At 35.8% G+C, this 72,089-nt stretch overlaps 3 protein-coding genes across 3 annotated transcripts; 1 reads left to right on the forward strand and 2 right to left on the reverse strand.

Moving 5' to 3' along the window:
• Positions 1 to 10,668: 10,668 nt before the first annotated feature.
• LOC107783965 (putative inositol transporter 2) lies at positions 10,669 to 16,998 on the forward strand. The gene is made up of 6 exons (XM_016604996.2): positions 10,669 to 11,393; positions 11,951 to 12,021; positions 13,824 to 14,159; positions 14,384 to 14,491; positions 14,940 to 15,542; positions 16,235 to 16,998. Exons 1-6 carry the CDS (start codon positions 11,258 to 11,260, stop codon positions 16,742 to 16,744), a joined length of 1,764 nt encoding a protein of 587 aa, XP_016460482.1. The 5' UTR covers positions 10,669 to 11,257; the 3' UTR covers positions 16,745 to 16,998.
• A 2,483-nt stretch (positions 16,999 to 19,481) lies between these two features.
• LOC142180728 (uncharacterized) lies at positions 19,482 to 19,949 on the reverse strand. The gene has a single exon (XM_075252792.1). The coding sequence runs from the start codon at positions 19,947 to 19,949 to the stop codon at positions 19,482 to 19,484; it is 468 nt and encodes a 155-aa protein (XP_075108893.1).
• Positions 19,950 to 20,014: 65 nt separating this feature from the next.
• LOC107783963 (uncharacterized) lies at positions 20,015 to 21,829 on the reverse strand. Its single transcript, XM_016604995.2, has one exon. It carries the CDS (start codon positions 21,827 to 21,829, stop codon positions 20,015 to 20,017), a length of 1,815 nt encoding a protein of 604 aa, XP_016460481.2.
• Positions 21,830 to 72,089: the final 50,260 nt, after the last annotated feature.

Below are 72,089 nucleotides of genomic sequence, written 5' to 3' on the forward strand. Positions count from 1 at the left end.
ACAACCTTCGAAGAAATTCCCTCCGGCTTTGCAGGCTGTGAGAGCTCGAAAGATATCGGATACCACCATAGGCGCGAGAGTACTGTCATTTTGAGTGAGCAAAGTACTGACGACCCCGGATATTTTCAGATCAATATTCCCATCTTTCCTCGGAAATACCAGAAGGCCCAAAAATGTTATCATGAAAGCCACCCGTCTGTGCTTATCCCACTTCTGACGACTTCCTTTGTTGCATAGCTTATTAATCGGATTGTTGAATCCTCCTACATGACCATACCTGTCGTATATGAAGCATGGATTACAGAAACCGGCAGCCAAATCTAGGTTATGGACCGTCCTGGGTATTTTTAGTGAGTCTAGAAATCGATGCACCGTGACAGCTCTTGGGGCGACCAGGTATCTTTGCCTTAATGGAAGTTCAGCATTTCCGATGTACCCAGCCATTTCCTCCAGAGTTGGGGTGAGTTCAAAATCAGAGAAGTGGAAAACATTGTGCGCTGGGTCCCAATAAGTGACCAAAGCTCTTATGATATCTCCCCGAGGCTGGATTTCCAGTAAACCCGTGAGACCTTTCAGATATTTCTTGACTTCATCTTATCCTTCAAGACCTAGATCATTCCACCATAGCCGTAATTTGACAGGGATTTTAGTCATTATCGAAAAGTGCTCATTTTGCATTGTGCTCATCCTGCACATTTATTAAGGTGATTATGCCAACGAAGAACTTTTATTAGACTCAAAAAAAATAAAACTATCTATGTTTTTTTTTATTTAAAGATTTTGTTTTCAAAATAATGGACTCGGTTTTCAAATGCGGCCTTTTAGTACTTCGGGAACGAAGATTTTAAGGCTGCGAGGATCAACCGGTCAAAAATAAAAACGATGACCAAAGATGACCGTTTATGCAATGTCAGCCTTCCGCCGTCCCTTTCGGGAACATTCGGTTGTTTTTGACAACAAAAACATCACTTGATTTTTTTTTTAGAATGGTGACACGACATTGGGAACATGGCCTCACAGAGCCTCGGGGACGAGGATTCCAAGGCTGTCAAGCAAATTGGTCAAAGTTCAAAATGACAAAAAATGGTTGTTTGTGCAAAGTCAGCCTTCTGGCATCCCTTTCGGGAATATTCGGTTATTCTTGACAAAACAGCATCACCTTACTCATTTATGATGAAGTTAAAAAAAAAAATTCTGACATTTTGGCTATTTCTGAAAAAGGGGAGATTGGACTCGATGAGGGTTGCCTACATATCTCACACCCTGTGAGAATCAAACCGGCGTAGTTCGGTCAATCAGGCGTAGAGTACAAATAAACTAAACCCCTTCTGACTACAATCTTTTAAAGGGAAAAAAAAAGTATTTTTCTGGAATTTTTTTTTTTATTTATACTTCGTTTTTTTTTAAAGGAAATATTTATGAATTTTAAACTTCTTTTCACCCTTTTTTTTAAAAATTTCGAAAATCTTTTTTTTTAAAATGGAACAAATACCTTTTTTTTTTTTTGAGTTTTGATTTTTCTCCCTTTTTTTACTTTTAAATAAATACCCGTTTTTGGATTTTGAAAGTGATTAAAAGGAATTTTTTTTATTATTATTTTTTATATATATAAATCAAACTAAAAGACAAATTTTGTTTTCATTTTTTTTAAAAGAAAATTCCGGTGAGGTTTTGACACTACTTGGACATTAGTTCTATCTTTTTCAAAATAAGTAATTATCTTCCTATGCTGCTATTTTTCTCTTTTCTCCCTACTTTTTAAATTTTTTTTTAGAAACCGGTCAGCATACAGATCTGAAGCAAATAAATGCGCCAACAAACGGGATGCAACAGGATGGTCTTTTCATTTCAGGTTGCCTGTCCTAGACGGACCCAACCCCTGTGTTGAGTCCCCTACGTCAAATGCAACATGATGCAAATAATCGTTCCTACTAGGGATCCAGCATGATGTTTCGTTATGCTAGGTTTATAACTTGGGTATATGTTTTAGACTGTGTACCCGAGCAGACAACTCGAGTAGAGGAGGGGGCTACGTACCGGGGACCCGCGAGATCGTCCGGCTTTGTAACTTGTCCGGCCTCTTTCTTATTTAAGGTATTGACACTAACAGAATGGGGAGTCTCGACCAGCGAGCTTCTCCCCGGAGGTAAGAAGAGAAGGGTTTCGGCACAGTTTATATACAGTTCAGATAATATCAAAGCGGTAAAAGACAACATTTAGCACGTTATGCCAAAAACATGTAATAAAGATCAGATAATAAAGCCAAATATAACAATTATTCTAAGCTCGAATTCTTGAACCCTGAACCAAAGGTTCTGGGTTCTTCCCCAGCAGGGTCGCCAGAGCTGTCACACCTCCTTTTTGCGCGCCCGCCCCGAAGGGTTGAATGCGCAAGAGAGTTTTTCCAATTTAAGTGACAATATTCGAAATGAGATTATTTAATTAATACAGAGTCGCCACTTGGGAAAGGTTTGGCTTTTGGTGTCCCAAGTCACCGGTTTATCTTGAATCCCAAATCGAGGAAAATATTCGACTTTCCAAATGAAGTTTGCGAACCAGAAATTCTAAGTAAGGAATTCTGTTGACTCGAGGGAAGGTGTTAGGCACCCTCGAATCCCGTGGTTCTAGCACGGTCGCTTAAATTGTTATAATGGCTAGATATCTGATTTATTACATGTTATTACTTATGTGCTTTCATTAAGTTTAAAACCGCTTTTATTATTATTTATTTTTTATGGAATTGCAACATTGTAAAAATGCATTTCGAACCATGTCACAATCAATGCGCCCATGGTTGTTAATACATTCCGACTCCGTTGAGATTTGGATTTGGGTCACATAAATGCGCACCCGAATTTAAGAAGGTAAGATTATTAAAATGCACGCCTGAAGCAATTATCGTATTATTATTTCTGGATAAGGCCGTGGAATTTTGCTAAACGGCTCATCCCGAAGTTTAAGTAATTTTAATTAAACATTTATCGAGGGCCCCGCAATTTGTGCGTTTTATTTGGCGAGGCTCATCTCATTTATTTTTATCAGGATAATCCTAAAGTGCCTACATTTTCTATTAAAATTGTCTCTACAAAAATGAAAGAGAAAAGGTCTTAATTTATTTACATGCTTGAGTTGTTATAGTTGAGTTTCGAATATGATTCGTAAATTCTGAAAAATGATACAAGCAAGGCAGTCCGTTGCCAATATGGGCACAGGCTCACGTATTACTACCTAATTATATTATACTAGGCATGTTCTCAGTTTGTCAAATTAAAAAAAAACTTGGCAATCTAATTTTAATTTAAAACAATTACATGCTGGAATTAACCAATATTATTTAACTAAACAATTTTCTTACAAGTTCCGAAATGGTCTATTCGTTTGATTTTTAACTTAGACGGAGTTACTACACCATTTATTTATTTTTAAGCAATATATAGATAGTTCATCCGTTAAGCTATCGTTGGATGTTCCACTATATATACATTAAATAGCTACATGATTCCGATTTTTGTAAGCTAAATAATTTATATATACAAATAAAATTAAGAATATAATTCAAAATAAATTTAGAACTTCAATTCTTCATTTTTCGTATTCATGCTTCCTGTTTCAGTTTACAATAATCAGCGTGTCAGTTGTGTACCTGATATTGGAAGCAAAAGAAAAGTGAGAGATCCGCAGAAATTCAGTAGCATACAACAACAGCAGTCCCAGCAACTAGTAACAACCAGCGACGAGAAACTTAGTGACAGATTTTAAAATCAAGGCAAAATCCGGAAACAACAACAACCAACGGACAGAAGCAAAGGGAAACTTTTCAGATTTTTGAAAGACTAGTTAGTGTTTAACCCTTAATTTCTCAATCCGTATCTCAGAATATTTGGACTATATATCAGGTGTATATTCTTCTTCTTTTGAATTTCCAGAATGTTTTTCTTTTTGTTTTTCTAAAGTCTTAGTATTTTTTTTTTTTGGAATTTTCTCTCTTAAATTCTTCTCCTCCTAAATCTGATTCAAGACCTCTCTATATATCCACCAACCCATAAATCTTTTAATCAATTAAAATCAACCCATTTTCTCTACCAAACCCATTATCTTCCCACTCATCCCCATTACATTAAATAAATATATCACACCACCCCATTATATTTTGTCCCCCATGCCTAACATAAATAAATACAAGATTCCCCCACTAATTTTTGTCTTGTCACCCCTTTATATTAAACAACTATATCACAACTCACCCCATTTCATTTTGTCCCACATGCTTCATATAAACAATTACAAAATGTACAATTCCTAAACTACCCCTCCGACCCTACTAAAAATTACCAAACTACCCCTGAATGTACTACAAATTACCAAATTACCCATCAGCTATAACACATCAATTAATCAAACTTAACCAAAATATAGGCAATATGATTAATTTCTAACAATGTTCAAACAACAAATTTCATGAACATGATTTCTTCAACATTTCCATAACAAATCACATGAACATGATTTCAACCACAAATCATATGACCACAAATTGAACAACCAAGAACAACTAAAATTTGATTGAACAATATTTTTAGCAACAACAAACCTATTTTCGGATTTAAATAACAACAACAATCAAACAAGTATATTTAGATTTCTAAATTCAATAATATTGAACTTAAAATCAACCATAACAACATTACAACCAACAATTCCTATATCAAACTTAAACAAGATTATGAGACAAATTCAAGAGATAATCATAAATGATAAACAAGAAATCAAACTATACAAATTTCGGATTCAAGATCAACAAACATAATATGAACATGAATTAAATCTAAAAATAAAAACGACGGATTCAAATGATTAAAACCAACATACTTCCTTTATTACAACTAAATTCTTTTAGGCAAATGACAAAACAAAACCTAAGAAGAAACAATTATGAATTTAAACTTGAACTTAACAATATTAACAATTTCCGAAAAATACATAAAATACATGAAACAAATTGAAGAAACAATTAATTAAACTTCAATTTGTATCTAACTAATATTAAACTAACAAATATTCACTTAAACAATAATACAAACATGAAATAAACATGAAAACAACTAATTAAACTTCCATTTTGAAATCTGAAAATTAATTTAACAAACAACACATGAACATGAACTAAAAATTAATTCAAACGATAAACAAAACAAACATTTGTTGATTTTAGATTAGAAAATATCAAAACAAAATACGGACAAAATAAAACTCAAAAACTACTAACCGTATCGAAACGACGAACAAACGACTAACCCAACAACGAACTTGACGAGCCTCGACCAAAGCTCGAACCAACGATGACGAACACGAGCAGACGACGACGAACATGAACCTACGAAGCAATATCGGCAGTTGACAACTGAATCCACGCCGAAGCTATACCGGCAGTTGGCGCAGCAGAAGTGAAGCAGCAAAGGCATCCATGGACGACGAGGTTTCAGTACAGACTCATATGAGAGGTCGACGGACAGCGGAGATGCGACAGCTGGGGATGGGGGCTTCGAACTGGACGATGAGCTTGGCCATGGAAACAGCGGAGATGCGACAGAAGGCGATGGACAGTGACGACGCGACGGAAGGAGCTGGGTTGGGTGGTTGTCGGAACTGTGGTGTTTGGGCGTTACTGGTTTTGGACGAAAGAGAAGGTGACGATGGAGGTGGTGTTTGCTGGATGCTTGGGCCGTGACGATGACGGGGAGGCAGCTGGAGGTGGAAGGGTTCTGTGGTTTTGGACGATGCAGCAGCAATAGCTGCTGCTTGACGATGCTGGACGGGTGGTGATAGAGGCGGAGGGGTCTATTTGGTGGTGAAGCTGGTGGCGACGGGATAGTGACGACGCAGGGGGGAGCTGGTGGTTGACGGGGCTGGTGAATGGCAGCAGCCATGGACGTTGGGGTGTTTGGGAAGTTTTGAGGAAGAAGAAGGAGAATAGGGGGGCGGATGCTTTAGGCATTTTTAGGGTTTTCTTACTTTTTTTTTGTTTTGTGTTGCTTGTAAGATAATAGGGGTGTTGGGTTATGGACTGGGTCGACCCAGTTCGAAATGGACTGGGTCATAGGGAAGGTTGGGCCATTTTTTGGGTCTGTGGCTTGAAATCGAAGAAGAGGCCCAATTCCTACTTTCTTTATATTTTCGCTCTCTTTTCTTCTTTTATTTTTCTAAAACTAAATTATAAAAATACTTAAACTATTATTAAAAACTAAATTAAGTTATAAAAGCGCAAATTAACTCCCAATATCAATTAACGCACAATTAAATAATAATTAAGCATAAAACTGTATATTTGAACATTAAATGCTAAAAATGCAAACGATGCCTATTTTTGTAAATTTTTTTAATTTTTGTAAAACACATCTAATTACTAACAATTGTAGAATTAAATCCTATATGCAAAATGCGACATATTTTTGTATTTTTATTAATTTAGCAAATAAACACGCACAGACAAATACAAATAATTATTCAAAATATCACAAAATTGCACACCAAAGAAAAATCATTTTATTTTTGAATTTTTGGGAGTAATTCTCATATAGGGCAAAAATCACATGCTTACAGCTGCCCCTCTTTGCCCGAAGACACGAAGGGTTTTCGTGCAAAGATAAAGCCAACAAGGAATTGGGGCGTACTCAATAGATTGATAGCCCCAATTCAATGGTTAAACCTAGAGATAGTAATACCCGACTTGAACCTTAATTGCTTGTGCAAATTTGCATACCCAATTGGTCTTGAGAAAGTCAATTCGGGCAAAATCACTCGAACTACCGAGAGGTGTAGAGTGAGTAGAATCGTGCAATGGTTATATCATACTCCCCAAATGTGACAATCTAGTTTTAGACTCAAGAATCCGTCAATTGAATACCTAGGTAAAAGTCACTACCCTAGTGCCTTTTAATCATTTGAACAACTCGCAATAGTTTGACCTTAGCTTTATTTAGTTTAATTGAGCATTGTAGTTTTATAAAATTAGAATTATAAATCAAACCAAAAATGTGTAGAAGTGCAATTAATAGCAAATACACAACTCCGCTTTAGATAGAAATCCGACCCCAATATCTAGCTCCCTGTGGAAATCGATCCCGGCCTTAATCGGGTAAAAGCTGTTTCGACCGCTCTCGCTACTCCATAGTAGTGCAGGGTTGGCCTCGATCACATTTTGGCGTCGTTGCCGGGGAACTAGCGGTTTTGGCTATCTATCTAAATAGTTTTGTGTATTGTTCTTCTTTCCTTCTGTGTTACTAATTTGTTTGAGTCACAACTTCATGTACAAAATGGCAGCAAACTTAAATAATGCATCTCTTGGAGATCTTCCACCAGGGGAGGAAGTAGATGACAATGTTGAAGATGAGGTCCCTATTGTGCCTCAAGGACAAAGGAGAGGCCGCCAAGTCAATGATAATATTCCAGACACTCCCCCACCACCTCCAAGAGTGGCTCCTCGAGTGCTTCCAAATCAGGGCTATTCAAGTGCAATTGTCCCTCCCCGGATTCGGGCGGGCAATTTTCAAATTACTAATGTGATGATGACATTGCTGGAGCAGCGTGGGTATTTCACGGGTGCTTCCACTCAAAATGCTTACAAACATCTCAAGGGGTTTATGGATACCTGTTGGGTGAGCAAGAAAACTAATGTGTTCGAAGATGCACTTCGGTTGAGGCTCTTCCCATTCCCACTTAGAGGGAAGACATTAGATTGGCTTGAGCGACTTCCCAACCATTCCATCACTACTTGGGATGAGTTGGCGGACAAGTTTATTGCAAAAATTTTCTCACCGGGGCATATGACTGCATTGAGAGATGAGATATTGGCCTTCAAGCAGGAGCCCACCGAACCTTTGCATGAGATTTAGGAGCGTTATAGAACAATGGTGAAGGAATGCCCCAACAATGATATAACTGAGGCTATGATCCAACAGATTTTCTACCGGGGCATTAACACAACAAACCAATGCATAGTGAACCAACTTGTTGGGGGCAACTTTATGAAGTTGTCTTATGATGAGGCTTGTGACATTCTTGACGAGATGGTTGACACTTCTTCTACGTGGCAAAGTAGAGCCAATGTGCCCCAGGGTGACCCCCACGGTCACTCATTTGCACAAGGAGTTACATGATCATGGGCAGGCTATAGCTGAGTTGACAACTACTATGAACCAACTAGCAAAGGCACAGTTGCAACAAGTTCAAAATCTTCGCCAAGTGAATGCTATGGAGGGTATCAACATACTTGTCAACAAAAGAAGGCAAAGAGGTCAACAGAATCAAGGGAATTCGGAGCAATTTGACAATGATTGTGGTGGATTTCAAGATGATGGTTACGATGGACAGAGTGAAGAGGTGCAATACGTAACAATTATCAAGGCCAAATGGGCAATTCTTCCAACCAACAACAATGGAGACGCCAAGTCAATTGGGGCAATCAACAATAACAAGGCAGTGGTAATTGGGGGAACAACAACCAAAACAAAAACTAGGGTAATCAGAACAACAATCAAAACAATCAAGGAAATTGGAATGGTAACAACAATCAAGGTGGATGGAATAATGGAAACCAAGGAAATCGGGGGCAAGGCTTTCAAAGGCCCCCAATGTACCAACAACCAAACAATCCATCCCAAGGTCCTAGTTCTTCTAGCAATGATATGGGGAGACATCGCCGTACAATACTACGGGGTGTAACATCGTCATAATACTGCGGAGTGTAACAATAGGGATGGACTATGATATTGACAGATGATTATATGGAGGGGTCGGGTTGCGCGCCGCAATAGATTTCTTAAAGTTTATATTGTGGGTTCGGGTTGCACGCTGCAACATATTGATACAAGTTATATTTGTTGTGATTGTTGGTTCGGCCTCGGTTGTTGAGATGAGTTATATAACTGGTTATTCAGGACTCTCTGCTGGTTGATTTGAGTTTTTTTGATATGGGTTACCTGCTTTACTTCTATTCTTGTTTTTTCGGTTATTTATTATTATTATTATTATTGCGTACATGTTAATGCAAGTGGTCCGCCTTAGCCTCGTCACTACTTCGTCGAAGCTAGGCTCGACACTTACAGAGTACATGGGGTCGGTTGTACTCATACTACACTCTGCACTTCTTGTGCAGATACTAGAGTTGGTACCAGCGACGTACTGTACACTTGCTCGGATCTAGCTACCCAGAAGAGACTTGAGGTATAGCTGCACAACGTCCGCAGCTGTGAAGTCCCCTTCTACTTCTTTTAGTTGTTCATTTGTTTCAGACAATTATGTTTATTTCAAATCATTATCTGTAGTATCATAGACGCTCATGTATTTGTGATATCAGATCGGGGATTGTATTTGAATTTCATCACTTATTAGTTTAGTTACCTTTTTCAGATTATTAAGTTTTTCCCTTATTGTCATCGTATTGAAACTTGTTAAGAATGATTAATAATTACATCTAACGTTGACTTGTCTAGCAAGTGAAATGTTAGGCGTCATCACGTTCCCCAAGGTAGAAATTCCGAGTCGCTACAGGTTTCAAGTAAAACACTCTGAAGCTTTTGCTATATATTATAAAATATAGAAACAGACTTCACTACTCACTAGTCAACATAGAGATTGTGGATAAGATATAATGAACATTTTTTGGGGGACAAAAATTGATTTTCAAGCCGGCAACATGGGAAAATGCCAGATGAAATAAGAATAAACTATCGGTTAATTATTATCTATAGTGCCATACGTGTTTGGTTAATGTTCTTCTTTGGAATTTCTAGTAACTAGTAGTAGCTATAATCTTAAAGTCCTGTTAATATCTTATTTTTATAAATTTGTTGCTCCGCCACTTTATCCGTTTTCAAATATAATATCGATAAACTTGTAGGATAATAAGGTAACAAGTTGATGGTTCCAATTCAAACATGGTAATAATATTTTAAAACAAGGTTCAAGATATTAAGTAGTTAAATTTTGGTTTAATTTGTTACAAGTGAGTTCTTGATCAAAGAATTAAGCATTAATCCTACATAAATGGCAATATAAAAACATAAAACATTAAGAAACCAAGGAAGGAATAATGAAGTGCATTATTTATTATTCCTTAAACTATTTTTCTTGCACCAAATATTTGCGGAACATATTATCATCCTAAATATATTAAACGACTGCTTTTCGTGTTGTACTTTGAATTTCTCATGTTGTATAGTTGAACAATATTTTTAATGTATAATTTTCATCGACCGAATTTCGTGAAACTAGCAGGGACCAATTTTTTTATATTCTGCTAATTTCCCATAAATTATTATTTTTTAGTATCAGAAAAACTTTCTAACCAAATATTAGCCAAAATTAGGCAGATTTATGTAACCTCCCAAATTGTGTATATGGTGTAATAAGAAAATTGGACTAATAGTTATTAAATATATGACATGATTTGTGTATAATTTTTTTTAATCGTCTAATAGTGATTAATTAATACATATTTGGTCATTTAATTATAACAAGTTAGTAATATGACTTAATATAAACATCGGAGTGCCTAAAGAATTTTTGGAGATCAAGTCACTCTTTTCCTGTTAATATGAAGTCCAAAATCTCAAACTGTTAGAAAAAAGGTGTATTTTGTGGTCATAACAAATTCAATAGTGCTTCACCTTTAGCAGTGTGAATTATTAGTAGGAATACGACAACATTGGCAGATTTCTTGATCCCTTTAGAGTCCCCGTTGAAGTTAGTTTTTCTTAAAATATACCTTTTTTTTTGTTAGTATCCAATATTTACATTGAAACTTAAAAATTAATTTATATTCGTATTACGTATAATCCATTAAAAGGGAGTGTATATTTTTAAAGCCTGCACTCGAAATCTCTAGTTAATTAACATGGTGGTGAGATCATATGCATTTTCCATAATTGTTGATGGCATGTTAAATTTAGCTAATAACCACCCCTATCCCCTCTTCTCCCCTGTTTTACCTGAAAAAAACATAGCAGTACTATCTTCTTTTTTAGTTTTCTTGCCCTCTATAAATTTGCACAGTCTTAGCCAATTCCCTTCTTAGATTATCTCTCTCCTCTTCTTTCTTACACATAGTTCCATCTTCCATGTTCCAAAAAGCCAGTACACACACCTAATTTCTCTTCTTCATCTTTCTAGTGTCTTCTTGTTTACTTCTTTAATTTGTGTTTGAAGTGGAAATTCAAGAAAAAACAATTAAGTAAGTTAGTTAGTTAGAGAAGTGGTAATGGAAGGAGGAGTAGCTCATGGAGCAGATGCAACAGCTTTTAAAGAATGTTTAGCTCTTTCTTACAAAAATCCTTATGTTCTTCGCCTTGCTTTCTCTGCTGGAATTGGTGGCCTTCTCTTTGGCTATGATACAGGTCTCGATCTCTTTCTATATATATTTACGGATTTAAGTTATATATACTGACCATGACCGTTGTAAAAAATTTCTTACTCTATCAGTGAATCTTGACATGTTATATATGGAAGATTATTTAGTATTTGTATAGAAAATTGCCTACAATTATCTTGGTAGTATAAATATTTTTACATAATTCGCGCGTAGAACTTATACTTTATATATTTATATATATATTTAACTTATATATAGTGAAAGTATTAAATTACACTATCTCATGCATCAACGTACTTTTACCTGTCATAACAAGGTTATGTACTTTATCTTTTGTTATTTTATAAAATATGCTATGAATAATTATATGTTGTGAGTTCTCGGGACCTCGTGCATAATTAGAGCTTAGTGCATCGGTCTGTCCTTTCTTTATTAAAAATTTTATATTGTCAATGAATAGAAGTTAAACTCTTTTAGCCGTATTACTTAGACTAATTTTTTCCCCCTTTAATTTCCATTAATTCCAACTAAACAAACTTATTTGAGTGTCTCAAGTTCTTGGTGTTGTTTTGTGGAGTATAGGAGTCATATCAGGAGCTCTGCTTTATATTAGGGATGACTTCAAAGATGTTGATAGGAATACCGTTTTACAGGTTTGCACACAACAATTATCCTTCTATATTTTCTTTTTCCTTGTTTACGTCATAATTTCAATAGTTCACACTGTTATTATATTGACGGAAACATTTATTTATATATATATTTGCATTAAAAATACCCTCTTATTGTTGCTTATATGAGAAAAATAAAATTGAGGGGTTTAACATATGGTTTTTGGTAGTTTAGGGACCCTTTCATTAATTTGGATTAGAAAGACAGATTTCCATCAATTTAGTTTGTGATTTTATAGTTCCATGCCAGGGTCCATATCCAACAAATTTGTCGATTAAACTACGTTGTTCTTACAGTAAAAATTATACAAATTAGCCACTTTTCGGTCCAATTTTTGGAAAATAGCTCATATTTGAAAATTCATCGAAAAGTAGCTATTTTTAATGTGAAAACACCGTGACATTGTCATGGAATTAGAACTTGAACAAGTGAAAAATCCATAATATTCGGAATACTGGTTTTTGAAATCCATCAAAGCTAAAGAAAAAAAAGTGAAACTCCATGATAGTGGATTAGTGGGATAGATTTCGTTCAGGATATTGCCATGGAATTGCACCATTTTAGGATTCGAAATCCATGATATTGTCATGGATTTCAAAATTGGCTAATTTTGAGTGACTTTTGAATATGTGGCTATTTTTTAACTTTACCCGTTTTTACAAGATTAAAATTTTCTTTTTCCTCTCGAAAAAAACAGTTATTATCAATCGTTTTCTGCTATAACTATGTGACACATGTATCAAGTAGCTGGACCATTCATTTATTGTCTTCACCTGAACTTGCTTAGATCCAATATAAACCTTGACTCCTATAGATACCTAATTTTTAACCCTCACATGTTTTTTCTTCCAATAATTTCATTAAATACTTAATTTTATTTTTAAAATTGAGACTTTTAGCTTTCAAATTCTGTTGGTTAGAATTGGTTTAACAAAATTATTTTTCGAAAAAATAAAATAAGATATGTTGCTTTAAAGTTCTTGTTATTTTCATAGACGAATTCTCAACAGAGACGATTCACATTCTCAAATGTCTCATTTTCCAGAATTCTAGCCTCTCAAATTTCCTCTGTTTATTAGTATTACAAACCCCTCCTAGTGGTTTGAAAAAAAATGGATTACTCTTCTAATTATACATTTTAATTTATTTGCATTTCTCAAAACCACATACTCCACACCCACAAATTTTAGGTTTATTGTCTTATTTTAACATGACCACTTAGGAATAAACTACCCATATCACATGTTTACACTAAACTATATTGATTTTTCATGGTTACATAAAAAATATAATGTGAAAATTAATTAACCATGGAATTAAGTGATAAAAGTATAAGTAGAAGACACATATCATGTATTCATTTGCTTGATATAAACACCTAATATAAATAAATTTTGATCTTTAAACAAATAGTCGACCGGATTCATATATTGATTACTTTTAGCCGGTATACATAGATTATGCTCTGTTTATATAGAGTTATACACATATAAATAGATTATACATATATACAATATATCTGCAGTCTTTTTCAAAATTAAGCGGTTGGGTTGAAGGCTATTTATGTTAAAAGGGCAGCCCAGTGCACTAAGCTCCCACTATGCGTAGGGTCCAGGGAAGAATCGGAATACAAGGGTCTATTGTACGCAACCTTATCCTGCATTTCTGCAAGAGGCTATTTCCACGGGTCGAACCCGTGACCTTCTGGTCACATGGCACCAAATTTTTGGTCAACATAACACTAAAAATTGCTAATTATGCATGGCTTTAATTTAATTTATAGGAATCTATAGTGAGCATGGCAGTGGCTGGAGCAATAATAGGAGCAGCAATTGGTGGATGGTTGAATGACAAATTTGGAAGGAGAACTGCTATACTCATAGCTGATTTCCTCTTTTTTGTTGGAGCTGTGATTATGGCATCAGCAGTGAATTCAGCACTTCTTATTGTTGGTAGAATTTTTGTTGGACTTGGTGTTGGAATGGCATCAATGACTGCTCCTTTGTACATATCAGAAGCTTCTCCTGCTAAAATTAGAGGTGCTCTTGTTAGCACTAATGGATTTCTCATTACTGGTGGCCAATTCTTGTCTTACCTTATTAACCTTGCTTTTACCAAGGTATGCAACTCTTAATTCTTTTGTGATTTTTGTATAAATAGCCAGTCGAATTCACCATTTACTTTTCTTAGCTGGTATACTCTGTTATACATAGTTGTACACATATTATGCATGGGTTTTACTTATATTTACATCTGCATGCTATTTTTAGTTTAAGCAGTTGGCTGGACGGCTATTCTCCAATAATGTACATGTATATAATAATATTTGCTGCTTGTAATTAGGCACCAGGGACCTGGAGATGGATGCTTGGAGTAGCAGGATTGCCAGCCCTCCTCCAATTCATACTAATGCTTCTCCTTCCTGAATCGCCTCGTTGGCTTTATCGCAAGGTTAATTTCATGCATTTAACTTATATATACTAACAATATAAAGAATTTTACACTACCAGCATATTTAACTTGTTATAGAAAGTTATTTAGTGCGACAAATAAGTTGTTGGAGGTAATCTTAACCTGATGGTGTAAAACTATTGTATACCGTCAGTAAACATAAGTTAAACTCTCATTTAATTCTTTCTTCTATGAACAAAACAAGATATTGTTTCCACCAATTATGATAGAGCCAAACCTTTCTATAACGATCATCCTCTATAATACTTCACTATAATGGCCACGTTTTCTTTGAATATTATGTCATAATATAAGTTCTCTATAGAAACACTTCACTATAACAACCAAAAAATTTCGGAACAAACGATATTGTTATAGAGAGGTTTGATTGTATTTCACATTCAATACAATAATGCAGTAATTGCAAATGTTTTCTTGGAAAAAACAGGGGAGGCAAGAGGAAGCCAAAGCAATACTAAGGAAGATATATTCACCTGAGCAAGTTGAAGTTGAAATTCAAGCTCTTAAAGAATCAGTAGACAAAGAAATTGAAGAAAACAAAGCATCTGAGGGTATCAATCTCTTCAAGTTATGCCAGACGAAAACAGTTCGTCGTGGACTAATAGCTGGAGTTGGTCTTCAAATTTTCCAGCAATTTGTTGGAATAAACACTGTTATGTATTACAGTCCTAGTATCATTCAACTAGCTGGAATTGCCTCGAACCGGACAGCTCTCCTTCTATCGCTTGTCACAGCCGGGCTAAACGCTTTTGGCTCGATTATTAGTATATATTTCATAGACAGGACTGGGAGGAAGAAACTTCTTGTGATTAGCTTGTTTGGTGTTATGATTTCTCTAGGGTTTTTGTCAGCAGTTTTCTATGAGGCTACTTCAACTTCACCAGCAGTTAGTATGGCTGAGACATCTCATTTTGCAGCATCATTTACTTGTCCTGCTTACCATAATGCTGGTTCTGCTACTTCCTGGGATTGTACTAGGTGCCTTAAAGCTTCTCCTGATTGTGGCTTTTGTGCTTCACCTCAAAATAAGGTAATAATGACATCTTATATGCTTCATATTATCTCTGTTTTAAGGTTTTTTTGGCACACCTCCTAAGAAGATATTGAAGAATTAACCTAAATAGCCGCTCACTTGACCGTTTAATCTAAATATAGTCGATGGACGTATAATATATGTATAATTCATGTATAATATGTTTATAGTCGTGTATGATCAATGTATAATCTATGTATACCGGTTACGAAAAGAAAACAATGAATCCAACTGGCTATTTGTGTAAAAATCCCAAATATTCAATAGCCTTAATCATTAGAGTATTTATATGAAATACCCTTTATCTGTCTTTTAATGGTCTCATTTAGTTAACACTATATTTTGGAGAGAAAATAATAAATGCTTCTTGTTTTTCTAAAACTTCAAACATTTTCAAACAAATTCAATTTGCCAAAACGACTAAATATTTGAGATTGAAGGGAGCAAATTTTTGTTTCAACAGCCATTATATTTTTCTTTTATGCCTACATGAAAGTGATAAGTAATGCATCTTACCATGCTTTAAGATCGAGCCCAACACTCTCCTATGTTCTCTTTGATAACGTGTTATGACATTATATAATAGCCATAAACGGAATGTCTATACTATCTTGATATTCAATACTAATATAATATTGCAAGTATATATCTATCAAAGGTATGTTTAATATTTTTTTTCTTTGTTGTAGTTGCTACCTGGGGCATGTCTCATCTCAAATGATACTATTAAGGATGCTTGTCATGATCAAGATAGGTTATGGTACACAAGAGGATGCCCTAGTAGATATGGATGGCTAGCCCTACTCGGGCTAGCGCTATACATCATATTTTTTTCTCCGGGAATGGGTACCGTTCCATGGATCGTTAACTCGGAGATATACCCTTTAAGATTCAGAGGAGTTTGTGGAGGAATAGCTGCAACAGCAAACTGGATTTCAAATCTCATTGTAGCACAATCTTTCTTGTCATTGACACATGCTATTGGAACATCATGGACATTTCTTGTATTTGGAGTTCTCTCTGTTATAGCCCTATTTTTTGTCCTGATTTGTGTTCCAGAAACTAAGGGACTTCCAATTGAGGAAATTGAGAAGATTTTGGAGAGAAGAGGTCTACATTTGATGTTTTGGAAGAAAAGGGCTAAAGAGAAGAATGGTGGAGAAGTTGATGGAAAGAAAGAAGTGGGAGGAGATGTATGAAGAAATGAAAAAACATAGATAGCTTTGATTTGAATTGGAAATCCTTTAATTAGTTTATGCTAGTGTTTGATAGGATTTCCAATTATTTAAGATAAATAATTATTAATATATAATACGGATGATTAGATGAAGTTGGATTATTGATAAGAACTTTCTCCAAGAAAGCTTATTAGGCTCCAGACTTGCTTTGGTTGAAGTGTGTGACCATCTCATCTAAGAACTTAAGTTGTTATAGAGATCGCACTTCTATTACTTAACTATGTCTTCACCAGGTTTTTCCACTTTCTTCTGTTAATAATTAATTTATTTCATGCTAGTTCCCAAGTTAATTCTGTCTTTTGTGAATTTAGGAAAGAAAAAAAAAAGAATCTTTGAAAGTACAATATGCTAGTTACAATTTGGACTGATCAATTGCAACATAAAGAGAACTTTAGTTAAAAATTAAATGAGTATGAATTGGAATAAGAAAAGGCACACATTCTCCATCATGCATCCTAACATTAGGTAGTTGTGTCAAATCTCCAATAAACCTTTGCAAATGGACATGGTCCTTTTCATCTCATAAACATTTATAGATTCATGTCATGGCTGGGGCTTACGCCGCTTACCTCTTCATTACTGTTCTTCTATTCAAATATGTTGAATTTATTTTTGAGATGAGGGTCTTTTAAAAATAATCTTTTACTTTTTACCGATCTCACAATATAGGAATACACGAAATATATTATTGTTGTTGTAATATGTTATGGGTGGGGCTTGTATGCAAATTCCCGCAAACCGTCTCTTTACAAAACCTTTCTTCTTATATTACACTAATTTTCCATTTGTCTTAACGTGCTCCCGTAAAAATATGTCTTGAAGTAGGGACTTTGTAACGGTTAGTTTATATATATAAATCATCTCCTGTCAAACGGGTGTAATTAGGATGTATTACTACCCGTGGAACCTCTAAAATATAAATCTATCACCGTCCCAGTTCATGTGATACTTTACCTTTTCAGTCAATACAAAAAAGAATACTATCATTCTATATTTAGTAAAAATTTAACACTAAAATATTTGTTTACGCTTAATAAAATAATTTATAATCACACAAATATCAATAGCTTATTTTTCACCACAAATTTTAAAAGTACATTCTTTTATAAACTCTGTGCCAAAATACTATTACATAAATTGGGACAATTGACGTGCTCCTTCTAATCAGTCATTGCACACATTCGCACCCATAAACAACTACGCACTCATATGTTTTATTTTTTTTTAAAGATTAAGACGTATGAATTTAAATACACATCTGAATATGTGCATTAAGATTAAGACATCTGAATCTGAATCCCAGGGGCTGCTCAATAAGCTTGGTGGCCTAAAGTCAAACTTTGATGTGAGGCCCTTTTAAAACAATCATATATATTTTTAGTTGAAGTAGATTTTTCTAGTTTTTTGAGAATAAAATTATTTGAAATTTTTCGCATAAAACCATTTAGTCTCTCATGTGCAGTATGATCTTAAATAATAGAACATGATTCAAGAAGTTGATAACTTTGTACTAAAAGAACTTTTTGAGGTTTCAATATACTCGTTGCAATGATGAAAACCTGAGGAAAAAAATAGAGTTTAAAAGTGTATTATATATTTTCTAATGATTAATGTAATCCTTTTTTATATAAAATATTTTACTTTTCTACTTTGAAATACTTAATATTTTCTTCAAAAGATTTGGGGCCTCACGAGAAGAGTTGTTGTGGGATGGATAGCATATCTCCTTCTTTAATCGGAAATATTCGGTTTCAGAAAAAGATCTCTTATAAGGAACAGTTCCCACTTTAATGGATTTTACACGGTATGAATTTGAATTAATCATTGTCCCAAATTAAATATTGGACATCAAATAAGAATTGGGAAACAAAAATTGGGGCCCCCAAAATTCTGGGGCCAAAAGCCACCGCTTTAGTGGCTTTTAAGACATTTGAATTTGAATACACATCTGAATATTAAGATGTGTTTTAAGATTTGAATACTAAATGATTAAGACTGTTTGTTTTTTAAACATCTAAATATATAGAATTTATCTTTATTTGAAAATTAATAAACATAAATTCAAATAAAATACTAATTAATTTAATATTCTAGGTATTAGTTAGTTGTGATTGGTAGCGATAACGATTATGGTTTGCTGGTGGTGATGACTAACAGTGGTGCTTGTGAATGCCGACTAGAAGCGACTGGTGGTAGTTTTGATTGATGGTGGTGGTTCTGTATAGTAGCTAGTGGTAATTGATAATGATGGCGATTATGGTTGAGGATGGTGATGGTGGGTCATGGGTGGTAATAATTAATAATAGTGGGTGGTGATGGTAGTTGTGATTGAGGAAGGTGGTGGTAGTTTATAATGGTGGGCAGTATCGGGCTATGTTGTTAATGGTGATGGGTTGGTTAGTTGTGGTAGTTGAGGTTGATGAGTTTGTGGTTGTGGTTGAAAATAATAGTGGCGGGAATAGTGGGGATGGTAGGTGGTAGTTGTCAATAATGGTGGCGGCTTGGTGGTGGTAGTCAGAGGCGAACTCAGGATTTAAGCATAACGGGGGCACCATTATCTTTAGTATGTCAATCACCAGCGATAAAGTTCGGGTGTAACTCTTTGAAATGACTATGATAATTTATCATCAAAATAAAAACATCAATATTATCAAATACCATTAACTTGATACTAATATAACAAAAGTACATTGTCCACTTATAGTTGAACTCGACGCGCTTTCATGTTTTGAAAACGGTCAATAATAGCATCATTGCTTATATTTACAAATACTTCCTTCTCAAAGTAACAGACTAAACAATTATTTAAAAATGCATCACTAATACTACTACACAATTCATCTTTGATGTACTTCATGGATGAGAGTGCTCTTTCCACCGTTGCAGTTGCGACAGGTAAAATTAAAGTCAACTTCACAAGCAAATAAACAAGTGAATAAGTATCCACAAGATTTGCCTCAACCAATGCTTTTGTCAAATCACCAATTCCTTTCAAATCAGAGAACCTAGGGTCACCATGTTGCATGTTCCATATGAAAGTGTCAAGTTGGCGACTAAGATCTCGAAGCTTCAATTCACCAAACTCATCGGGATAATGCTTGGCCAATGTTATTATTCTTTCCTTATCAAAATTAGCAAATGAATTAATCGGATTCAAGCTAGCCATACCAAGAAGCAGGTTACTACTCACAACATCAAAACAACTATTAAGCTCCAGAAGTTGCAAATCAATCACGATATAAAAAAGTTCAACACGTAAGTGATGTGAATAAGTAACACTAGAAGCCTACGCTTCGACTTTCCAGGAATATAGAATTCTTCCATCTTAGGCACCAAAATATCATGTTTTGCACAAAATAAATATACTTCATCCATCAATGGTTCACATCCTTTATCTCTCATTTCTTGCAACCATTCCTTTGTGATATCAAGAAATATCATGGCATTGACAATATCTTGATCTTTCTTCTGTAAAGCTTTGCTCAACTCGTTTGACATTATCAACACTTTCAACATTAAGTGAAGCAAGAAAACAAATTCAAATACTTTAATTTTACTGAAAAAAGTTTCGTCTTGCAACTTATCATTAACATCACTGTCACATTCAATCACCCCAAACACATGAACAATAGAAGAAAATAAAATAACAAAGTTATCTAATATTTTACAATGTGATCCCCAACGAGTGTCACCTGGCCTTTGAAATCCTCGCTCTTGATTTAATCCTTTTCCACTTTGAACTTCACCACTCTCCAACAATTGCTCCAACAATTCTGTTTGATGATCCCAAAGTTGATCTCTACGCTTAAAAGAAACTCCAATTACATTCAACACGTTAGTAACTATAGCAAAGAAAGTCTCTAACTCCTTGTGTTTTTTAGCAACAGCTACAAGCGTCAACTGTAATTGATGTGCAAAACAATGAGCTGAATATGCCGATGGAGTTTCTTGCAAAATTAAAGCTTTAAGACCATTCATCTTTCCCTGCATATCACTAGCCCCATCATAGCCTTGTCCACGTATTTTGGATGGACTTAATGAGTGTTTTATTAGCAAAGAAAGTACTGCTTCTTTCAACAACTTTGCAGATGTATCACTAACACGAACAAGGCTAATAAATGGCTCGTTCACTTGGCCTTTTTTGTCAATATACCGCAAAGTGAGGGTCATTTGTTCATGATGTGAAATATCCTTGGACTCATCAACTAATATCCCAAAATAATCTCCATCCAAGTCATCAATTATAGCTTTCACGGTCTCTTGTGCACAAGCACTCACAATATCCTTTTGAATTTTTGGCGAAGTCATCATATCATTTTTTGGAGCATGTTTTAATATAATTCTATCTATATCTGGAAGACTATTTCCAAGCCATTCCAAAAGCCCTAGAAAAAGGCCTTTGTTTGTTGATGATTCACTTTCATCGTGACCACGAAAAGACAATCCAAAGTTCAAAAGAAACCTTGCAACATCGATTGAGACATTTAAACGAATTAGATATTCAGTTTTTTGTTGATCAGATTGCTTTTCAAAATCAGCTTGAATTGATTGAGATTGATTTGACAAGTCTAGCATATTGTTGAAACACTTATGGTGGAGATTATTTACTTCACCAACATGTAGACCAAGTCTTTCGATTCCTTTATTCCAAGCCTTAAAGCCGGTTTTTGTGAAAGAGTCACTTGTGCTTCCATGAACGTAATCATTTTTGAATAAATAACAACATAAACAAAATGCGGCATCTTTCTTCACACTATACTCTAACCATCTAGAATGCGAACCTTTAAACCAACCCGGACTAAATTGGCGCATTTTCTTCCCAAATAAAGCTTTAGGAAATTTGTGATCAATTGGTTGGCAAGGCCCTCTTTGGATGTAGTGTCTTCTCATTTCATCCTGTATTCTAGAGCTATATCTAATGGATATTCTCTCTCCGGGGTCAGTATTAAGTGATTTCACGTCAAACTCCTCTACAAGATGGGAGAAATTGTCTCTAAAACTAGAACTTGATGGAGATGAATTAAACCTCGTCAAAAATATGTCCATCTCAATTCACATCAACAGAACTTCCTACAAAGCAACAATGCCAAGCAAAATAACATTTTTAATATGATTAATCACACTCCTTATATTAATACTAAAATAGAAATAATATTTTCAAATATTTCACTTCACTTCACTTAACTAAAACAATATTTCAAATAGCATTAGCACAAATCTTCAAATACCTATGAAATTAATGTAACAACAACAACAACAACGACGACGACCCAGTATAATTCCACAAGTGGGGTCTGGGGAGGGTAATATGTACGCAGACCTTACCCCTACCCCGAAGGGTAGAGAGGGTGTTTCCAGGAGACCCTCGGCTCAAAAAAGCAATAGGAGATGATATATTAGTACCATAAAAATGCGTAATAAAAATAACAACAATATATAAGAGATATGAAATATGAAATACAGGATACGAAATACGAAATACGAAATAGATGGCTGGTATAGTACAACTAGAAGGTAAAACCCTGCATCAATAGACGACCAATGACATTCCTAGTCTAACTCCTAACTAGATAGTCTCCCTCTATTGTGCTGTAGAAATATTCACACTCTCCCCTAACCTACAACCTTAATGCTCGACCTCCATAATTCCCTATCAAGGGTCATGTCCTCAGTAATCCTAAGTCGCGCCATGTCCTGTCTGATCACCTCTCCCCAATAATTCTTAGGTCTCCCTCTACCTATCCGCGTGCCCACTACAGCCAGTCGCTCACACCTCCTCACCGGTGCATCAGTGCTCCTCCTCTGAATGTGCCCGAACCATCTGAGTCTTACTTCCCGCATCTTGTCTTCCATGGGGGCCACACCCACCTTCTCTCGAATATCTGCATTCCTAATCTTATCCATCCTTGTATGCCCGCACATCCACCTCAATATCCTCATCTCTGCTACTTTCATCTTTTGGGTGTGTGAGTTCTTTACCGGCCAACATTCAGTTCCATACAACATGGCAGGCCTAACCACTGCTCTATAAAACTTACCTTTTAGTAACGGTGGCACTTTCTTGTCACACAAGACTCCCAACGCTAACCTCCACTTCATCCACCCCACCCCTATACGGTGTGTGACATCCTCGTCAATCTCCCCGATCCACTGAATAACCGATCCAAGGTACTTGAAACTACCTCTCTTGGGAATTACTTGAGAGTCAAGCCTCACTTCAACTCCCGCTTCCGTCGGCTCAACTCCAAATTCGCACTCGAGGTATTCCGTCTTCGTCCTACTCAACTTGAAACCTTTAGACTCAAGAGCATGTCTCCAAATCTCTAGCCTCTCGTTGATGCCGCCTCTTGTCTCGTCAATTAGAATAATGTCATCAGCAAATATCATGCACCATGGAACCTCCCCTTGAATATGATAAGTCAGTGCATCCATCACCAGGGCAAATAGGAATGGGCTGAGCGCAGACCCTTGGTGCAACCCCGTAATAACTGGAAAGTGTTCATAGTCGCCTCCTACTGTCCTAACCCGAGTCTTAGCTCCATCATACATGTCTTTAATCACCCTAATATAGTTACTCGGGACCCCTTTATCCTCTAAGCAGCTCCATAAGACCTTCCTAGGAACCTTATCGTACGCTTTCTCCAGATTAATAAACACCATGTGGAGATCCTTCTTCTTATCTCTGTACTGTTCCACCATCCTTCTAATAAGGTGGATAGCTTCTGTGGTAGATCGTCCCGGCATGAACCCGAACTGATTGTCTGAAATAGACACCGTCCTTCGCACTCTCATTTCTACCACTCTCTCCCAAACTTTCATGGTATGACTTAGTAATTTGATGCCCCTATAGTTGTTACAGCTCTGGACATCACCTTTGTTCTTATACAACGGGGCCATTGTACTCTACCTTCACTCTTCAGGCATTCTATTAGTCTTGAATATAACACTAAACAATGCAGTAAGTCATTCCAAGCCTGCTCTACCCACACACCTCCACAGTTCAACTGAAATTTCGTCTGGTCCGGTAGCTCTGCCCCTTCTCATCTTACGCATTGCCTCCACACACCTCATGAAATTAATGTATTAAGATAAAATAATTAGGGATATTTTGATTAAAGTTATTCTCGAAATCCAAATACAACTTGGTTTCAAATCGTCCACTTCACTTCACTAAAACAATATTTCAAATAGCATTAGCACAAATCTTCAAATACCTATGAAATTAATGTATTAAGATAAAATAATTAGGGATATTTTGATTGGGGAAGAACGTAAGTCAATAAATCTGCCCATAAGTCATAATCAATCTGGGTCAATTGCTAATTTAGGTCAAAATCACAAAAATCAAAAAAGCAATATTTGTAAAAAGAAGAAAAACTTACTCAAATAATCACAGATTTGAAGAAGAGGCTCCCTCACCTAATAAGGGATTGATTCGAATTCAAAGGGATGCAAAGAAATGAAGAAGTGAATGACGGAAAGTTGGAAAGGAAAGTTGAAATTGAAGCAGAGAGGGTTTGTTTTAGTGTTTAAGACTTTCAGATGGATACTAAGTAATAAAGTAAATAAGTAATTAAATAATCATTCAATTTTAAAAAGTAAAAATAAAATAATATGGATTTCTGAACCCCAGATTAGAACCTGGGTCGTTAAGCAAAAAAGGGTAGCTACTCCCACAAACCAAGTCTTATGTCCAGTCTTTGTGACTGACGGGGCCGCATAAAATATTTAGAGGGGTCCTCCCTGTATTAATATATATACACAATATTTTTATCGAGGCTAACGGGTGTCAGTGACCCCCCACCCCCTAGCATAGGTCCGCCCCTGGTGGTAGTGATGGTGGTTGAGTATGGTGGTGGTGGGTGACATGGTGATAGACTGATAGTTGATAATAGTAGGCGGTAGTGGAAAACGATAATTAATACGGTTGATAGTATCTTAATGAAATTAAGTCTTTGTTATAGATCTTAACCATACAGACATATTAAGACTCATTAAGTGGTTGTGAAGTAAAAAAATAAATACACTTAATGATTAAGATTTAAATAATTAAGATTCAGACTTTAATAACAAACGAACTTAATATCTAAAATCTGAATGATTAAGATTCAAACTTGTATTAAGAGCAAACAAACGAGGCCTACATGTAACACAGTTTTATTGTGGACCTATGAGTGTAGAAGAAGTGCCAAATGACAATCACTACTCAAACAACCTGTCTCATGATGATTAACTACCATACAGCATCAACTTCAGTCAAACTGGGAAAGAGAAAGCATTTGTAATTGCCTAATTGGCCTGATTAATCTAGAGGCAGAAGATTTATGTATGTTAGGCCATCTCCAACCCTAATATCAAATTTCACACTAAAATGGTGTAACACCAAATTTACTCCAATCATTACACCATTTTCTACACCAAATCTTCTCTCTTCTATATTATATTATTATCTTCTATTTACTTTTCATTTTTTATTTCCTTCAAACTAATACTATTTTTTTTCTTTTTTCCATATTCATTATATATAATTCACATTCACCACTTATATAATCATTTATTACAAAATTATTTTAAAGGATAAATCAACTAAAAGTGAAATCATTGATAAATGGTTATATCTCTTTTTATACTATTATAACAATAAATTAACTTATAGTTTTATATAAATATAATATATACAAAAATTAATATATCAAAAAATAGGATATAAAATTAAAATTATAAAGATCTTAATATAAAAATTAATTATATACACAATATATGATAAATTAAAAATCAAAAAATAAAAAAATTAAATAAAATAATAATAAATCAAATTTGGAGTGATGAAATTTGGTGCAACACTATTCATGCTCTATAATGGTGCAAGATTTATTGTTACATTGGAGCAAAAAAACACCATTTCTTGCACCAAATTTGGATTTGGTGCAAGAAATGGTGCAGTCTTGGAAATGATCTTAACCTCTGAGTACATAATAGGCCTGCTCACTAATAGTAGAATAGTATTACTATTATTTTTGTTTATGCAAGGAAGCATGATTTCTTAATTCAAAGGCAAAAACTGTGATCCTAACAGGGTATTTCAAGAAAAGACGCAGGATATGTAACCAAGATGATCCATACTCGAGCAATAAAATGAAAGAAAAAGAAAAAACTAAAAAGAAAACAGTCGAGCAATAGCACGTTTGTTAGTTGATAGGAGGAACTAATCATGATATATAAAATCCAATATTGTCTTGTTGTTTGGTTTCAATTTTGATTTATATGGTATATACATAAGTTATGTGAGAATTTATGTATTATTTTATGCATTATAAAATGTGCAATAAGCACACATTACATAAATTAAACCAAAAAATGACAAAACACCCTCATGATCTTCAAAACTAATTTCTTTAATCAACAAATCAGATATCCAACAACAAATAATCCCTGTATTACAATGCTGCACTACATTTGCAAATATACCACTCAACTTCTAACTATGATTTATATGATTATTTAAGGGCGAAAATAAATCTATTTCCCTTAGTACCGCCAATAACATTTGACCAAAAGTGTACCAGAGTACAAAGTTGCTCAATTTCAAATAGTACACGGCAAATTTGACCATATTTCTTGGCTAATTTTATGATGTGTGAGATATGCCATGTCACACTTGTGTGAGGGTGTTAATGATTGACATTTGGAATTATGGGACCCGCCATATATTACTTTGCCATATCATTCTTTCCTTTCTCTTTTTCTGCTGAATCTCTATGTTATTTTTTTTTACTGTTGTATCTCCCTGTTCATTTTCCTTACAAATTACTAGTTGAATGTTTTCATTCACAAAAACTCAATATTTCTCACCACTTTAAAAAGAATTTATCTTCTCAGTCTCTCAAGCAATTTCTCCCTTTTTGAAAGTCACTCAACTCTTAAAAACAAAAAAATAACGAGAAAGAAACGGAAAGGTAAAAACACTATTAACCTTAACAAACAATTGGATTTTGTACTATTTCATAAAACCCAGCAATAAACATCGGCCATAAACACATCCTGGTAAGTATATCGTTCACTTGTTCTTATTTCAGATTCATTCTAAATCAATGATATCCAATACAGATTAATATATGAAAAACATATATTATTTAACTAGCACAGTCAAATACATCAAAACAATTTATCGTCCTTAGATTTATAAAGAGAAGATTATAATAAAAAAAATAAGGATTTCTTTTTTTATAGCAGAAGGACCGATAGATTAAAAGAATAATAGAAAAAGAAAAGGAATAAGATAGTTTGAAGAATGAGTGTGAGGAGGGAGGGAAATCCTGCTGGGGACTTTGGCTCACGTGGTAGGATTGTGTTTGAGGTAATTGGTAAGAAATTCGGCAAGGAGACAGTAATAGCTTTAGAAATAAAGAAAGAAAGAGAGTAGTAACAGGGCAGGCTAGGACTCGGTAAATATTACTGAATGTGGGACCCAAAAGTCTACTTGGCGAAAGATGAAAGGAGACTCGTACAACTTATTTCGGCCATGTAGTAGTTGTATCTCGTACACAATAAAACTTCTCATATTTCTTTATTTTTTTTAACCGCAACTACGATTTTGGTGTGATAAATTTTATCAAAAAAGACAACTTGGTAAAAATAGTACGGGCTAGCCAGTTTTCGGACTGATCAATGAAAAATAGCCAGCGTTTGCAAAGTCATTGAAAACTAGTCACTATTTTGCTGCAACACGGAAAGTTCCAACATAATATACTAGAAATTGGAGCAGATGTGCATGAACTTCTAGCATATTATGCTGAACCGATATATTATACGGAACTCCAGTATATTATGCTGGAATATTCGAATTTTGAACAGTGTTTTCGTTCAGATTTATCTTTATATGAAAAGTGGCTAAATTTCGATTACTTTTGAAACTATGGTTATTTTTCAATGACCACTTCTAAATGAAAAATTGGCATCCTATAACAACACATAACAGAAATTGACAATTTTTTAGCCTAATATTAAGTGTCGCACCTCCTTTTTCCGCCCCCGCGAGGGTGCAAGAGAGTTTTCTCCAATTAAAGGACAGTCGAAACGGGATTTGTTTGTTTGTTTCAGAGTCGCCACCTGGGAATTTTAAGGCGTCCCAAGTCACCAATTTTAATCCCTGAATCGAGGAGAATATGACTCTGTTTATTATTCTGCGAACCAGAAATCCGGATAAGGAATTCTGTTAACCCGGGAGAAGGTGTTAGGCATTCCCGAGTTCCGTGGTTCTAGCACGGTCGCTCAACTATTATATTTGGCTTGATTATTTTGATTTGTTAAATACATTTTTATTGCATGATTTTATTATTACCGCTTCTATTTAGATTGTTTATAATTAAAGACCCTTCTTCGAATCGAATCACGCGTACGTGTATTCGTTTTATATATTAATATTTTTTAACGTGAAAATCGTGTCACGCGTACGTATACACAATGATAATATAATAATTATTATTTATTTTTTTCGAAATTTTTTATTATATAAAAAAAAAGAAGACTTAAGTTCGAAATTGTGCTAAAAATAAAATTAAGAACGTTCGTCACTCTTGTATAATTAAATATTGAACCGCACATCTCGAGTTATATGAAATTAATATTGATATTCTCCGAAGAGCCCCCTTTTTATTAAATGTTCGTTCGAAGTTGCGCGAACGCATAATCCGAATTGCTTTTAGAAATATAATCAGGTTACGCGAACGCATCCCTAATCACGCAAAAGATTCTTAATAGTAGTATAGATTTTCCATAAATGTTTATTGCATCCATCTATTTTTAAATGTAAGAATCGTGGAGAATTACCGATTGGGATGCCACCAAATTTCTTGACAAAGAATTCAAAATTTATTAGGCTTTGCTACAAGTCTTATTTTACGCGTATGAATTATATACCTCAAAACTATTCAAATTTTAAAGAATTAATGATATGAAAAAGAAACAAACAACATGTAACTAAAAATACTACCATTTTTATCGTGGATACAACATTAACATATCCAAAAATCGAATCGCATATAAAACTGGAAAAAGAATTAATTTGATAAACAAATTAATAGTATCTGAAGAATTTTTATTGTTATATTTAATGCGAATTCTATTTCTACATATCCTTGACATAAAATGTTGCAATTCGTGCTTGTAAATCCCATATCCTTCTCATATACTTGTTTTTAGTCCAAAGTTATAATTGTTTGGTTAATTTGTTTACAAAGATTGAGTTTGAGATAAATAAACCAATTCTTATTCTCTGCCTATGCGACTATTTGCAAACACTTAACTCTATATTTTGTAAAAAAATCATTGACATTATTTCATATATTAAAAGAAATGAGTTGATCGCGTTCCTAAAATAACTAAGCCATTAGTTATTAAGAAAGAGAACTAATCTACTAATTGATTTAATACTATATTAACCAACTAAAACAAAACTGAAATTTAAACTAATAAAATTTAAATGAGTAGAAGACATCCTTATAATTCCAAACTTCATTTACTTGCCATGTTGAAACTCTTCACAACATGAGTTTAAAAGATATGTACCTGATATTGGAAGCAAAAGAAAATGAAGATGAAAATCAGCAACAGTAATAACAGTGCAACAGCAACAACTGCCCAGCAACAGTAACAAACCGGTAACAGACCGGTGGAGTAGTAATCCCAAAAACAAAAGCTTTAAGCTTAAATGAAACAACAACCATTAATACTAATTTCAAACAAAGAAAGAAAGCAGTAGATTTTTTAGCTTTTATTTTTATTTTGAAAGCTTAAATATTTTTTCGGAATTTTTCTCTCTTCTATTCTTTGTCCGTTTTTTCTCTCTATCTGTGTGTGTATTTTTTCTCGTCTGTATGTGTTCTCTCTCTGTATTTCTGTTTTTCTTATTTGTCTTCAAGACTTCACATATATAACACATCCCATAAACCTTTTAATTAATTAAAATCAATACTTTTTCTCTACCCAACCCATTATCTTTCCACTCATCCCCATTACATTAAATAAACATATCACACCACCCCATTATATTTTGTCCCCCATGCTTTATTTAAAATAATGCAAGATTCCCCTTTAATTTAAATCTTGTCCCCCCTTTATATTAAATAATCATATCACAACCCACCCCATTTCATTTTGTCCCCCATGCTTCAAATAAACAATTTCAAAATGTACAATTCCTAAACTACCCCTTCCGACCTTACTGAAATTACCAAACTACCCCTGAACGTATTACAAATTTATCAAACTACCCATCAGCTATAACACATCAATTAATCAAACTTAACCAAAATATAGACAATATGATCAATTTCTAACAATGTTCAAACAACAATATGAACATGGATGAACATCATAACAACAATATCACATGAACACGATTTTAACAACATTTCAACAACAAATCACATGAACACAAATTGAACAACAAAGAACAACTAAAATTTGATTGAACAATATTTTAGCAACAAATCTATTTTCGGATTTAAACAACAACAACAAACAAGTATATTTAGATTTCTAACTTCAATCATATTGAACTTAAAATCAACTACTAACAACATTACAACAAACAATTCTTATATTAAACTTTAAACAAGATTATGAGACCAATTCAAGAAATAATCATAAATGGTAAACAAGAAATCAAACTATACAAATTTCGGATTCAAGATCAACCAAACAAAGTATGAACATGAATGAAAATATTCAATAACACTAACAAACAAACTTTGTTCAAACTTCGAATTAAACTTAAACAAAACAAATAAACATATTCAAATCACTAATCTTCAAATAATCAACTAATCTTTCTTAAATTAAATCCAACGAAACTTATAACAAAGATGCATGATCCAAAAATTAAAATCAAAACATAACTTCACATTAAATCACTAAATTAAAACCAATTTCAAAAATGAATACGAATTAAATCTATATTAACAACAAACAACGGATTTAAACGATTTAAACTAACACATTTCTACATTAAAACTAAATCCTCTTAAAATTAATAAAACAAACTGAAAATAATTAAATTAAATCTTCAACTTAAATCTAACAACAATATAATTAAACTAACAATTTTTATCTAAAACAAAATAAGAAAAATAAAGCAAACTTATGCTAATTCAAAATCTGAAAATATCAAACAAATTATGGACGTAATAGAACTTAGAATAACTAACCGTGAATGTCCAACGACGAACATCGAACGAACTCTAAACGAAACCAACGAACTTGGGCATAAACGGACTAGAAGACGACAAAGAAACAAGCATCATTTGAGGTGAAAGATAAAGAAAAACGCAGCAAGAAGCAGCTGGAACGGAGCAGCAGTAGCGCGATGGAGTTGGGCTTCGATGAAGAAGAAACAGCGGCGTCCATGGATGTCGAGCTCAAGCTTGAGCTCGACGAAGAGGACGAAGGCAGACCCGGCGAGAAGCAGCTGGAGCAGAAACGTGAGCAGCAGCAGCAATGGTGAAGCTGAAAACGCAGCGACGCAGCAACACGACGGAGCGACAATGGAGCTCGTTTTTGGGCTGGTTTCGAGCAGCTCTCATTGCTGCGTTTTGGAGAACGGAGCAGCTTGGTCGTTTGGACTTGAGGTTGAGAAGATGGAAGCAGAAGGACCTCCATGGATGACGAAGGAACAGCAGTAGCAGCTGCAACGACTGGAAGAAAACGCAGCAACAATGGCGGACGTGAAGCTACTCCAATGGTCGTTTGGTTTCGACAACGGGAAATGGGGGGGGGGGGGGAAGCAGCCATGGCTGCTCGTGTTGGGGTCGATGGGACGATGGAGAATGTCATGTGTGTGTGTGTGTGTTGAGGTGGTGGAGGCGTGAGGAAGGGCTGCCATGGATGTGTGCTTGAGAAAGCTTGAGGAAGAAGAAGAAGATAGGAGGGGTGGGGGCGGATTGGTTTAGTGTTAGGGTTTCTTGTCTTTTAATTTTTGTTTTGTTTTGTAAAATGTAAGACAAAGGGGTTTGGGTCTTTTGGGTTATGGACTGGGTCGACCCAGTTCGAAATGGACTGGGTCGTAGGGAAGATTGGGCCATTTTTTGGGCCTATGGCTTGAAATCGAAGACGAGGCCCAATTCCGACTTTCTTTATATTTTCGCTCTCTTTTCTTCTTTTATTTCTCTAAAACTAAATTATAAAAATACTTAAACTATTATTAAGAACTAAATTAAGTTATAAAAGTGCAAATTAACTCCAAATAACAATTAACGCACAATTAAGTAATAATTAAGCATAAAATTGTATATTTGGACATTAAATGCTAAAAATGCAAAAGATGCCTATTTTTGTAATTTTCATTTTTTGTAAACAAATTTAATTAGTAACAATTATAGAATTAAATCCTACATGCAAATGCGACATATTTTTGTATTTTTTTATTAATTTATCAAATAAACACGCACAGACAAATACAAATAATTATTCAAAATATCACAAAATTGCACACCAAAGAAAAATCATTTTATTTTTGGATTTTTTGGGAGTAATTCTCATATTGGGCAAAAATCACGTGCTTACAGCTGCCCCTCTTTGCCCGAAGACATGAAGGGTTTTCGTGCAAAGATAAAGCGAGCGATTTTTGCCCATCCGAGTACTCCGTGTGAAGCATTTTTTTTTTGAAAAAGATTTGACCGAACCTTTGCTTCAAAGGTTTCCTACATATCCTGGGCTAAACAGGAAATCAGGTCAATGTAGTTCGGGAAATTTTGGTAGCTGGGACTACCGTTGGACTGCAATGTTACTGTTGTTACATGCTATTACTACTGCTTACTGATCTCCTTGTTACACCGTGCTTAAAAGAAAACAAGAAGCTAAGCTATACTGCAATTTTTCTTGTTGCCTTGCTTTCTTGTCTGCTTGAATTTTTTCCGGTGCTTTTCTTCTTTTGACACATGCACTTGAGTTTGTGCTGTGACCTCTTGTTGCAACCTTCTGCTTCCCGGTGCCGGGGAATTTTATTGTTTCCTGCTGGGGATTCCTGTTGTAACCCTCTGTTTTATTGTTCTTTGACTTGATCTTGAAATGTATGCCTCTGTTATCTGGGCGGGCTCCCAACTTCAATACTTGAAAATTAAAGACTTGAAATGTATGCCTCTGTTATCTGGGCGGGCTCCCAACTTCAATACTTGAAAATTAAAGACTTGAAATGTATGCCTCTGTTATCTGGGCGGGCTCCAAAGTTCAATGCTTGAAAATTAAAGACTGAAATGTATGCCTCTGTTCTATGGGCGGGCTCCCAACTTTAACAACAAAATGAATGCCATTCCTCTCTTCAGGCGGACTCCTGACAACAACTTTGAAAATAATCGCCATTCCTCTCTTCAGGCGGGCTCCTGACTTCAAACCATACATCGCCATTCCTTTCTTTAGGTTGGCAAGATTTCAACAACTTTTAAAAACGCCTTTCCTCTCTTCAGGCGGGCTCCTGACAACAACTTGAAAATGATCGCCATTCCTCTTTTCAGGCGGGCTCCTGACTTCAAATCATACATCGCCATTCCTTTCTTTAGGTTGGCAAGATTTCAACAACTTTTGACAACGCCTTTCCTCTCTTCAGGCGGGCTCCTGACAGCAACTTTGAAAATAATCGCCATTCCTCTCTTCAGGCGGGCTCCTGACTTCAAACCATACATCGCCATTCCTTTCTTTAGGTTGGCAAGATTTCGATAACTCTTTTAAAACGCCTTTCCTCTCTTCAGGCGGGCTCCTGACAACAACTTTGAAAATAATCGCCATTCCTCTCTTCAGGCGGGCTCCTGACTTCCACCAATACATCGCCATTCCTTTCTTTAGGTTGGCAAGATTTCAACAACTTTTAAAAACGCCTTTCCTCTCTTCAGGCGGGCTCCTGACAACAACTTTGAAAATAATCGCCATTCCTCTCTTCAGGCGGGCTCCTGACTTCAAACCATACATCGCCATTCCTTTCTTTAGGTTGGCAAGATTTCAACAACTTTTGAAAACGCCTTTCCTCTCTTCAGGCGGGCTCCTGACAACAACTTTGAAAATAATCGCCATTCCTCTCTTCAGGCGGGCTCCTGACTTCAAACAATACATCGCCATTCCTTTCTTTAGGCTGGCAAGATTTCAACAAAATTTTTTTTTTTAAAAAAATCACCTTTTCCTCTCTTCAGGCGGGCTCCTGACAACAACTTTGAAAATAATCGCCATTCCTCTCTTCAGGCGGGCTCCTGACTTCAAACCATACATCGCCATTCTGTTCTTCAGGTGGGCTCCTGACTTCTTCTTAAATTCTTCATCCTCGTTCTCCAGGTGGACGCCTGACTTATTCTTAAATTCTTCATCCTCATTCTCCAGGTGGACGCCTGACTTCTTTTTCAATTTTTTCATTTTTTTTTAATTATTATCCTAGGAGAAAATTCATCAGACTAGGATTTGATATATTATCTTAGGAGAAAGATTCATCTGACTAAGATTTTATCTTGGGAGAAAAATTTCATCAGACCAAGATTTTGACTCTAGGAGATAAATCGTCAGACTAGGTCCATTTGTTGTGATCTTAGGAGAAAGATTCATCCGACTAAGATTTTATCTTGGGAGAACAATTTCATCAGACCAAGATTTTGACTCTAGGAGATAAATCGTCAGACTAGGTCCATTTGTTGTGATCTTAGGAGAAAGATTCATCCGACTAAGATTTTATCTTGGGAGAACAATTTCATCAAACCAAGATTTTGACTCTAGGAGATAAATCATCAGACTAGGTCCATTTTGTTGTGATCTTAGGAGAAAGATTCATCCGACTAAGATTTTATCTTGGGAGAACAATTTCATCAGACCAAGATTTTGACTCTAGGAGATAAATCGTCAGACTAGGTCCATTTTGTTGTGATCTTAGGAGAAAGATTCATCCGACTAAGATTTTATCTTGGGAGAACAATTTCATCAGACCAAGATTTTGACTCTAGGAGATAAATCGTCAGACTAGGTCCATTTTGTTGTGATCTTAGGAGAAAGATTCATCCGACTAAGATTTTATCTTGGGAGAGCAATTTCATCAGACCAAGATTTTGACTCTAGGAGATAAATCGTCAGACTAGGTCCATTTTGTTGTGATCTTAGGAGAAAGATTCATCCGACTAAGATTTGATATCTTATCTTGGGAGAAAAATTTCATCGGACCAAGATTGTATCGGGAGGTAAAGTCATCAGACTAGGACTTTTTATCCTAGGAGAAAAATGTAGTAAAGATCAATGATTTGAGAAACTTACCTTCGTAATTTCTTCTTTTCTTTTCTCCTTCCTTTGCGCTGCTTTGTTCTTGCTTGCCGGGGATAATACCACTGTGGGAGTCTCCTTTCTGCCCCTCCTTCAAATTAGTTTTTTTTTTTCAACACTGCTGGGGATAAAAGTGTTATCTTCTTGGGATAACGTTGTTGAGGATAACGCTGCTGGGGAATTTTATCCCATCAAATCGATGCTTCATTCTTGTGGAAGCTGCTGGGGATGATAATGGCTTTTTGATTTTCTGAGCACAAGCGTCATCCCTTTATTCTGTCTGCTGGGGATAACTTCCTCCATTGAAACTTATTATGTTGGGGCAACACTGGTTCAAAGACCACTTCCTTGGTGTTTTCTTTATTCTTCCCCAGATGGGTACCTAATTTCCAGAAAATTTTCTAATTGAAAAGAAAATTTTCTGCCCTAGTTTGATAATCTTCTTTTTTTTTTTATGGCATGCCTTTCCGTCATCAATGCCATTTCCTTTACCTGTTTCAAATCAAAAATTTGTTAGCTTAAAGCGTGGTAGTTGGCTGTGATACTCCACTCGGATGGCTTTTCCCTTTCTCCTTCCTTGCTCTGCATTCCACAACTTGCTGGGGGATGATATTATTTGCTGGGGATAATCCTTTTCTGCTGGGGATATCCCTCTTCTTTCGTGGCATGGCTCGGAGACTTGCATTTTCCCGACCTTTTAGTCTTGCATGAATTTCCCAAGTCATGCTTATTGCTCTCCTTGTTTTGTCCACGGGCCTTGGCCTTGAGGTTTTAATAACCTCTGATTTCGGCAAGGATATCCCTCTTGACACTCGTCAATCCTTTTGTCAATTCCCTTTTTGCTGGGGATATCTTTCTTGACACTGGCCTTGTGCTCGTTCCTTGCTGACTATACCACTTGGATGTACTAGCCATATCTCATCTTGCATAATTGGAAAGCTGATGGCCTATTTTGAAGTCATTTCCCACTGGTTCTGACCAAACAGACTCTACTGGGGAATTTTCTATGAAAGGAGAAAGATAAAAAGGAACAGAATAAAAGACAAAGGAAAAAGATGACTCTTTAACAAAAGAAATTATAAAAACCTATCAAATGCAGACACCGACTCTAATGGTCATGACATGCATATGTGGCCTATCCTCCGTCGTCAATCGTCTTTCAAGATCTTCCCTTGACTATCCTCCATCTGATTCCCAATCTTATTCGACTTGTAGTGCCCAAAAGGTTTTCACCATCAAGTCTCTCTCATTTTGGCTTTTCTCTCTCATCTTTCATCGCCTTATGGTGTCCGTAAAGATTTTCACCGATAAGACTCTCTCATTTATATCACTTTCCAGCTGGGGATTTGGAGTGTTGCCGGTATGACTCTCTCTGCTGGAGATTAGAGTCCTTTCTATTGTGGAACAGAGTGTTATGTTCACCGGTAAGACTCTCATTTGTATGACTTGGCATCTTTTGCAGACTGATCAGAAGGTCTTTCTTTGGACCGTAATGTGGGTTTTTTGGATAGACTTAGAAAGAAAGGGTATTAAAGGCTAAAAAACAAATCAATTTGGGGTTCAAAATTACAACCTTCGAAATCATATTTGTTTATAACAAGCGCAACCTTTGCCCCAGTTTCTTGCTTGGGGATTATTTATTAAATTTTTTATTTATTTACACTATGCACACCATGCACACTATGCACACTATGCACCCTATGACCGAGCCGTGAAGCGCCTACGTATCCTCTTTGAGGAATCAGGTCAAACGTAGTTCCCAATTCCTCTGTTTTCATTTGACTCTTTTTTTTTATTATTGTTATCATTTTTCTTTTCTTTTCCTTTTTTCATTTTTTTTTTTTGTTTTTTTTTTCTTTACCTTCCAGGCTCGTATTTCCTAGTCGTTGCTATTGATTCCGAACGAGGGGTATGAAAGAAAATAAATAAGGCTCAAAGGGGGGTAACGAAGGATAAAGTATTTAGATAGCAGAACAAAATGCCTTCGTCATTCCAGTCTTCAAAACATGCCAAATGCAAACAACACAATTGATCATAGATTTATAGTCTCTTCCGATGGTGCTGGACTTGACAATTATGTTAAACACTTGCTTTTTCATTTGTCATTTCTAAAGCACCGTTGGGCGACACTCTCATTCTCATGAACGACCCTCATGCCAATTTGGCGAATCTTGAATTTAACGGTTTTCTTTAAGTTTTACTTGCCCCAGTTCCACATGACTCGGGCTTCAAATAATCTCAAACTGTTCTTATTTCCCTTAAATGCTTTGATCACCTCTCCAGGGTTTTATGATTAACTTTAAAGACCAGGCCCAAACTGTGTGCACATGTCATGTCACGAGAATCGACGCTGAACAAAAAATAATAAAAGGACTAAACAAAAGATGAGAAACAACAAAAGACCGACTTTTGTATTAGACTACTGGCGAAATGGTTTGAATAATAAAACAAACAAAACAACCAGAATAAAATCCTAACACAGCCTTGAAAAAACTTAAACAAATTGATATGACAAACTGGAAAGATAAGAAGGTTTGACACAAGACAATATTCGGATTACAACCCTAAAAATAATCCGGACAACAGAAATGACAACAAAATAAGACACCACCAGCTTCTCTCTTGCTAACCAAGGAACGGAGCGTCCTTCCATTTTATCAAAATTGGCATCTTAGCCACTAAGATTTGCATTAGTATTGCCAAGAGAATTACCAACTTCAATATCATCAACCTTAGTCAACAAGTCCCAATAGGATTCGAGTGTTTCTGTTATCAAGCCTGATCCCCGCAAAGTGTGCTTCTGGGTCTTGTAGTTCCGGCTTACCACAAACCAACCACCTAACTTTCTTTGTGATTCAAAGAAAAACAGGTTAGAATGGACTCAGTCGGTCCCCATTATTAACAACATCTTTTTTTTTCATTTTTTTCTTTCTTTTTTTTTCATTTTTTCCATTTTTTTTCATCAGTTTTTCATTTTTTTTTTCGATTTTTTTTTCGATTTTTGTTTTCTTTTTTTTTTCATTTTTTGTTGTGGTCGAATCTTATGGAGATTGCCTACGTATCATGACCCCGCATGAATCAGACCTTGCGTAGTTCGGACCAATAAAGATAAAAAATACTCAACATTTTTTTTTTAAATTTTCATATTAAAACAAACTGGGTTTAAAAGGTTTAAAGATGACCTAAAAACTTGAAAATCAAACAACCAGCATATTCTAATCAAAAGATTCAAAAACAAACGGCCAGCTTCCTTTCCCCGTTTGTCAAATGCAACCAAACGGCTATTTTTGCAAATGTGGCCCCTTCCAATTCTCACATGAATTTTGAGGTCGGGGAGGATTATTTTATGACACTTTACCAACTTGTCCATTCTTTTACGAAAATAACCTTTCGACAACTGAAAGATACTCTGAGGCTATTTCGGCAAGAACGGTTTAAGACGCGGCCGAAGCTGGCTCGGCTTATTTTGACCAAAAATCTAAAAGGTATTCACCTGACCGTTGACTCTTTGTTTTTGTTATTTTTTTTTCAAATTACAATAAAAACCAGGTGTTGCAACACGGCCCTTCAGCGCCTCGGGGACGAAGACTTTTTAAGGCTGTGTGGGTCAACTGGACCAAATTTTAAAAAATGACCCAAAGGTGGCTGTTTATGCAAAGTCAGCCTTCCGGCGTCCCTTTCGGGAACATTCGGCTATGTCTTGATAAAATAGCGTCACCCGACTTCTTTATGACAAAATTAAAATTTGACATATTTTTTTTTTGGCTATTTATTTTTTTTTAGCAAAAAGTTGAGGTTGGACACCGCCCGACGTATTTATGACAAAAATTAAAATTTTGACACGTTTTTTATTTATTTATTGGTTTTTGGCTATTTTAGCAACAAAGGGGGGTTGGACCCGATGAGGGTTGTCTACGTATCTCACATCCGGTGAGAATCAAACCCGCGTAGTTCGGGCAGGTCATGAATAAAGTAAGTAAACTAATTTTAAATTATTATTATTTTTGAATTTGTAAAAGAACTGCTTTAAAAGAAGAAAGGAAGTATATATATATATATATATATATATATATATATATATATATATGTTTATCCCCAGCAGAGTCGCCAGAGCTGTCGCACCTCCTTTTTCCGCCCCCGCGAGGGTGCAAGGGAGTTTTCTCCAATTAAAGGACAGTCGAAACGGGATTTGTTTGTTTGTTTCAGAGTCGCCACCTGGGAATTTTAAGGCATCCCAAGTCACCAATTTTAATCCCTGAATCGAGGAGAATATGACTCTGTTTATTATTCTGCGAACCAGAAATCCGGATAAGGAATTCTGTTAACCCGGGAGAAGGTGTTAGGCATTCCCGAGTTCCGTGGTTCTAGCACGGTCGCTCAACTATTATATTTGGCTTGATTATTTTGATTTGTTAAATACATTTTTATTGCATGATTTTATTATTACCGCTTCTATTTAGATTGTTTATAATTAAAGACCCTTCTTCGAATCGAATCACGCGTACGTGTATTCGTTTTATATATTAATATTTTTTAACGTGAAAATCGTGTCACGCGTACGTATACACAATGATAATATAATAATTATTATTTTTTTTCGAAATTTTTTATTATATAAAAAAAAAGACTTAAGTTCGAAATTGTGCTAAAAATAAAATTAAGAACGTTCGTCGCTCTTGTATAATTAAATATTGAACCGCACATCTCGAGTTATATGAAATTAATATTGATATTCTCCGAAGAGCCCCCTTTTTATTAAATGTTCGTTCGAAGTTGCGCGAACGCATAATCCGAATTGCTTTTAGAAATATAATCAGGTTACGCGAACGCATCCCTAATCACGCAAAAGATTCTTAATAGTAGTATAGATTTTCCATAAATGTTTATTGCATCCATCTATTTTTAAATGTAAGAATCGTGGAGAATTACCGATTGGGATGCCACCAAATTTCTTGACAAAGAATTCAAAATTTATTAGGCGTTGCTACAAGTCTTATTTTACGCGTATGAATTATATACCTCAAAACTATTCAAATTTTAAAGAATTAATGATATGAAAAAGAAACAAACAACATGTAACTAAAAATACTACCATTTTTATCATGGATACAACATTAACATATCCAAAAATCGAATCGCATATAAAACTGGAAAAAGAATTAATTTGATAAACAAATTAATAGTATCTGAAGAATTTTTATTGTTATATTTAATGGAATTCTATTTCTACATATCCTTGACATAAAATGTTGCAATTCGTGCTTGTAAATCCCATATCCTTCTCATATACTTGTTTTTAGTCCAAAGTTATAATTGTTTGGTTAATTTGTTTACAAAGATTGAGTTTGAGATAAATAAACCAATTCTTATTCTCTGCCTATGCGACTATTTGCAAACACTTAACTCTATATTTTGTAAAAAAAATCATTGACATTATTTCATATATTAAAAGAAATGAGTTGATCGCGTTCCTAAAATAACTAAGCCATTAGTTATTAAGAAAGAGAACTAATCTACTAATTGATTTAATACTATTTTAACCAACTAAAACAAAACTGAAATTTAAACTAATAAAATTTAAATGAGTAGAAGACATCCTTATAATTCCAAACTTCATTTACTTGCCATGTTGAAACTCTTCACAACATGAGTTTAAAAGATATGTACCTGATATTGGAAGCAAAAGAAAATGAAGATGAAAATCAGCAACAGTAATAACAGTGCAACAGCAACAACTGCCCAGCAACAGTAACAAACCGGTGGAGTAGTAATCCCAAAAACAAAAGCTTTAAGTTTTAAATGAAACAACAACCATTAATACTAATTTCAAATAAAGAAAGAAAGCAGTAGATTTTTTAGCTTTTATTTTTATTTTGAAAGCTTAAATATTTTTTCGGAATTTTTCTCTCTTCTATTCTTTGTCCGTTTTTTCTCTCTATCTGTGTGTGTATTTTTTCTCGTCTGTATGTGTTCTCTCTCTGTATTTCTGTTTTTCTTATTTGTCTTCAAGACTTCACATATATAACACATCCCATAAACCTTTTAATTAATTAAAATCAATACTTTTTCTCTACCCAACCCATTATCTTTCCACTCATCCCCATTACATTAAATAAACATATCACACCACCCCATTATATTTTGTCCCCCATGCTTTATTTAAAATAATGCAAGATTCCCCTTTAATTTAAATCTTGTCCCCCCTTTATATTAAATAATCATATCACAACCCACCCCATTTCATTTTGTCCCCCATGCTTCAAATAAACAATTTCAAAATGTACAATTCCTAAACTACCCCTTCCGACCTTACTGAAATTACCAAACTACCCCTGAACGTATTACAAATTTACCAAACTACCCATCAGCTATAACACATCAATTAATCAAACTTAACCAAAATATAGACAATATGATCAATTTCTAACAATGTTCAAACAACAATATGAACATGGATGAACATCATAACAACAATATCACATGAACACGATTTTAACAACATTTCAACAACAAATCACATGAACACAAATTGAACAACAAAGAACAACTAAAATTTGATTGAACAATATTTTAGCAACAAACCTATTTTCGGATTTAAACAACAACAACAAACAAGTATATTTAGATTTCTAACTTCAATCATATTGAACTTAAAATCAACTACTAACAACATTACAACAAACAATTCTTATATTAAACTTTAAACAAGATTATGAGACCAATTCAAGAAATAATCATAAATGGTAAACAAGAAATCAAACTATACAAATTTCGGATTCAAGATCAACCAAACAAAGTATGAACATGAATGAAAATATTCAATAACACTAACAAACAAACTTTGTTCAAACTTCGAATTAAACTTAAACAAAACAAATAAACATATTCAAATCACTAATCTTCAAATAATCAACTAATCTTTCTTAAATTAAATCCAACGAAACTTATAACAAAGATGCATGATCCAAAAATTAAAACCAAAACATAACTTCACATTAAATCACTAAATTAAAACCAATTTCAAAAATGAATACGAATTAAATCTATATTAACAACAAACAACGGATTTAAACGATTTAAACTAACACATTTCTACATTAAAACTAAATCCTCTTAAAATTAATAAAACAAACTGAAAATAATTAAATTAAATCTTCAACTTAAATCTAACAACAATATAATTAAACTAACAATTTTTATCTAAAACAAAATAAGAAAAATAAAGCAAACTTATGCTAATTCAAAATCTGAAAATATCAAACAAATTATGGACGTAATAGAACTTAGAATAACTAACCGTGAATGTCCAACGACGAACATCGAACGAACTCTAAACGAAACCAACGAACTTGGGCATAAACGGACTTGAAGACGACAAAGAAACAAGCATCATTTGAGGTGAAAGATGAAGAAAAACGCAGCAAGAAGCAGCTAGAACAGAGCAGCAGTAGCGCGATGGAGTTGGGCTTCGATGAAGAAGAAACAGCGGCGTCCATGGATGTCGAGCTCAAGCTTGAGCTCGACGAAGAGGACGAAGGCAGACCCGGCGAGAAGCAGCTGGAGCAGAAACGTGAGCAGCAGCAGCAATGGTGAAGCTGAAAACGCAGCGACGCAGCAACACGACGGAGCGACAATGGAGCTCGTTTTTGGGCTGGTTTCGAGCAGCTCTCATTGCTGCGTTTTGGAGAACGGAGCAGCTTGGTCGTTTGGACTTGAGGTTGAGAAGATGGAAGCAGAAGGACCTCCATGGATGACGAAGGAACAGCAGTAGCAGCTGCAACGACTGGAAGAAAACGCAGCAACAATGGCGGACGTGAAGCTACTCCAATGGTCGTTTGGTTTCGACAACGGGAAATGGGGGGGGGAAAGCAGCCATGGCTGCTCGTGTTGGGGTCGATGGGACGATGGAGAATGTCATGTGTGTGTGTGTGTGTTGAGGTGGTGGAGGCGTGAGGAAGGGCTGCCATGGATGTGTGCTTGAGAAAGCTTGAGGAAGAAGAAGAAGATAGGAGGGGTGGGGGCGGATTGGTTTAGTGTTAGGGTTTCTTGTCTTTTAATTTTTGTTTTGTTTTGTAAAATGTAAGACAAAGGGGTTTGGGTCTTTTGGGTTATGGACTGGGTCGACCCAGTTCGAAATGGACTGGGTCGTAGGGAAGATTGGGCCATTTTTTGGGCCTATGGCTTGAAATCGAAGACGAGGCCCAATTCCGACTTTCTTTATATTTTCGCTCTCTTTTCTTCTTTTATTTCTCTAAAACTAAATTATAAAAATACTTAAACTATTATTAAGAACTAAATTAAGTTATAAAAGTGCAAATTAACTCCAAATAACAATTAACGCACAATTAAGTAATAATTAAGCATAAAATTGTATATTTGGACATTAAATGCTAAAAATGCAAAAGATGCCTATTTTTGTAATTTTCATTTTTTGTAAACAAATTTAATTAGTAACAATTATAGAATTAAATCCTACATGCAAATGCGACATATTTTTGTATTTTTTATTAATTTATCAAATAAACACGCACAGACAAATACAAATAATTATTCAAAATATCACAAAATTGCACACCAAAGAAAAATCATTTTATTTTTGGATTTTTTGGGAGTAATTCTCATATTGGGCAAAAATCACGTGCTTACATTAAGTTTGACAAAGATAGCCCCAAACAATTGGCATTATATAGCCAAATCTTAAAAAAACTACTCTCTTTTATATTCTCTCTCAAAAAAAACTACATGCTTATTTGGCTTCCCTCCACCTTTCTCTCCTTGTATTTCTTCTTCTATCTCTTCTTTTTTGCTCTCATCTTTTAACAAAAATTCTTAAATTATGCACACAAAAAATTAGTGGGATGAAAAGGTAAGGTTGATCTCACATCAGAGAGAATCAGAAGCAAAAACTAATGGAGAAAAAATATATTTTAACTTTATTTTTCTTCTCTCTTCTTTTTTTTTTGGTTGGATTTAATGAGTTGTGATTGAAATTGGTTGAAAATACCTAAACGAAGCTATATACAAAATTTGAGCAAGATTAGCAAAACCCAAGGGAGAAAAAATATATTTCAACTTTGTATTTCTTCTCTCTTCTTTTTTTGGTTGGATTGAATGAGTGAGTATAATTGAAATAGGTTGAAAATACCTAAACGAGGCTATATACAAACTTTGAGCAAGATTAGAAATGATTTAGACTGGTTTCAAGTAAATAATCAGACCTAAAAATCCACCTACGACATGTGTATATCACGTTGTATATCGTGTATATAAGTGTATATCACATACAAGTTTTTAAAGACGTCTGTGTATATCACTTTGTATATCGTGTATACAACATAATTTGTTTATGGACGCCCGTGTATATCACATTGTATATCGTATATATAATACAAATGGATATACACAGATACACATAATATACATGAGATATCAATGATGTACATAAAGCTATACATGGGTTACAATAGAGGATACACATGTAGAGTCGTCTTGAACTTGAATTTTCAATCTGAAATGTGTTATACAAAGAAGAAAAATAAAATTTTAATAATTTTTTTGATATACACATTATTATTATGTTATACATTGTGATATAAAAATAATATAATTATTAATTATTGATAAAAAAGGAAAATAAATTTTTTATATAACATGTTTAAGCAAGTTCTAAAATATAAAAATAATAAATATAATTGTGCAAGTAAATAATATTTTGGTATACAAAGAAAATTAATTTTTTATATACACAAAGAACAAAAATAAACTTATGATATCTATTATGGTATACACATGTCCGATGTGCTATACAATGTGATATACAAATAATACAATATTTTTATTATGATATACATTGATATAAAGGAAGCAATAACTGTATATATAATTTTATATTATTAATATTGTGATGACCCAAAATGTCATCTCGTATTTTAGAACCCAATTCGGAGTTCCTAGGCCTTCAAAACCTAATTTTCTTTCTCCTCAATTTGCATGCACAGTCCGGCGCGATTCCGGAAAGCCTTTATGTGAAAATTTGAGAAAAATACTAAGTTTTGCCTTTAAAATTGATTTAAGTTGACTTCGGTCAATATTTTGAGTAAACGGATCCGGAACTGTATTTTGACGGTTCCGGATGGTTCGTAATAAAATATGGGACTTGGGCGTATGCCCGGAATTGAATTCCGAGGTCCCTAGCCCGAGAAATAAATATTTGAAGAAAATTGTTAAATTGAAAATATAATGGTTTTTAGAAATTGAATAATCTTTGATCTTGTTGGTATCAGGCTCGTATTTTAGTTTCGGATCGCGGTACAGGTTTAATATGGTATTTAAGTCATGTATGTGAAATTTGGTGAGAAATTGAGTTTTTATGACGTAATTCTGACCCTCGGTTGAGAAAATAGAAACTTTAAGTGTTCTTGAGAATTTCATTGATTTTGATGCTAAATACTTTTAGGTGTTATTTTAGCGATTTAATCGCACAAGCAAGTCCGTATGATGTTTTAGACTTGTGTTCATGTTTGGTTTGATGCTCCGAGGGCTCAGGTGAGTTTCGGATAGGCTACGGGATGTGTTGAACTTAGAAAAGTCTGTTGTATTATTGTTGCTGGTATGATTGATGCTTTGTGCTTCGCGAACGCGAAGTGCAAGCTGCGCTGGGGAGGGGTTTCTTCTACGCAAAAGCGAGGTCTTGGTCGCGAACGCGGAGCACTAGGGGATTGCTCTTTGCGAACGCGACTGACCATACGCGAACGCGTAGTGTAATGGAGGTGACTGGGGGAATCTCTGAGTTGTTCTTCGCGAACGTGATGATCAGGGGGAAAGACCATCGCGAATGCAAGCAACTCTTCACGAACGCGAAGGCCCTTCTGGCCACAATGCATCGCGAAAGCGATAGGCCTTTCGCAAACGCGAATAAGGCCTTTCTAGTGTTTTATAAACAGAATAAAAAATGGGAGTCTTCTATAATTTCATATTTTCAAAAAACAAGAAGGCTTAGATGCGATTTTCAAGAGACAAGTTCTTCCCCAAAGTGTTGGTATATGATTCTAAACCACTTTCTTTCAATTACCCATTGCATGTTATCAATTTTCATCAAAAAATCTAGGGTTTTTATGGTAGAAATCGGGGATTTGGGTAGAATTGGGAATTTTTGTATAATTGGGATTTAGATCTCGATTTGGGGTCAAATTCCGAAACTAATTATATATTTGGGCTCGTGGGTGAATGAGTTTTGGTTCGAACCTCGAGTTTTGACCAAGCGGGCACGGGGTCGGTTTTTGACTTTTTGGGCGAAAGTTTGGGAAAACTAAATTTATGCATTGTAGATTTGTAGTTGATTCCCTTAGCAATAATTGTTGATATTGAGTTAATTGTGGCTAGATACGAGTGGATTGGAGGTAGAATCGAAAGGTAAAACGGTAATTGAGGCTTGATTTTGGTCGTGGAATTGAGGTAAGTGTTGTGACTAACCTTAGCTTGAGGGATTAAGTGTTGTTGCCTTATTTTCTACGTATTTAGTTGTTGAGTACGACGTATAAGTGAAGTGTTGAGTATTTATACATTGTTGTCGGGTCATAGCATGCGAGTGAGTCTTATACTTGTGACTGTTGTATTCATTTATACGTACTATCATGCTTTAACTAGTTAATTATTCATGTTAAACAAGTTTTATTATGTTTTTCCCTGTTTTAGATATTGGTTGAGTATTGACTCAAGTTTAGATTTATATAGTAAAGTTAAATAATGAAACGGGTTGTTTATTTATGATTTCCTTGCCGAGTTGTTGTTGTTTCTGTTGTTTGGGTGAGGAAGAGTGTAAAGCACGAAGGGTGATGCGGTGCAATATTTTGTGAGTGAGTGATAAAGCACGAAGGGTGATGTCGTGCCGGATTCTGATATTGATAATGCACGAAGGGTGATGTCGTGTCTTGTTATGAGAGAGTTAATGCATGAAGGGTGATGCCGTGCCTTTTCTGTTGTTTCTTATGGTAAGGACGAGAGTAAAAGCACGAAGGGTGATGTCGTGCACATGTTGCTATGTTATTATTTCTGTTGGTTCAAAGCATGATATTTACTTTGTTTCTCTACTGTATTATTTCTAAAACTTGATGTTTCCCCTCGGCATGATTTCCCCCTTCCGGTCTATCTGTTAAATTTTTGTTATTGTTATTTTCTCGTATATGATTTAACTGCACAGGTTTATGTTATTTATCGTGTCCTAGCTTCGTCACTACTTCGCCGAGGTTAGGCTCGGCACTTACCAGTACATGGGGTCGGTTATACTGATATTGTACTCTGTACTTTCTGTGCAGATTTCGATGTCGAACCTCGTGATTAGAGTTGGGTTGCTGCCTTCAGTCCATCAGGAGACCCTAGGTAGATCTGCCGAAGTTTGCAGACCCTGACAGATGTATTTCTTTTAAATCAGTATTTGTGGAAAACTCTTAGAATTTTGTGGATTGTGACACTAGATCTTTTGGGTAGTCGTGTATTAATGTTTTAAACTGTTATAAAATTTCCGCACTTCATATCTATTTAGTTTAAATTATTGTTAATTACTGCTTTGATTAATGATTAATGTGTTAGAACTGTATCTATTGGTTTGCCTAGCATTCTAAGAGTTAGGCGCCATCACGATCCCGACGGTGGAAAATTCGGGTCGTGACAGATATACAAAATGATATTATTTATATACAAAGAATGAAAATAAAATTTTAATATGCATATTGATAACATACATATAATTATTGTGATATACATTTATTGGCTATTTTATGCCAATATCTATAACCAGGACTATTCTTTGCCAATTATATAGGTATGTTGTTATACCATGCCAAAATCCCCTTGTGAATCTTGCTATTTTTGAATTTCTCCCGACAACTTGAGACCCTCTAAGTGAAAATGCTTTGGGCCAAGCCCCAATATTGTTGTAGTGGGCTGGATGAGAAGCAAGCCTAAATTAGAACTGGTTTTCTCCCTTAAATTCTCGCCAAAACCCTCCTCAGCCCCTAAACTAGCTTATCTAAATTCCTACAGAATTTCCTTCTCTAACGAAATCAAATTGTAAGCTTCTTTTTTTTTTCCTTCCTTATGTTCTTTCTCGATCCATTATTTGCTAGTACTCCTTAAACAGCTATACAAATACAACACTTACGTGTCGTGAATCTGAATTCGTCCCTCAGTTTGATATCATATGATAAAATCATAAAGAAAAATAGAAAATTACTCTAGTAGCAAAAATTTTATTTCCAAACGTGAGCTAATTCAACGCGATAACTCTTAAAGTGTGGCACTATAAGAGATACACAATTATTCATTTGCGTGCATGATTTTTTTTTTTTAAAGAAAAATCTTAAAATGAATCGAGAATTTGCAGGAATGGCCAAGACAAAAATTTCGATAGCAGGAAGATTGGTCATATTTGCAACATGCTTAGCAGCTGCACTTACCATGTTATCTAGCAGACAAACAGTTCACATATTAAATGATGCAACTTTTTTCACTGCAACTTACAAGGATTGGAACAGCTTTCAGTAAGAATTTTCACCTCTCTAAATTCATTTTTTATGTATATATCTCCTCTTAAATTTTAGTTTCATCTCCATATAGTTTAAGATTTAAGTTGAATTACAGGTAAATTAATTTTTATGATAAGTATTAATTGATAACCTCATAAAAATGGTAACAGACATACTATAACAAGTTAAACTACATTAGTAGTGTATATAATTACTTAAACCCCAAGTTATGTAGACAAACAGTTGAACCTATTATATTAATTTAACTACTATTTTTATTAGGTTATTAAATCATGTAGATCATAGAAATTTACTTGTAATTATTTATTAAGTGATATAAACGTATAATTATTTTTTACGCTATACTTGGAACTTAAATTGATTAGCTTGACATATAAACTTGGTGTAACATATATCTTTTATGGTAAATATTTTGTGAAAAGAAATTTTTTCCTTAGTTATGTTTAGGTCGGAGATGTCGGCAAATGAGACCATAGAGTCTTTAAATACATAGAGTCAATCAGTAAAAGACATTACTAGTATTTTATATCCAGGACCAAGAGAAGGTAAGAAATTATTACTTTCCTTATTTAGTTTAACCATATTTTTAAGGAAATATCTTTCAGAATTTAAATTACCATTTACCAGAATTTCTTTTTTGGTCATGAGAATATTTTTTGATGCAGTCAATATTATATTTTCTAAGGAAAGTTATGTACTGACAATGTCAATATTTTTACTCTATCGGTAAATTTTAATATATATAACAAAAAATTTATTTATAATAATGTAACCTATAAAATGATCTTATTGTGTAAATATATTTTACAATATAGAGCCTTTTTTTTTTTGGTTACTTCATAGCACAAAATATATGAATAGTCAAATTTTGAGATCAATTCATTCCTTATTACAGGTTCTTTATTGCTGTGAATTTTCTTGGAGCTGCTTACAACCTTCTAGTTATAATTCTTCCTAACGGCAGTCTTCTATGGAAATTGGTCGTTGTTTTGGATATGGTAATGGACTTGTTTCCCTTTCTTTTATTTACTGTTTTTCTCCTAGGAAAAGTAAAGTCAAGATTCTAATAATACAAATTTTATTAGGTATTCCCGATCCTTTTTAGTTGTCATATTATTAAAAATCTAAAATACTTGTCATTTTAAAATATTAAGAAAGCATTAATTAATTTTTCCACCTTTATGCTTACTATATTAAATGTGGAGAGTGATTAATATAGTGGAAGTAAAATTAAAATAAATTAAGATAAAAAAATAAATCAGGACAGTTTTTTGAAATTATCTTCTTAATTAATATTTTCTTAAAGGACGAATAAAAATTAAATATGAAAAGTAAGAAGAACCAGAGGAGATAATAACTTATAATTTATGTATTATGATAAAATTAAGTTCAGTTTTTCGTATTATTTTATAAAATTAATTTCATGATCAATTAACTTACCTTCTTTGTGGAAAATCGAAATGTTCTATTTCTTATTTAAGGAATTACAAAAACCAGCTTTATCACTTTGTGTCACATATTAAACAGTATGTAACATTTTTTTAGTTTGTCCCAAAATATCACTCTTTTCTTTAGATACAATTCAATTTTAAATTTTTAATTATACCCTTAATGAAATATGATCTATAGCCACACAAATTAAACACGTTCTCTCATTCATAAATTGGGACAATGGGAGTAATTTTTTTTTTTTTTTTTTTTTGCATAATTATAGCTCATATTATTCCCTAAAATTTTTGAATCTAGGTTATTGGAATGCTACTTGTTGCAAGTGTTGCTGCAGCATTAGAGACCTATTCTCTTCTCAAGAACGGAAGCCTTGTAGCAAGTTATCAACCCATTTGCCGTTTTGTCCCAATTTTCTGCTTAAAAATATTAGAAGCCATTATCACATGCATTTGTGGATTATTCACAAAAATCTTACTTCTTTTTTATTCTTTTTATATAATCTTCAACCCTCTCCTCATCAAAAGTGAAGATGACAATTAGAGGAAAGGTTATACATGTACCGGGATTTTGATTTGATGGATTCCGTCCTTAAGTTTTTATTGTTGAACCCATTATATTTTTAAAATTATGGGTTCAAACTCTATTATTTATTAAAATTTTAGTGATTTCCACCACCGATTAATACAGGTGCTATAGAGAGGACTAGAGCTGAGAATTTTCTTTTCATTTTGCTTTTGATCGGTTTAGTTAATTTATCCAATTATTCATATGGGAATCGAGAAGGATATCCACCCTGTTTTGACCTCTTGATCTTACAATTCCTGTTTTGACCTCTTGATCTTATATAAACGAAATCATTTATTCATAGTTATATGGTTATTTTGTTTGTCATTATGAACGTAATAGTGTGCAATTGGGAGATTGACATAGGCATAAGAATTGACCGATCCAAAATACAAATATACAATTCCTAGTGAGCTGATGTCGATCGATTTTTTCATATAAAATAAGGTTGATAAGTGAACCTCTTTCCTATTTGTAAGTGTAAGGTAATGTTCGAGAAATAATTAGATAAAACTACGTAGATGTACATCAGTTTTAAAAGGTAGAATTGGGATTCGTCCGGGGTTCGTCTTGGGGCAGAACACTCGTAAAACGCCCCTGGGTTTATAGGATGCCCTCAAAGGCTTCATGATATTATGTACACCTATACCTATGCATTATACGACATTTATATGCACGTGCATGACATTATAAATGTTTCAGAATTTACGAAGGTATTTAGATTTACAGATGAATTTCTTTATTACATGTTTCATCTATGTCTTTTACGTACTAATTTTCATGCCTTACATACTCAGTACATTTTTCGTACTGAGGCCCTATTTCCCGGGGCCTGCGTTTGATGCCCGCAGGTGTAGGTAAGCAAGCTGACGGTTCCCCTTCTTAGGATCCTTGATCAGCGAGAATTGGCGTGCTCTACTTGATCCGGTGCTACTTTTGATTTTGGTACGATATACTTGTGTGTGTGTGTATATATATATATATGTAGGTATGACGCAACTCAGTCCCTTCTTTGTACAGTTGTATTTCTATTAGAGGTCTGTAGACAGTTATGTTCAGTTGGATAGTATGTGACCTTGTCGGCTTTCAGTTTTGAGTATATAGTTGTCTATAGCAGCATTGCCGGCTCGCCTCACAGTATTCCGCATGTTTATGTATATATGTCTTTGGGATAGGTATCCTTCACGTACATTATTCATGTTTATATTTTAAACACCTGCTTACGGATGTTTGACATGTAGGATTCAGTCACCCGTCGCGGCCCATCGGTTTGGATCGTGATAGATACAATACCTATTAATTTAATAACTCAGTATTAGCTAGTAACTATTTACAAATAATTAGTTATCATGGTATAATATGGTGAATTATGTGTCCCTTTATTAATTTGTTAAAACTTAAAAATAAATTATGCTAGAGAATTATATTTTTATATAAATTCTCTTTCAAATAGAAAGCATATTAAATAAAAGGAGTATTTTAAAAATATATCAAATTATAATATCGAAATTCTTTCAAGATTCTTTACTCCTTAAGACATACATATAAGATTCATATTGAATACATTACTTTTGATATTTGAGTTGTAGCAACATTACATTTAATTTGCATATTATGATATATGTCATTCTTTTCGTATTATTCATAGTTGAATTATAATTTATAAATATTTTAAATAGATTATTTGTTATAATTTTGTGATTTTAATGTAATTTTTATAATTTTATAATTTTATACTATCTTAAAAATCTTAAAATTAGTAAAATTTAAAGATCCTTGAGACTTACACCCCATATCTCGGGGTTACGCCTCGCCTCGTCAAAGGTAAAATACCACACTTCACGCCCCCACCTTTTAAAACATTGAGATGTACCACAAAAAGACACTCCTTACTAATAGTTAGTCATTTTAGTCATACTATCAAAAAAGTTGCTAATAATATAAAACATTCAAAAAATCTAGGAAATATTCTTTCAATGGATACCGTTAGAACTTATTGAAAACACATAGATGAGGTAATATACAAAATTCGAGAAAGATTGAAGGTGAATTGGACCAGTTTGGAATCAAAATTAGTTACCAATAATGTACAATATTATAAAAAAAAACTAGGATTTATTTTTTCAATGGGTATGATAGAAATTCGTTGAGAACAAAAATATACGAGGCAATATATAAAATTTGAGGAAGATTTGAAGTAATTTAGATTGGTTTGATATCAAAATTCATAATTAAATTCGAGTTTAAAAAGTTCCGATTCGACACATGTATCACGCATGTATCTCAGATACAGGTATAATGAATATATAAGAGATATATATAGTGGATACACATATAACATATAAGTGATACACAATGTGATGCACATCTTATCTTCTTCTATGATAGTTTTTTACTTCGAATTTGACTCAAATTTGACTTCAAACCACCTCAAATATCTACCAATTCGTCCCAAAATTGAGTTTCAAACTCCTTGAGATGCACCAAATCTATTCCAACAACTCCCACTCATAATAAATTTTAATTTCGAAAATTCAAATTTTCAAACTCTAGCTTAAGTGAGCTTCATTGGCTTTCAATAGAGTTTTAACTATTAATAGATGATGGTACACATTAGAGTTAGAGATTGTATCAAAGAGAACCAATATATTCTAGCTATAATACATGCAAATAAAAATACACATACACTCATTCAAAATGGAGGTTGAAAAGAGAGGAAAAAGAAGGAGAAAGAAAATAAAAAAGAGGAGATAAAAATGCAAATTTTGTTGGCTTAGAATTCTTTGGGAGGTTTTAGGTGAGTTCTTTGATGAAGATTGAAAACAGAGGAAGAAGAAAGAGAAAGAAAATGTAGGGGCGGAAAAATAAAATAAAAAAAAGAAAACTAAAATAAGGGGCTGGAGCGGGTATATTGTCCTATTTTGTATAGTTTAGGGCAAATTTTGACCTTTTCTAGAAAGAAAAAAGGTTGAGGTAGGTTGTTCCAGTTGGATTTTAAAAAAGAGAAAAATACTTTTTCGGAATAAACAAATTCAAAAATTGTGTCCGTTAGTGATGGAGGGTAGTATTGACCTCTTTAGGTCATGGCAAGAGCACAAATAATGCCAACTTTTAACATAGAGTAAACTTGTCCTATATCAAATAGTCAAGGGACAATTTTGAACCTTTTCCGTTTCAAAATCACACCGTAGTCTGTTGGCCTATCTACTTCATCTAACTAAAAGTTTATTAGTATTATTTTACAAGACGTAAATCTATGAATACACTCTCAATCAGTTACTAGGCTAGCAAACTCTATAGTTGTGTACACTACTCCTATGGATCAGTTCTTAGCTGCATCTCCTTTTTAACATTATTGGTGTCACTGTATCACCCTCACTGACATAAAAAATATATTTCCTCCATTCAATTTATGTGAAGCTAAATCCTTTTTAGTGTTACACCCTACATATACACAAATTAAAGATTGGCAAGTTTGGCTTCTAGTACGACCAATCAACCGACGACGCGTATGAGGATAGGAGGTGGCTACGCGTTTCTTTTGGCTTGCTCCAACTCTCCAATCGAGAGCAATGACAAGGGTGGGGCGACCTATTTTGCATGTGAGTGTGACAGAATTCCTAGACTTGGTATTATATAAAAAGCAGTGTGGATCTTTCTCTTTCATTCTAGAAAGTGTCACCCACTCTTAACTCACCCATAACGCTCTCAAGCCTCCTTTGAAAGTTTCTAAGCAGACTAAACTGAATCAGAGGCGATTTTAGTAGGATTTAGCGTGAAAAAACTTTGGATCATCACTACAATACCTGTTATCCTAATTTTTTGAGTCTCGTTGAAGGCTGAGTTAATCACCACAAAGGCGTAGGAATTTGGAGAAATGTAGCCCGTTTTTCAACAAGGTGCTGATAGAATCGGTGACGTCCCTACCCAGTAGGGTGTGCATTTCAGCTGTTGATTGTTGCATTCCACTTCTCCGGATTAGTTGTTCAGAAGTCGATAGGTACTGAAGTGTATGTTCCAGTCATTTTGGGTACGGTGTCTCTCCCGGCCAAGTTGTACGCATATATATGTTTTCTCGGCACTCTTAGAGGCATACTAGTGTTAGTTGTATGTAATGGTTGGTTATGACTACATTAGTAATAGTTGTAAAGTTGTATGAATGTTGATGTCTTTTTTTCAGTCAGTTGTGTACATTTTCAATTTTCTATATTGCTACTTAAAGGCCTTGTTGGACCAGGTTTTATAACTAAGAAGATGTAAGTGTGGGTATCAGTTCGCGCGAGCCTTCGGGCGTCATGTATGGGTTGTACCTCCCAAGGTTGGGGTGTGATAAACTTGGTACCAGAGCAGGTCGTGCCATAGGAAATCTGCAAGCTTTATCTAGTAGAGTCTTGTTTATGAGTATGTCATGAACCATACTTATAAAATTGTGGTGTAAAGTTCAAATTTGCCACTGCATTATTCAAAGTTGCTCAATTTTGCTCTCCTACACTTTATAAACTTATTGTTAATCGTCTTGTATTTGCCCTTGTCATTATTGGATCCTAGTCCGTGGTAGTTAGGCGTGTATATCAAGGTTGTGATATGATGATTCATGATCACCATACCTTGGCTGATTTCAATGAATTAGAAATGATAGAATTTAATAATAATTATGGTCATGGATTGGCTAGCCACTTGTTATGCTACGGTGGATTGTTGGAAGAAATTTGTTCACTTTAACTTCAAGGGTGGTATCACATTGCCAAAATGGGTGTTTAATTCTTATCTTAAGGCTTGAAAGATGATCACGAAGGAATGTTTCTATCATTTGGTATGGGTGCAGGATGCGAAGCCTCCAACCCTTCAATTGGTTCCGTTAGTTAGTGAATTACCTGATGTATTCCCTGATGAGCTCCCGGGTATTCCAATCGAGAAAGAGAAAGAGAGAGAGGGAGAGATCAAGTTTTCCTTCGATGTACCACCCGATACTCAACCAATATCTATTCCTCCATACATGATGGCTCTTGCCAAGTTGAAGGAACTAAAAGATTAGTCAAAGGGCCTTCTTAATAAGGGATTATCCTACCCAGTATTTCCCTGTGTGGATCCCAGTACTATTTGTTCGAAAGAAAGATGGTTTGTTGAGGATGTGTATCGATTACCAACAACTGAATAAGGTAACCATTGTAAACAAGTATTCTCTCCCGAGAATTGATAATTTGTTTGAGCAATTGCAAGACGCTGCATATTTTTCAAAGATCGATATTAGATCTAGGTATCATCAGTTAAGAATCGAGAAAGAAGATGTTCCGAAGATAGCCTTTTGGACCAGATATGGCCATTACGAGTTTTTTCGTTATGTCCTTTGGCCTAACTAATGCACCAACAACCTTCATAGATCTGATGAATTGGGTGTTCAAGCCATTTTTGGATATTTTGTGATCGTGTTCATAGATGATATTTTGGTGTAATCCCGATCAGAAACAGAGCACGTAGAGCATTTGTGAATATTTTTACGCATGCTCCGAGATCACAAGTTGTATGCCAAGTTTTTCAAGGGCGAGTTCTGGATGAATTCAGTGGCTTTTATTGGACATATAGTGTCATATGAGGGTATCAAAGTTGACAGTCAAAAGATCAAAGCAGTTAAGAACTATCCAAGGCCCATAACTCCTACGGAAGTACGCAACTTCTTGGGCTTAGCCGGTTACTCCCAAAGGTTTGTGAAAAATTTCCCATCTATAGCTACTTCATTAACGAAGTTGACGTATAAGGCAGCAAAATTTCGGTGGACCGATGTTTACGAGAAGAGCTTTCAAGAGTTAAAGGACAGGTTAACCTCGGTACCAATTCTAACTCCTCCTGAAGGACCCGAGGGTACATTATATATTTTGATGCCTCTAGAGTGGGATTGGCCAGTATTTTAATGTAACATAGTAGAGTTGTTGCTTATGCTTCGAGACAACTAAGGAAACAGGAGCGAAACTACCCCACTCATGACTTGGAGGTAGCAGCTGTTGTATTTGCTTTGAAAATAAGGCGTCACTACCTATACGGAGTTCACGTTAACATATTCATTGATCACTTGCAGTACATATTCAAGCAAAATGAACTAATTCTGAGGCATCGAAGATGGCATGAATTGTTAAAGTATTACGATGTTAATATTTTGTACCACCCCAGGAAGGCAAATATCGTGGCTGATGCGGTAAGTCAGAAATCCATGGGCAGTCTACGACATATGGAAAGGCCTAAGTTGGATATGACCAAATATTTACACTGATTGGCTAACTTAAGCATACAATTGATTGATACCGTTAACAAAGGATTTATATATCGAAATGCTGTTGAATCCTCGCTAGTGGAGGAAGTAAAAGCACGACAATTTGGCGATCTAGCTTTGGTGAAAATTAAAGAAAGCATACCCTTTCAAAAGAAGCAAGTGTTTGAGTTATCCAAGGACGGATTCCTAAGATACAAGAACCGGTTTTGTGTCCCCGATGTCGGGGGACTCCGAGGGCAAATCATGGTGGAGATTCATCGATCTCGGTATTCTATTCATCCAGCGTGAACTAAGATGTACCATGATATTTGATAGTTATACTGGTGGAATAGTATGAAGAGATACATCGTTGAACACGTCCCTCGGTGTCCAAATTTGCAACAAGTTAAGGTCGAACACCAGAAACCAGGAGGGTTGTTGCAGAATATGGAAATTCCGACCTAGAAATGAGAGATGATAAACATGGATTTCATTACAGGGTTTCCACGTTCATGTCGAAGATTTGATTCCTTATGGGTTATCGTGGACTGATTCACCAAGTCAGCTTACTTCCTACAAGTTAAGGCTACCTTCTCGACTGAAGACTACGCTAAGTTATTTATTAAGGAAATAGTTCAATATCATGGAGTTTTGAATTCTGTCATATCGGATAGAGGTACCCAGTTTATGGCTAATTTCTAGAGATCATTCCAAAAAGGATTGGGTATGAGGATCAACCTTAGCATAGCTTTCCATCTGCAAACAGACGGTCAGGCCAAACACACTATTTAAATGCTCGAGGATATGTTACGAGCATGTGTCCTGGACTTCAAAGGAAATTGGAAGGACCATCTACCACTCATTGAATTTTCTTCAAACAACAGCTATCATGCTAGTATTCAGATGGCACTGTATGAGGCCCTATACGGGTGTAAGCACATATCTCCTATCAGCTGGTTCGAAATTGGTGAAACAAAGTTACTAGGTGCCAGATTGGTGCAACATGATATAGAAAAGGTCAAAATAATTCTAAGTTGATTATTGACTACTCAAAGCAGGCAAAAATCCTATTCGGATAACTGACGACGAGATTTGGAGTTTGTTGTGGGGGTTGGATATTTTTAAGGGTGTCGCTTATGAAAGGCTTGATGAGATTTGGCAAAAGAGGCAAACTCAACCCCCGGTATATCGGACCATATCGAATTATTCAAAAAATTGGTCAAGTGGATTATAAGCTTGAATTTCTCCCGGAGTTTGAAGTAGTGCATTTGGTATTCCATGTGTATATGCTTCGAAAGCGCTTGAGTGATCCAATCTTATATAATCCCCACTGAAGATATTCAAGTTACAGAGGACCTATCATATGAAGAAGTTCGAGTGGCTATCCTAGATCATCAAGTGCACAAACTACAAACCAAAGAGGTAGCTTTAGTTAAAGTACTTTGGAGGAATTATAACATAGAATAAACAACCGGGGAAGTTGAAGAATATATGAAATCCATGTACCCTCATCTGATCCTTACCACGGAAGGCAACGTTGAATCCACTGCAACGGGCATGAACCAATATGACTAAAAAAGTTTGTAAAGAGTGACTATGATTCAACACTCAAGGATGAATGTTCCAAAAAAGGTGGATGATGTTACACCCCACATACACACAACTTAAAGATTGGCAAGTTTGGCTTCTAGCACGATCAATTATTTGGCGACGCATATGAGGACAAAAGTGGCTACGTATTTCTTTTGGCTTGTGCCAGCTATCCCATCGGATGCAGTGACTGAGGTGGGGCAACCCATTTTGCATGTAGGAGTGGCGTAATTTCCTAGATTTGGTATTGTATAAAAAGCAGTTTGGCTCTTTCTCTTTCATTAAGGGAAGTTTCACCCACTAACTCACCTATAACTCTCTCAAACCTCCTTTGAAAGTTTCTAAGCAGACTAAACTAAATCAGAGGCGATTTTAGTAGGATTTAGCGTGAAGAAACTTTGGATCATCACTGTAATACCTATTATCCTGATTTATGTAGACTCGTTAAAGGCTGAGTTAATAATCACGAATACGTAGGAATTCGGAGAAACGTAACTAGTTCTTCAACAAGGTGTTAATAGAACTAGTGGCGTACCTCCCCAGTAGGGTGTGCGTTTCAGCTGTTGATTATTGCATTCCACTTCTCCGGAGTAGCTGTTCAGAAGTCGACAGGTACTAAAGTGTATGTTTTAGTCATTTATGGTACGGTGGGCCCTGTTCCGACCAAGTTTTACGCATATGTATATTTTCTCAGCATTCTTAGATGCTTGCAGACTATTGTTGATTGTATATAATGGTTGGTTATGACTACGTTGGTAACAATTGTGAAGTTGTATGAATTTTGATGTCTCTTCCCCAATCAGTTATGTACATTTTAAATTTATGGTATTGCTACTTAAAGGCCTCGTTGGCCTGGATTTTATGACTAAAAAGATGTAAGTATGGGCGTCGGATCGCACGAGCCTTCGGGCATCATGTGTCGATTGCACCTCCCAAGGTTAGGGTATGACATTTAATCTATTTCAAAATATTTTTTTTAAATTTAAAAAAATTAATTTTAAACTTCTCATTTTACTTTTAATGAGATGATTTATAGCTACATAAATATTAATAACTTATTTTAGATCACAAGTTCCAAACATTTCCTGTAATTTCTTAAACTCTATGTCCTGTTAAATAAATTCATATAAATTGAAACGAGTAGAGTATATATCTATGAATAAAGGGTGAAAATAATTTTGAGCCCCAACATTGCCTTAAAAATCAAACTCCTCTTCTAACATTAAACAATAGATATTTTGCTCCTCTTATCATATGCATTGTCTATTTTACCCTAATATTTCTTATTTCGTAACGATTCGACTGGTCGTTTTGAGAATTAGCATTCCGTTCGATAGTCTAAGGTCTCGAGTATCTTCTTATCATGTATTACGACTTGCTTGCATGGTCGAGTTCGGTTTTTGGATGCTTCAGGTTTGATTTGGAAGAACAATTCTTGTTTTAGAAGTTTAAGTGAAAAGGGTTAACCGGAGTTTGACTTTTGTAAAGACAACCCCATAATGGTATTTTGATAATTTCAATAGCTTTGTATGGTAATTTTGGACTTGGGCGTGTGTCCGAATTTAGATTTGGAAGTCTATAGGTTTATTTGATGCATTTTGGCAAAAATTGAGAAAGTTGAAGGTTTGGAAGATTGAAAGGTTTGACTGAAAGTTGACTTTGTTGATATCGGATTCGTATTTCAATTTCGAGAGTTTATACATCTCCATTGTGTCATTTGAAACTTGCATGCAAAATTTAACTTCATTCTGGGTTGATTTCATATGATTCGGTGCAGTTGTGGAAGTTGAAAGTTCATAAGTTCATTAAGTTTAATTTGAGATGCGATTCGTAGTTTTGACGTTGTTTGTTGTGATTTGAGGCCTCGAGTAGGTCCGCGTTATTATTTGGGATTGGTTGGTATGATTGAACGGCGTCCCATGGGTCCCGGATATGTTTCAGACATGTTACAGATCATTTTAAACCTTTTGGAAGTTGCTGAAGAAACTGTATGCTGGTGTCTTCACACCTGCAGATGAGGGACCGCAGGAGCAGAGATTTGGAGCGCAGGTGAGACTTTGGTTGGAGAAGGTAGGACCGTAGAAGCGGTCATATGGTCGCAGAAGCATAAGCGCACAAACGCTAGGTTTGTCGTAGGTGCGAGGGTAGCAAAGGTTAGAGTGAGCGCAGATGCTTTCCGCATTTTCGATACTGCAGATGCGGTTCATAGAGCGCAGATGCGGATGGTCCTGTGTTCAGTGCTTCTCGTAGGTGCGAGCTTTTCCCTGCAGAAGCAATTGTCGCAGGTGCGTGTTTTTGTCCGCAAAAGCAGAAGTGCTGGGGCAGAAGGTTATGTTTCGAGGGTCGTCATTTTTATCATATCTTTACTTATAGACCTCGATTTTGGGTGATTTTGGAGGGGTTCTTCACGTGTTGGATTGGGTTAAGCTTTCTTTATCCGGATTTGATTATATTTTGTGATTTCCTCTTTGTTTTTTTTTAACTTTTAATTAGTGATTTGAATGGGAGAAAATGATTTTTTTGTATAAAGCTTTCAAAAATGTAAAATGGGGATTTGAAGGTCGATTTAGTATCGGGATTGGATTATTTTGGTAAGGTTGGAATCATATCGGAATGGGTGTTTGGATTTTATAAATTTTATCGGGTTCCAAGGTGCGTGCCCGGGGTTGGCTTTTTAATTTTTATTAAAGATCGAAACTTTATTATTCGGAATTATTTCCTATAGGTTTTATTTATGATATTAAGTTATTTTGGCTAGATTTAACCATCTAGAGGCTGTTTCATGCTAGAAGGTCATTTTAGAGTATCAGTTTAGCTTCTCTAAGATAAGTATCTTGCCTAACTTTGTGTGGGGGAACTACCTCTTAGGATTTGAGTCGTTTGTGCTAATTGTGTTATGTGAAAGCCGTATACGCGAGGTGACATGTACGTACTCGGGCTTATTCTTGAAAATTGACTGGTTTAGACTCTTAGACTTCTTTCATGTAGTTATTTGGAATTGTTAGCACATGTTATATCTTTCATTCGCCATGTCTACTATCACATGATTTATTTGAAATTATTGTTACATGTCACATACTTTACTTGTCGGGTTTGCTCTTATATGCTATACTTGAAGTTGTTACCACTTTTATCATTATGCGATCTCTTTTATTGTTGATTTACTCTTAGTTGAAATTATTGCTACATGATATCCCTTTGTTGTCGGGTTATTCTCATGCATTTAGATGTAGTACTAGTTTGTACCATGTCTTTCATTGTTAACCTAGTTCATGCACTAGAATCCAGAGATTTCCATTTCATGGAGATACTTTTACTATTGAGTCTATCCTTAAACAATTAATTGGAATTGAGGTTATCAAAAGTCATTAATCTATTTTAATTGAAGATGTGTTGTAAAAATGGGTTGTTGTTCCTTGTTAAGTTACTTTACCGTTCACTTGTTATTATTGAGATTATATACGCATTGTGTTTGAGCCGTGTGCTATTTGTTGTGGAAATATTGATAGTGTTGGATCTTTGAAGAGGTTATGACCTATGGGCAGTTGTGTTACGAGTTGATACGTCGTGTTATTGTGATGTTAGCAAATGGTAAATTGTTATGTGGTTTGGTTGTTGTTATGTAGAGTATAAGGATGACATTTCACCGTTGATATTATGTGGGGCATAAGGGTGTCATCTCACTATTGTTGAATGTACAGAGAGATAAGGGTGGCTATTGTGTTATTGTCCGGTGATGGTAGGCTAGAAACCTATATTATAGTCATAATTTGCACTCTAATCATTGCATTTTACTTGTGGTTGAGCTTAAATAATGGTTTGAATTGTGCTTATTACGTGTTTATGCCTTGTAGGAAATAATTTCGAGCTATTAAGATAATATGGAGCTAATTTGAACAAGTTGGAGCTTTGAAGTCTGAGTAAGAGCGCAAGAAATTAAGTCGGGATCATGTTCGGGGATCGAGGACTAAGTCTGGATGTCAAAAAGTGAGAAAACAAAAATTACTCTGAGAAAATTGCACTACCGCACCGCGGGGCTCAGGGCGCTTGTGCAAAATTCCTGCAGAGTGAAAAAATCAACTCTCTGAAGATCCTCACTAATGTGGCGCATGGGACGGCATGTCAGTGTATTTTCACCGTACAAATTTTTCTGTTTCGGCTTGGAAAGGGTAGTTTCGTCTAGGCCCACTCCTACATGGTGTCGCACCTCCTTTTTGCGCGCCCGCGCCCCAAAGGGTTAAATGCGCGGGGGGAGTTTTTCCAATTTAAGTGACAATATTCGAAATGGGATTATTTATTTAATTCAGAGTCGCCACATGGGAAAGGTTTGGCTTTTGGTGTCCCAAGTCACGGTTTATCTTGAATCCCAAATCGAGGAAATTTTCGACTTTTCCAAATGAAGTCTGCGAACCAGAAATTCTAAGTAAGGAATTCTGTTGACCCGAGGGAAGGTGTTAGGCACCCTCGAATCCCGTGGTTCTAGCACGGTCGCTTAAATTGTTATAATGGCTAAAATATCTGATTTAAATACATGTTGTGACTTATGTGCTTTTATTAAGTTTAAACCGCTTTTATTATTATCGTTTATTTTTATAGAATTGCAACGTCGTGAAAATGCATCTCGAACCATGTCACAATCAATGCGCCCGTGATCGTCAGCACATTTGGACTTCGTTGAGATTTGGATTTGGGTCACATCAATGTGCACCCGAATTTAAGAATATAATTTACTTAAACCGTGCCTGAAGAGTCTAGCGCGTTATTATTTAGTGGAGGGCCGTGAGATTCACTAAACGGCCTAGCCTGAATTCTAAAATATTTATTATGGTTATTTATTGAAGGCCCCGCGATTTGCATTTTTTTTATTTGGCGAGGCTCGTCTCATTATTTTAGAAGGGTATCCTACAGTGATTACATTTCTACTACGTTTGTCTCTAAAAATAAAAGAAAGGATTATGTGTTGATTACATGCTTGACCCGCTTTGGATCCTTACTTGATTATCTGATTTTTATGAGGCGTGAATTATTTAGTGCCTTATTTCATAGATGAGCACGTTGTTAAATTGTCAGGGGAAATTACCATACAAGATTAATAGAACTGTTAAAAAAAAGCTTATGATAAACGTTCTTCAGATCTAAGTTTGGAACTTGCTTATTTAAAACAAATCAGCGGAATTAACCTTTCGGAACCTATTACTAATAGAGTTTGAATGTGAACCTGTGAACTATCTACAAAGGTTCAATAAAACTAAACATCATATTTGGCAAGCTTTAAAGCAATCTTTTCTATACATGCGGAATGTCAGCTAAGAGTTACCTAATTATCTATGTGTTAAAGAAAACTCATGCATTCCTCATTAGACAACCCCTTAAACAAATGAAATCACAGTTTAGGACGAACTAAACTATGGTTAAGTACAAAGCTATCTAAAGTGTTTCTTTATCGAATTACAAGCTAAACAAATTACACAGATCTTAATAACGTTTGTAAAACTGTAACTGCAGCAAACGAATGATTAAACTCCTGCATATCTTTGATTTCATGCTTTCATTGTTACATCAGATGCAAAATCTTAGTATGTACCTGGATGTCGGATACAACAGAAGAAGCGAGGGGTCAGCAGGACAACAGAAGCAACACCAAACAACAGCAGTAACAGCAGGAACAAATAGGACAACTCCCAGTGCAAGATACAGTTAGAACCGATAAGAAATGGTAGACAGGTAGCAGCAAACAATGCAGTAGGAATAATACTCCAAGACAGACCAATCCAGGGGAAACGAACAATATGAATCAACCAATGAACTCAGCTGATACTTGAAAGAAAACAGAGTTGATTGAACAGGTTGAACAAGACTGAGAATCAGACAAACAAGACAGAAATAATTGCTGATTTTTCTGTTTATCCCTTTCCATATCTTCTTTATTTTCAAGAATCCAATATCAGTCTGCAGTTTTGAACTTATACTTGAGTTATCAGAAAGAGACCTTTTCCAGTTTTTTACTGTTTTCCCCCCAGAACTTCAGTTCTCAAAATTTCAGTTTAGACTCCCCCTGTGTCTCTCTATGTATGTCTGTGTGTGTATACCTCTCAGTGTGTATTCCCCTCCCTCTTCTTCTTTCCAATTCTCCTATATGCTCTGTGTGTATCTATTTGTATGTATTTCAGCTCTCTCTTTCAAAAATTTCCTCACAGTCTGTGTATTTTTTCTTTCTCCCCTCTAATTCTGTATATGTCTATCTTTAGTCAGATGTCTGCCTCTTTTATAAGCCTTCCTTACCCCTTTTAACAGCCTGTTTAGACTATCACCATACCCCTCCCATGTGCCTTCCATTTTCAGTTCCACTTTAGCTAATTAAGTATTAACCCCATCAATATTCCCTGGCAGACTTATCTTTCCTATTTTATTAACTAAAAGCAAGCATGAGCAGTAGAATATATCTGACAGCATATGCTGTCAAACCATTTTTAACTCAGAAACCCCTTTATGCAGGAAACAGGCTGTGCACAATGCACATGCTGTGCACAAGTGCACATGCCATCAACTCAGATTTCAATTACAGATCAAGCCTTAGGTTTCTGAAATCATATTAACAACTATAAGTAACTGAACTTGGTTCTTAATTGATTCAGGCAAATGTTCAACAGAAGCAAATCGATTTATTTTGTTCAGGCAGTTGAAACTAATTAACGACACATGTCGACTCGACTATATTAGTATTAACATACACAATCGTAGCCAAAAATCAGACATTCAAAGTATAGGACACATGACTCGACTTGTACTGATTAAACAGAACTGTACTTCGAGGAATCAGTTAATCAGTACAAATTTAAAATTCAAACTAATTGCACAACAAATACATATGCCTTATCAGAATAGGAGGGGGGATTAAGACAAACACAGAGGTTCAGGTAAAGTGGACAAACAAAAGTTGATAAAATTAAAACAAATATGAACAGACTTTTAAAACAAATCACACAGACTAAAACAAGTAAAGGAAAGAAAGCAGACTCACCTTAAAACTCGAAAAATCAAAAGTCTTGACTTGGATTCGAACAGACCTTTCTTAAGGCTGAACGGACTTTAATAGAAGTGTTTCTTAGATGAGAAACACTTTGATTAAAGTCCATTAGACCTTAACCTCTTCGGTTGAACCAGTGACGAAGAACTACAAAGTTCCAAAACTCAGATCTGGGATTCATGCTTCCCTGATCAGATTCGGACCAAACCAAGTATGGTTTGGTCACGAGGAGGGTCTGGGGAGTGTCTGGTGTGAAGCTGGGGTCGGTTGGTGTAAATCGGGTTCCGACTCGAATCTTCAAATGAAGATTCGAGAAGGTGGGATAGGATTCGAGGTGTGTGGTTGATAGATTTGGGTTTAGGACGGTAAGGGGGTTCTAAGGTGTTAAGGGCGAGGTCACCGGCGTTCATGCCGCCGGGTTTCTGGTGAAGGTGTGCAGGGGCGGCTAGGGTTTGAGGGGGAGGGTCTGTGGAGACGAAGGCTGGGGTATTGGATGGGGGGGGGGGGCAGGGTAAGATTATGGGCTTATATAGTTAGTGGGTAGGCGGATCTCAACCGTTAGATCAATCTAGATCTACGGTCTGGATCTGATGGCTTAAGTGGAACGGTGTCGTTTCGAGGGTAAAGGGTTTGGGTTGGTCCGGGTGGAAACGGGTCGGGGCCATTAGTGGGTTATGGGGAGGTGATCTTGGCCGTTGATCAATCTGAGATCAACGGCCCAGATCAGGCACGACCCAAACGACGTCGTTTGGACACCCTGGGTATCAACTGGACTGGACCGGGCAGGCCTGGTTTGGGTGCATTGCTTGTTTGGGCCAATTTTATTAAAATTGGCCCAATCCGGAAGAAGAAAGGGGTCTTTTTCGCTTTTTTTTTATTATTTTTATTTCTTTTTCTTATTTATTTTAAAAACAAAACTAAGCAAAAAATCAAATTAAAATTAAATACACACTCAATTCAATTATTTGTACACACACTAAAATATTTCAAAACAGGTAAACAAAATAAAATCACGGACGAAGATGCCTATTTATGATTTTCTATTCAACGACCGGATTACGGTTCGAATTATGCATGACACACACATTTTGTATTTTGTTTTAAATAAATAAATAAATAAGAAAAAATAAAAATGGGCAAAAATCACAAATAAATCAACCAAGTGCCGCACAGAAATCCGAAAATTGTACAGCAGGGCCAATTATTATTATTTTTATTTCTTTTGGAGCGATTGTCGTGCGAAACAAAAATCACGTGCTCACAGCTGCCCCTCTTTGTTCGGAAACACGAAGAGTTTTTGTGCAAAGATAAAGTGAGCGTGTATGAGCGATTTTCGCCTATGGACCACTCCGTATGAAGCATGTTTTTGAAAGATCTGACCGAATCTTGCTTCAAAGATTTCCTACATACCCTGGGCTAAACAGGAATCAGGTCAATGTAGTTCGAGAAGTTTCGGTAGCTGGGACTACCATGGGATTGCAATGCTTGCTGCTACTGCTGTTGCTGTTGTCACTGCTGCGTCACTGACCGCCTTATTACAACCAAACGAAAATTGGAAACTGGACTAACTACTTATATGCATGTCAACTGCTAGTTACAAGATTCCTATCTATGATTCTTTTACGGCTTGATCTTGGGTCTTAGCTGATTCTGCTTGTAGACTCCGATCTGAATCTTGATGCTTGCGAGTTGCGGCGACTTGTTTAACCTCTGGGATACTGAGTGAGGCGCGATTGGCAGGGTTCAGGACATTAATCAAATGTTGGAGTCAATCCGCCTTCCATTTACTCCGATATCTCGGGACATCTTCTTTTTTCTTTTTTTTCTTCTTTGATTCCGAACTGGGACTCATCTCGTGGGTAATTTCGATCCATGTGGCTCGAGGTTAGACCTACGGGAGAAAACAAACAAACGAAATTTTCTGCCCCAGTTTCACTAGGAAAATCTCGTTAATTATTCGCCAGGAAGTTCATAAAATTGATGAAAGCGGATATGCATGCTCAGTTCAGGGTTGGAGCCCTAATACCGACTAGCTGGGGAAAGGTTCAGTTTAGGGTTTAAAACCCTAACGCCGAACGAAGGAGAAATTCAGTTTAGGGTTTAAAACCCTAATGCTGATTAAAGGAAAAGTTCAGTTTAGGGTTTAAAACCCTAATGCTGATTAAAGGAAAATTTCAGTTTAGGGTTTAAAACCCTAACGCTGATTAAAGGAAAAGTTCAGTTTAGGGTTTAAAACCCTAATGCTGATTAAAGGAAAAATTCAGTTTAGGGTTTAAAACCCTAACGCTGATTGCATGGAAAAAACTCAGTTTAGGGTTTTAAAACCCTAATGCTGGCTGAAAGGAAAAAGTTCAGTTTAGGGTTTAAAACCCTAATGCTGATTAAAAGGAAAATTCAGTTTAGGGTTTAAAACCCTAATGCTGATTGCATGGAAAAGCTCAGTTTAGGGTTTAAAACACTAATGCTGGCTGAACGGAAAAAGTTCAGTTTGGGGTTTAAAACCCTAATGCTGATTGCATGGAAAAGCTCAGTTTAGGGTTTAAAACCCTAATGCTGGCTGAATGAAAAAAGTTCAGTTTAGGCTTTAAAACCCTAATGCTGACTAAAAGGAAAAATTCAGTTTAGGGGTTTAAAACCCTAATGCTGACTAAAAGGAAAATTCAGTTTAGGGTTTAAAACCCTAATGCTGATTGCATGGAAAAGCTCAGTTTAGGGTTTAAAACCCTAATGCTGGCTGAAAGGGAAAAGTTCAGTTTAGGGTTTAAAACCCTAATGCTGACTAAAAGGGAAAAGCTCAGTTTAGGGTTTAAAACCCTAATGCTGATTGCATGGAAAAGCTCAGTTTAGGGTTTAAAACCCTAATGCTGGCTGAATGAAAAAAGTTCAGTTTAGGGTTTAAAACCCTAATGCTGACTGGCTGGGGATAAAGCTCGAGAATACTACACGATCTATTTTTGAGTTTTCTTGTTTTAATAGAAGATAAAAGGGAGTTTCGTGGAAGCTTACCTTTCGAGTGAATTCATCATTGCCGAAGTACTTCCTGTACCCGTGTACCTTCTTCTTTGGGCGACACCTGCTTCTTGCACGGTTGTCTTGGATTAGACCTGTTTCAAACTTTCAAACAAAGAATCATTTGTTAGTTCGGAAATGACGGTCGGTTTGGTGACCTTGATCGTTCCCAGTTGCTTTCTTGCGTCTTTATTTCTGTTGTGAAGTTCCGCTATTGATTTGATTCGAATGGCGAAACCCTTCTAGACTGTTTAGGCTTGTATTTCCAGATTCTGCGAGGATTTGCCTCGTAAGGCCTCTTTTTTCTTTTTGTCCCGTTTTGATTGAAGGTTCTCAACGGGGATTTTATTGGAGGTGTTCTGTGGGAATTTGTACAAAAGGAAGCTCTGTGGGGGGGAATATTTACAAAGTGGATTCTTTGTGCGGATTCTGTACAATGGGGTATGCTGGGTTTTTGTTTCAAAACGAGTTTCCCATGGTTTGTTGGGGTAAGCTTGTTGGGGAATATTTACAAAAGGACTTGCTGGGGATGTGCTGATGAAATTCCGACGGGGATTTTTTTTTCTTTTTTTTTTATACTGGGGAGACTTTGTGGGAGATTTTACAAAAGGAGAAACTCTGTGGGGATTTGTACAGGGGAAGACTCTGTGGGGATTTGTCCGAAGGCGGACTTGCTGGGGAAGATTTCAAGATTTCTCTCTTTCCTCTTTACTCTGAAACACCATCAAACGTCATGATTCATCATGCTTGGGCAAACATACCGACGAGATGAGGCGCTTTCCTTCATGAGACGGGATTCCGTGCAAACAAACCATGCCACCTGTCCTTTCCGGTGTGTCCTGAACTCGGGGTTAAAGTGCAAAAGGGATTCGAAAAGAAACAAAGAAAGGGGAAAACAAATCAGAAAAGGAATACCCTTTTCGGGACGAGAAAAACTTATCTGAGGAAGATAACGCTGGCATTAAATGACATGACATGCTCTTTGGACTGGACGTCTGACCTTCTAAGAACTTGCATTTTCCTGAACTAGAACGGATATGAGATTCCAAACCGGTGGCACTCTGCCGAAACTTTCTTGGGGTGGCGTCATTCTTTTTCGGCCAATAGCGCCCTTTGCGGGTTTTCGCTGGCTGACCTCTCTCATTTCTCTTCCTGTCATCGCTTGATAGCACTCTTTGCGAGTTTTTACTAAACAAGCTATCTGATTTTGGTTTCTCTACTCCCGTCGCCTCGTGGTGCCCGAAGGTTTTCACCGCCGAGACTCTCTCATTTTATATCTATCAATTCAGAGTGTGCTGGTCTCCATTTGTGACGCTTATTGGTTCCCCACCATATTTGGTAATTGATTTGAAGGCTTGTGCTTGGTAAAGAGAGGTAGTGGATACTAACTTCTCAAGTGCTCGACGTGCCCCGGTTTTCAATTTCAGGGTGAATGGGATTTTATTGTTGGTGTGACTGAACCTCAGGGAGAGGCTGCCTACGTATCCTTTCGGAATCAAGTCAAACGTAGTTCAGGCCTCAATCAATGTCTTGTTTTGTTTTTTTTTTGTTTTTTTTTGTTTTGTAAGCGGCTTAAAAGTTGGTAGAGAGAATTGGGTAGTGTTTGGGGAGTAGTGGGGGATAAAACCTTCGCCATTTTCAAGCGTGTCCGGACCACTGGAGTATGATTTAGACGTAGTACTTCTTGACTGCATCTGCATTTACTGCTGTGTCGGGGTCATTTCCTTCGATATCACCCAGATACAATGCTCCTCTTGGCAATATCTTCCTTACGATGTATGGGCCTTTCCAATTTGGGGCAAACTTTCCTTTTGCTTCTTCATGATGCGGCAGAATACGCCTCAGTACCAATTGTCCTACTTCGAAATTCCGGGGTCAGACTTTCTTGTTGTAAGCACGGGCCATCCTTCGTTGGTATAACTGTCCGTGACAAACTGCGGCCATCCGCTTTTCATCAATAAACGTCAATTGCTCTAACCGAGTCTTGACCCACTCGCTGTCCTCGATTTCTGCTTCGACGATGATTCGAAGCAAAGGAATTTCTACCTCTGCCGGTATTACAGCCTCGGTCCCATAAACCAAAAGATAAGGAGTCGCTCCTACTAATGTGCGTACCGTAGTGCGGTACCCCAATAATGCAAATGGTAACTGCTCATGCCACTGTCGGGAACTTTGGATGGTCTTCCTCAAAATCTTCTTGATGTTTTTGTTTGCCACTTCCACAGCACCATTGGCCTTTGGCCGATAAGGCGTGGAATTCCTATGCGTTATCTTGAATTGCTCGCATACATCTCCCATCAAGTGACTGTTCAAGTTTGCTGCGTTATCTGTAATGATAGTCGCAGGAATACCGAAGCGACAGATAAGATTTGAGTGTACAAAATCCACCACAGCTTTCTTAGTGACCGACTTGAGAGTGACAGCCTCTACCCATTTTGTGAAGTAGTCTATGGCAACCAGTATAAACCTGTGTCCGTTCGAGGCCTTTGGTTCAATTGGTCCAATGACGTCCATGCCCCAGGCGACAAATGGCCAAGGTGCGGACATGGGATGCAGTTCCGTGGGAGGTGCATGAATCAAATCACCGTGCACCTGACACTGATGACATTTCCGAACGAAGCTGAAACAATCCTTTTCCATGGTCATCCAGTAATAACCTGCTCTAAGGATTTACTTCGCTAAGACATACCCGTTCATGTGAGGTCCGCACACACCTGCGTGTACTTCGTGCATGATCTTTCTCGCTTCCTCGATATCGACACATCTTAGGAGATTGAGGTCCGGGGTCCTCTTATACAACAATTCGCCGCTCAGAAAGAAACCACTTGCATGTCGCCTAATGGTCCTTTTTTGATCTCCAGTAGCGTGCTCGGGGTATTCTTGTGTCTTTAGGAACCTCTTGATGCCATGGTACCAAGGCTGCATATTTGATCCTGCCTCGATTACACTGCAGTAACCGTGTCTTTCCTTGATTTGGATTTCCAAAGGATCGACATGGGCGTTGCCCGGGTAGGGTAGCATTGAAGCCAAAGTAGCAAGTGCATCTGCCAGTTCATTGTGACACCTCGGAATGTACCTGAATTCTATTGATGTAAAGCGCTTGCTGAGGTCCTCCACATGTTGTCGGTACGGGATAAGTTTGACATCCCGAGTTTCCCATTCACCTTGGACTTGTCGGATAATCAGGTCAGAATCTCCCATAATCAGTAAGTCTTTGACATCCTGATCGATTGCCATATGCATGCCCATGATGCAGGCTTCATACTCAGCTGTATTATTTGTGCAAAAGAAACGAAGTCTAGCTGTGGCGGGATAATGCTGACCAGAAGGCGAGATCAAAATTGCCCCAATCCCTACACCCTTGGCGTTCACGGCTCCGTCAAAGAACATCTTCCAAACATGAGCTTCCTCTGAGATTACTTCTACGGTGTTTACCTCTTCATCTGGAAAGTAGGTATCCAATGGCTGGTATTCCTCATCGACTGGGTTTTCGGCCAAATGATCTGCTAACGCCTGGGCTTTCATTGCCGTGCGAGTGACATAAACTATGTCGAATTCCGTAAGCAAGATTTGCCATTTAGCCAGTCTCCCAGTAGG

The sequence above is a fragment of the Nicotiana tabacum genome, chromosome 5 (assembly GCF_000715075.1).
Source record: "Nicotiana tabacum cultivar K326 chromosome 5, ASM71507v2, whole genome shotgun sequence".
NCBI classification, from domain to species: Eukaryota; Viridiplantae; Streptophyta; class Magnoliopsida; order Solanales; family Solanaceae; genus Nicotiana; species Nicotiana tabacum.

What these genes read in the sequence shown, in the direction of transcription:
- LOC107783963 (XM_016604995.2), bottom strand. Translation starts at nt 21,829, where the DNA reads ATGGACATATTTTTGACGAGGTTTAATTCATCTCCATCAAGTTCTAGT.
- LOC142180728 (XM_075252792.1), bottom strand. Translation starts at nt 19,949, where the DNA reads ATGGCTAGCTTGAATCCGATTAATTCATTTGCTAATTTTGATAAGGAA.
- LOC107783965 (XM_016604996.2), top strand. Translation starts at nt 11,258, where the DNA reads ATGGAAGGAGGAGTAGCTCATGGAGCAGATGCAACAGCTTTTAAAGAA. An exon ending in ATAGGAATACCGTTTTACAG is followed by an intron (nt 12,022 to 13,823) that starts GTTTGCACACAA and finishes TTTAATTTATAG; the next exon opens with GAATCTATAGTGAGCATGGC. An exon ending in TTAACCTTGCTTTTACCAAG is followed by an intron (nt 14,160 to 14,383) that starts GTATGCAACTCT and finishes GCTTGTAATTAG; the next exon opens with GCACCAGGGACCTGGAGATG.